This window comes from Ammodytes marinus (assembly GCF_949987685.1).
Source record: "Ammodytes marinus genome assembly, chromosome: 9".
Classification (NCBI taxonomy): Eukaryota; Metazoa; Chordata; class Actinopteri; order Uranoscopiformes; family Ammodytidae; genus Ammodytes; species Ammodytes marinus.
Window position 1 is genome coordinate 2949569 of NC_137213.1, and position 72089 is coordinate 3021657.

The 72089-nt window shown below is 40.6% G+C and overlaps 3 protein-coding genes across 3 annotated transcripts; all 3 read right to left on the bottom strand.

Moving 5' to 3' along the window:
- Positions 1 to 17245: 17245 nt before the first annotated feature.
- LOC307256055 (palmdelphin-like) lies at positions 17246 to 35481 on the bottom strand (the record flags this gene model as incomplete). Its single annotated transcript, XM_080034921.1, has 10 exons — positions 17246 to 17292; positions 22946 to 22996; positions 29843 to 30818; positions 32422 to 32582; positions 33416 to 33493; positions 33583 to 33607; positions 33724 to 33838; positions 33986 to 34116; positions 34873 to 34953; positions 35437 to 35481. 10 exons carry the CDS (start codon positions 35479 to 35481, stop codon positions 17246 to 17248), a joined length of 1710 nt encoding a protein of 569 aa, XP_079891047.1.
- An 11036-nt stretch (positions 35482 to 46517) lies between these two features.
- On the bottom strand, positions 46518 to 52509 carry LOC307256056 (phospholipid phosphatase-related protein type 5-like; the record flags this gene model as incomplete). Its single annotated transcript, XM_080034922.1, has 6 exons — positions 46518 to 46547; positions 47603 to 47743; positions 49263 to 49439; positions 49945 to 50195; positions 50684 to 50816; positions 52306 to 52509. 6 exons carry the CDS (start codon positions 52507 to 52509, stop codon positions 46518 to 46520), a joined length of 936 nt encoding a protein of 311 aa, XP_079891048.1.
- Positions 52510 to 59845: 7336 nt separating this feature from the next.
- On the bottom strand, positions 59846 to 65194 carry tyw3 (tRNA-yW synthesizing protein 3 homolog). The gene is made up of 6 exons (XM_080034811.1): positions 64828 to 65194; positions 63485 to 63565; positions 63287 to 63385; positions 62269 to 62340; positions 61867 to 62000; positions 59846 to 61066 (listed from the first exon to the last, which is right to left on the bottom strand). Exons 1-6 carry the CDS (start codon positions 64993 to 64995, stop codon positions 60805 to 60807), a joined length of 816 nt encoding a protein of 271 aa, XP_079890937.1. The 5' UTR covers positions 64996 to 65194; the 3' UTR covers positions 59846 to 60804.
- Positions 65195 to 72089: the final 6895 nt, after the last annotated feature.

Sequence of the window (72089 nt, forward strand, 5' to 3'; positions counted from 1 at the left end):
ATGTCCGCGTGTCGGCTCATTAGCATCTGTACCGTGCCCTAAGCACACCTCTCCCAAGTGTGCCAGGGCCAAGGAAGTGTACCGTGCTTGAGTACTGAACAGAGCACTCACACTGGTCAAACGTACTAGACTTGGGTACTTGGGCACGGTACAGATGGCCTAGTGTGAGTTCGCCCGTTAGGTTTACAATTTCACAAACAATATAAATGAAGGAGTTTCGGGTCAAATGTTACTCATGGTGCACAGTGATCATTGCGTAGCACTGGAGCTGTTTCTATTATGAATTAATCTAGCGACTATTGTTCTGATAAATCGATTGATGTCAGATGTCACGACAGAGCAGGAAAATCCCATGTGTAACAAATAACATTAATCATGGCTGGATTCAATATATGTGTACTACAAATGCAAGGTCCACGTAATGTGAGCTAGGGCTAACTGGCCTGGTCTAATGGGAAAGCATCTTAAATGTTAATGGTGACAGTGTTTGTCTTTCTTTTACATGCTAACATGTCTGCTAAGAAGAAGGCTTATTGCGTTTCCCTTTGTTTGTTTCCACTCTTCATTTATTCAGTCAATAGGCAAGTTTATTCAAATAGCACAATTCAGACACAAGGCCATTCAAAGTGCTTTACAGGGGCATGAAATACATCAAGATTAAAATACATCAAGTATAACATAGACATTAGAAAAGCGAATGAAAAATATGAATAGAAATAAAACATTTAAAGAAAATAAAAATGACAGGTTAAAAGGGAAACAGAAAAGTCTTCAGACTTGATTTAAAAGAACTGAGAGTTGCCGCAGACCTCAAGTTTTCCGGGAGTTTGTTCCAGATATGTGGAGCATACAAACTGAAAGCTACTTCTCCTTGTTTAGTCCTAACTCTAGGGACTGTAAGTAGACCTGTCCCAGACGACCTAAGGGCTCTGGACGGTTCATAACGTATCAGCAGATCCGTAATGTATTTTGGCCCTAAACCATTTAGGGCTTTACAAACCAACATCAATATTTTGAAATCAATTAATTGAGTGACAGGAAGCCAGTGTAAAGACCTCAGAACTGGGGTGATGTGATCCACTTTTTTGGTCCTAGTGAGGACTCGAGCAGCAGCGTTTTGAATTAGCTGAAGCTGTCTGATAGATTTTTTAGGAAGGCCTGCAAGGACACTGTTACAGTAGTCAAGTCTACCAGAGATAAATGCTGAGACATAAGCCCTTTAATTCTTGATATGTTTTAAGGTGGTAGTAGGCTGACTTAGTAATTGATTTAATGTGTTTCTTGAAATTCAAGTCGGAGTCTACGACAACACCAAGATTTCTGGCTTGGTGTGTGGTTTCTAACATAACGGATGTAAGCTGTGCGCTGACTTTTAATTGTTCATCTTTGGCACCAAAGACAATTACTTCAGTTTTGTCTTTGTTTAATTGAAGAACATTTTGGCAAATGCAGTCATTGATTTGTTCAATGCACTTACACAGTGCTTCTATCGGTCTATAGTCTCCTTGTGATATTGTTATGTAAATGTGTGTGTCGTCTGCATAAATATGGTAACATAATTTGTTTTTATACATAATCTTGGCTAGCGGGAGCATGTAGATGTTAAACAGAAGGGCCTCTTCAAGTATGGAACCTTGGGGGACCCCGCATTCAATATTTGTTCGCTCAGATGTGTACTACTACGCACATGGCTATTCTCCCTCTGAGACAGCACACAAACAGCTCATGAGTGGAATCCTGGCCACTGTTTTTTTAAATTTTTAGTTGTTGTTTCCTGAATCTATACCTTAATGGTGGGGTCAGCAATTCTTGAGAATGATTGTTGTCAGAATCACTTTTTGTCAAAATCAGTATCTCCTCATGATCTGCTTCTTAACAGTGTGCACTGAAAAAAAAACCTTTGTTAACACAGACTAGGCTGCGTCACATAGGCTACTGCCACTAGTCCAAAACCATTACCTGTATACCTGATTGAATATTCATTTTTTCACATGCAAAGCATTGAGATAGACAGGATAAAGCTGTAATAAGGAAGAGCCTGGTTTGTTTGTTCTTCTTAACTTGTTTTTAAAACACACTATAGGGACACCACCAGTTAGAATTTAATGACCAACATACTGCAATATGTAGCTATACTTTTATACAAAAACTAAAATCTCCTCATTTTCGATCCATTTACAAATAGACCAAGATCTGCCCAGCACAAGGCTTGTACTTAGTATGAAGGGGTTAAGAGCAGATTGTCCCCAGATTAGAGGCCACATCATTACATCAACAGTCTAGTTTGGTGGCAGTTCAATAATGAATTTCTATCTGAAGGTCAAATCTGAGGTTTGTGTCCCATAGAGATGGCCCAACTCATCTCTCTCTCTCTCTTCCTGTCTGTATCCCTCTCTCTGGATAATCTGTCCTTATCCAGGGTGGCTGGCACCGAGTCCTTTGTTGTGTGTGCCTGTGTGTGAGTGTGTGTGCATGTGTGTGTGAGAGAGAGTGTGTCTGTCTGTGTGTGTGTGTGTGTGTGTGTGTGTGTGTGTGTGTGTGTGTGTGGTCCGCTCAGCCAGATGTGATCTGTTTGTCCTGAGAGTGGAACACTACCTTTGCTCCCTTATGTCACAGAGTCAGATGTTAAAGGTCATGAATCAAAAACAGACTCATTTCATTTCAGCCAATGGTCTCTCCTATAACTCCAACAATGTTAAGAATGTTTATATATGTATATTTCATGTAAAAAGCTCATTTATAAGATGTAAAGAATGAGGGAGGTAGAATAGGATTGAATGAACTTCAACAGTTTGTTCAGCCTTTGACAATGAAGCAGTCCATTCACCTCAGTCCAGCAGATAAATCCAGATTTTGTTCATATAGATGTATCAGATGTTAAATTTTTAAAATGTTAGCCTCATAGCATGTCTGGTGTACACTGTCAATGAATAAGGAGACCTACAATTGTCTGTGTATTGGAATGCATCTTCTTAAAAAAAATATATATTTTTTTAACTGTATCAGTAGCTGTGTATCTGAATCTTATGGCAGTGGGGGCGGGACCTGATAAGCCTTTGCCTTCTCCTGCCACCCTTCGGACGATAACACAAAGTAATATGTGTGAATATGCAAAGAGAAAATTGTGCATTGTGTGTAATTGTCCGGAAGAATAATAATAAATAGATAAATCATATTTACTCTACTCTTCTTTTACTCTACATCTACTCTATTCTACATCTACTCTACTCTACATCTACTTTACCCTACTCTATAACCCTTAAAATATGACTTAGGCAACTATGCTATTAGGCTAACCAAAAGTAGATGTAGAGTAGATATAGAATAGAGTAGATGTAGAGTAAAAGTAGAGTAGAGTAAATATGATTTAGTCAATTATGCTATGAGGCTAACGAAATGTGAAGTGTCACATTGACATATAACAATGTCTATCAGTGGTGTGTTCTCTGAGCATGTGCCAGGCGACCATATTGACTCACTGTCCGGAAAACTGTACACCCTGGGCTATGAGTGTAAAAGCACAAAACGGATGCATCAATCTTTACTGAAAGCATGCCAAGTTATATTGGTGGTGGATATTGGCCTGTACTTTAATGTGGGGCGCTTGTTTCATAGCCAGGTCTCAAGGAAAAGACTCCGTTAGATGTGGAAAAATATATTTATAAAGAAAACTTCCTACCCCTAACTTGTTTTTAATCTGAGAAGGGACTACTTTAATGCTCCTTTTTTCCCACTACGGTAAAATCAAAGGGACATTTGAGCAGCTGTGTGTGTTCAACCAAACATCTGTTCACAGGCCTCAGTCTGTCTACAGTTTGTCTTTTTTCAATGTTCGCCCCTTACAGTTACAGAGTATGTGCACGCTCCTGCTTCCTACTGCATTCTGTTGAATTAAGAGTGTACAAAATCATAACGTGACCAGGACGGATCCAATCAAACCGTGTATTCAGTGCACTTGTTCAGATGGCTATCTTTTTACAGTGTGGGCGCGTGGAGGGCGGGAACGGCCGGATGCATGCGCGTGCAGGTATAGGGATGAGAGAGAGAGAGAGAGAGAGAGAGAGAGAGAGAGAGAGAGTCTGCCAATACAGATTTATCTCTTCTGCTCTAATTCACCAGCAACATAATAGCACAGGTCGATGTTATCCTCTCCCCTCTCTCTCCACACACACACACACACACACACACACACACACACACACACACACACACACACACACACACACACACACACACACACACACACACACACACACACACAAGGCTGGGCCGTCCGCTTATATGCGTTGCCGCTCGTCGCGCCGGCAGGTGTCCGCCTGGCTGCTCGCGCTGCCGTTGGGGAGAAGAGAGGAATGCGCGCGCCGCGGCCGCCTGGAGATGATCTCGTTTTGGCTGCTGTGCTGGAAGCTGTTGGTAGGTAGATGAACCAATCACTGGCACGGCTCCACGGCGTCTCGAATAAACAAGAACATTTTCCCCGGGATTTATGACCTCCTCCTCCCGCATGCGATGGAGATTTTGGTGGACGTTTTTTTTAATTTATTTTAATAATTATTATTTTGTGGCCACCATGTAAATTATGCGCGAGGTGTGTGCGTGAGGCTTCGGCTTAGGTCGAGCTACTATCTAAACCCGTTTTTTTTTTTTTTTTTGGCTTTCCCTGTGTGTGCTTATCTGTCACGATTTTGGTGCTTTGCCCGATTCTAGGATGCTGTCTCTTACATAAGACATTTGGCTCAGCTGCACTCTAGAATAATGTTTCAGGACTAAATATTATCATTAGAATGAACGCTGACTCTGAGTGATAACGAATAGAACATGACAGAATGAACAGCTACAGTAGCTAGATAGATTTATAGAAGAACACCACCGTTGAATGTTATAGAATAGTATATTATATATAGTATATTCTTGAATGCTTACTGGTGGGACAGAATGCTTTCATGTATTCATCATCTTCTTTAAAACATTTAATGCCTGAAGCTTCCATTTAACCGTCCCACACTCACTCACTCACTCACTCACTCACTCACTCACTCATTTTATCACAAACAAACACACACACACACACACACACACACACACACACACACACACACACACACACACACACACACACACACTCTGACTAAATGATACTAATGATGCTGCCTCTTCCAGCTGTAGATGGGGTGCAAACCAAGGTGTTATGAGTCAATTTGGATTGACTTTGCAGGCGATGTAGCTAGTTCTTTGTAGAGACCGTCTCTCGTGTTTTGAATCTGATGTTCAAAGAGTTGTGCAGTTGACAGAGAGGTCAGAGAGGTTGAAATCCAGATCCAATCCAGACACTGTGATCGGAAGTGAAGTGGATTAAAGCTGAGAGCTTCTGCACAACTAATAACTCTGCAATCCTTCCCCATATGTCGTGACCTCTCCAGGGGTTAAAGATATGGCTAGATTGAGAATACATTGGTTTTGATTGACCATGAAAGTCTTTAATATTCTTCATACATCCTCTTATGGAAATGAGAATGTTCTCTGATATTAGGGTTACCTTTGATCGCAATGTTTCCCAGCCCAAAACCTAACCAAAGCTTAATCAGTTAAACGGGAGAGCAGAAACTACTTAGAATATTGATGTCACAAAACTATGCCATCCTGTCGATAAGAGATATGCCAGATCAAAAAAAACGTACGGGTCTTTTTGGAACAAAAGCACAGAAAAAAACTATTTTTGGAAGACTTTTTGACATAGTCGATGGTGATTATGCTACTGCATGGCAATGCTTTGTTCATTTTTCTTTTCCCATTCAAAAGGCTTATGACAGCACAGTAAGAGGTGCTTTCATCTCTTCAACGGCTGAAGGGGTCCATGCTGATATTTGAGTCATGAAGAGAAGTGGTTTTCATCAGCTGTGGAGAGAGTACTTAGAAATGATGTAATATCTGTCATTCAGTGTTGCTGTTTATATGTTCAGAGGTATATGAACATATACTATATGTGTCACATGTCAAGGCAATGTTAATCTCTTCTAAATGGTGTGATCCCGTCTCATAAGGCTGGAGTACATTATGCAATCATTATATTATCTTTGTTTTAATTGTTAGTGTTTTCAGGTTAGCATGAAGAGATCACACCAATATATAACTATCTCACAGCTCAAAGAAATGCATGTCAACATATAGCGCTGTACATTGCATGTGTATAACTTCATCTTTCTCCACAACATTCTGACTCAACTGACTGACTTTAGCCGCTTGCCTCCCTCGGCATCTATACTTAGTGTTACCATAGCAACGCCTCCAATCTGTCACCAGCACATGCTTTGGAACGACAGACCATAATAATCTGCTATAACCCACTCACTCACAGCCAACGCATTGCCACCTTGGTAATGATAGGCTTCAGTGTAGCCCGTCAAACATTTGCCGGCCTTCTACACTGCTTTCATCTGCTCTATACTGTGTGCTTGAGTATGTACTGCATGTGACTTTAGTGAGTCTGATTAGAGATGTATGGGTGTCACAATTTAAGAATACATTAACCCAGTTCTGTATTGATGTTGAATTATTGGCTATGCTATTTCCTTTTATTTTTATATACAGCTCCGGAAAAAATTAAGAGACCACTCCAAATGTTCAGTGTCTCTTGTTTTACTCTTTAGAGGCATATGTTTGAGTAGAATGAACATTTTGGTTTTATACTATAAACTAATGACAACATTTCTACCAAATTCACAATCAAAATATTGTCATTAAGAGCATTTCCATTAAGTAATGTAGAGATGAAGATTGAAGAAAAATCCAGACTGGTCTCTTAATTTTTTCTGGGGCTGTATATTCCAAGCACACCACGTGTTGCCTATACCTAAAGCAATACAGCAGTTTTTCAAATAGAATCTTTATTATATCAATATGTGACAGAGGGAAGCCTGAAAATACATTTTGTGTATACCAGGAAATTATATAATTATTGTTTCACAGAAATAACAGAATACACTAAAATAAAATTAATTTCATAATGGCCAAATCACTTCTGGTAGTAGCTGTTTCATATTTACATTTCTGTAAATTCTGTTGTTGCAGGTAAAATAAACATTATCAAATAGTCTGTTTTTCTTCAGCGCAGGGCTTGTGGTACCATAGCTCACACATGACACACTAGATGTAGCCCTCTTCTGTTTAGGGGACTTGTCTATCCCCATAGGTCTTCTAGTAGTCCTCACTAGGACCAACAAAGTGGATCACATCACCCCAGTTCTGAGGTCTTTACACTGGCTTCCTGTCAACCAAATAATTGATTTCAAAATATTGATGTTGGTTTATAAAGCCCTTAATGGTTTAGGGCCGAAATACATTACTGATCTGCTGATACGTTATGAACCGTCCAGAGCCCTTAGGTCGTCTGGGACAGGTCTACTTACAGTCCCCAGAGTTAGGACTAAACAAGGAGAAGCAACTTTTAGTTTTTATGCTCCACATATCTGGAACAAACTCCCAGAAAACTTGAGGTCTGCTGCAATTCTCTTGCCTTGCCTAGTAGCCAGTGCATTTTCTCTGAAGATATTGAAATTAACTGGCTAAACAACAAACTTCAGCTGCTACCTCGGCCAGGTCCCCTCTTGTTGATGACTTTTTAATTAATGTCAATGGGATTCCCTTATAAAATAAAGGCAAAGAAATTTTAAAATGGTGTCATGGTCCTAATAACGTTCCATCTCGTCTACTATTCATATTATAAGGTGTGATAGGTCCATGCAGTAAACAATGCTTGGAGTGACACTTGTGTAGTTTTGGGACGTGGATTTTTTCATGGTGCTGAATTTCAATATATGGATGGTGCATTTATGGTCCAACGGAAGGAAATGTGGGGGTCTGGTGTATATGCTGATGCCACAGCGATCACAGGCACTCTCACTTGTGTCATTAAACTAATTAATCTGACTGTATTTCATATCAAACTGATGAAAACGATCTGATTGTAGGGCTATAGCATATTGCGTAGGCTATAACGTACTGAATATTTTAGCAGAATAATATTACTCTGATTCACAAAGTATTCAAACTAGATGAACAAATACTTTTTAATCACGTTAACTGACTTGACGATCAATAACTGAAGGAAGGACTTTGCATGTTAGTTTACCTAGCAAACAGTTATACAGTCTCTACGAAATCCACAGCAAGATTTAGATTATTTTAACGTCCTTCTTGGTGCGCATACCGGACAGAAATATTACGGAGGGGAGGAGTTGAACAGGAGCCATACGTGAACATACAGTACATACAAACATACATCACGGATGCAAGACAAGCGGAAGTCCATTTATTCCTATGTGATTCTGCGTGATGTCCGATGTGCCTCCAAAACTCCTCCCCTCCGTATCATTTTCTCAGAATTTATTTCTTGCAGAATTGGACTTCCATACTTTTACTGTATCAATAATCATATGATGTATTAAGTGTAACCAGGTTACAATTCAAACGTGTTTTTGTCCACAGCGGGCCACAGCTGGGGTTAGGAGAACAGCTGAGCTAACAGAAGGTAACCACGACGACGGTAGCCCCGATACCAGTGACACTGTCAACGACTCGCGACAGCCCACTCATCCAGTTACCATGGAGATCAGCTCATCGCCACCCCTAACTGACCTGGAGAGAGACAACTTGGTTAGCTGGCACGACCAGGGAGTAGAAGAACTCTGTTACCCAGAAGTCCACGGGGTGCAGCCGCCAATGGATGTCGAGCAGGAGGACGCAGAGGGAGGCAATGGAGAAGAGTGTGACTATCTTGTTTTTGAGATAGGAGATAAAGGGAGGAGAGAAATAGAGATAGAAGACAAAGCAAGAGGAAAAGTAGATGCAGAACATGAGGCAGAAGTAAAAACAGAAGGTGAAGACCAGGGGGAAGATGGAGGAAGAGGAGACAGACATACAGAGGATGGAGACAGGTGGATAGGGGAGACAGGTTCAGAGCAGGCCTGGGGTCAAGACCTCGTCCACAGAGATGACCTTAGCGACGGTCACCTTAGCGATGATCACCATAGCGACGGTAACCATAGCAACGATCACCATAGTGATGGTGGCCTTAGCGACGGCCACACTAGTGATACTAGCCTTAGCAACGGTCACCATAGCGATGGTCACCTTAGCGATGGTCACCTTAGCGATGGGCACCTTAGTGACTGCCACCAAGCCGAGCTGGCTGTGGTGAACTCAGACAGCGACCCAGGGGACGACCAATGGGCCGCCTTTGCTCCCAGTGACGTCACCGACCAGGAAGAGACAAGCGGAGGGGTGGATGGAGAAGTCCCTGATGGAGAGGGCAAAGAAGAGGAGAGGAGAGAGGGGGAAGAGAGGAGAGAGGAGGAGGAGAAGAGAAGAGTGGAGGAAGAGGAGAGGAGAGAGGGGGAAGAGAGGAGAGAGGAGGAGAGAAGAGTGGAGGAAGAGGAGAGGAGAGAGGAGGAAGAGAGGAGAGAGGAGGAAGAGGAGAGAAGAGTGGAGGAAGAGGAGAGGGATGAGGCAGAGGGAGAGAGTGGGAGAGAGGAGGACATGAGCAGAGGGAGGGAGGATGGTGATGATGAAGAGGACACCAGGTCCAAGAGAGATGTTCCCCTGCGCTCACCTTCTGCCAGCTCCACAGCCAGCTCCACAGACCCCGACAGGAAGGTAACTCTCCCCTGTTGTATCTAACTCTATCCTCCCCCACAGGACTTATGATGTGTAGCTGTCAAGTGTGCCAGGTAAACTTTAGAACCATTATCCTTGAAGCTCACTGTTTCATGTCTGGTATCGAGACTCTTTAGAGAGGCTGTACTAGCTGTTTAATAACCTGCTTTTCACTATTCCTTCAGCTATTCCATGCTAATGTAATCATTTGCAAAACCGGCCTATATCAATATCAAGATCTTCTGAGAAGAACATGTTTGGTTTACGTAGACATTACTGTTAAAATATGAATTCCTTGCGAAATTCTCAAACACAGCAACCAATATAAGCAGGTTTCCACCAAATGTAGACAGAACAGTTAAACATGGAGAACATACATGCATTTAACTGCAACATACAACAACCTGCCTCACCAGAATGAACACATACTAAGGTGTCATGTTACACCAAAGTATGAGAAAAAACAAGCCCCTCTCTTTTTCTCAACCTCCACCTTTCTGAAAAACTGTGTTCAAAAACCCCAGTCAGATTTCTCTCCGCTAATGACGTCATAAGGGGAGAAGCCATGCCCAGTCAATACTTACTTTAGCACTACTTAAGCCACACCTGCCCAATCCTGGCAGATAACCGGCAGTTAGATTTAAACCTGCAGATAGATTCAGGGCCAATCAGAGCAGACTGGGCTTTTTGGAAGGCGGGGCTTAAAGAGACGGAGCGTTTCAGACAGAGGCTGAAAAGACAATATTCAGCAATGGCACTACGAGAAATATCAAGGTTTTTTTTTTGGACACTACACCATGAAAACTGTTTCTAGTAGAAACCCAAAATACGATTTTGAACCTAAGAAAAAAAAGCTTAGTATGTGCTCTTTTAATATGTGTTTTGAGAGTGAAGGCAAGGCAAGTTTATTTACTGTATATAGCACAATTCAGACACAAGGCCATTCAAAGTGCTTTACAGGGGCAAGATTAAAATACATAATACACATTAGAAAAGCGAATGAATAGAAATAAAACATTTAAAAGCTAATGAGTAGAAATAGAACATTTAAATACAATAAAATTGCAAGTTAAAATGGAAACAGAAAAGTCTTCAGACTTGATTTAAAAGAACTGAGGGTTGCAGCAGACCTCAAGTTTTCTGGGAGTTTGTTCCAGATATGTGGAGCATAGAAACTGGAAGTTGCTTCTCCTTGTTTAGTCCTAACTCTAGGGACTGTAAGTAGACCTGTCCCAGACGACCTAAGGGCTCTGGACGGTTCATAACGTATCAGCAGATCAGTAATGTATTTCGGCCCTAAACCATTTAGTCCAAACCAACATCAATATTTTGAAATCAATTATTTGAGTGACAGGAAGCCAGTGTAAAGACCTCAGAACTGGGGTGATGTGATCCACTTTTTTGGTCCTAGTGAGGACTTGTCCCAGTCCTGTTTAATCCTGAATGTCATCTCTTCCCACCAGGTGCCTGTAGACTTCTGTGTCCACCAGGAGAGCCACAGTGTCAATGTGTCCAGTGAGCATGTGGACTTCCTCTTGGCCCGCCAGCAGTGGAGGAAGATGGAGGAGGAGGTTAGAGGTCAGCCACTCCCCACACCGGGGCTCAGGGCTCAGGGCAGCTTCCAGGGCACGCACACCTCCCTCTACCCCCCCGCCCGCAGCCCCAGACTCAAACACAGGTAGGAAATACAAGGTCTTATTTTGGATGGATTTTTCTTTCTCAAACATCATTTAAAAATCGATTCAAATCAAATGGCTCAGAATAGAAACATAATATGAATAATGTTCATTCAATTGAATCTGTATTATATTAGCCATCAGGGTTTACCCCGGTGTGTTCCAGCCATGGCGGCCCGTCATGCCTAAATTGACCCCCCACCATGCCAAGAATCGATGATTTTTCTTTTTTTCAACGCCATTGACATGCAATACGTATGATCAGATAGCTAGTAGTGTACTGCTAATGCAAAGTGAACATTCTAGAGCTGCAGCTTCACATTAAAAGCATCTCTGCAGGGCATCAGTCACAAGCAACATGTCTCCAGTGTGGGGGTTGTACTGTCGGAATAGCACAGCAAGCTAGCAGTTTGCAAAACTTATCCCTGTGGGCTCATAATAGAAGCTTTGTGAACGTTATGGCATCCATTCATTTTTCTAAGTACACTCGCTACGAAGGGCGTCTGAAGCCTCGGCTGCAATGACATGAGTTCGCTCTGCAGGTGCTTTGCTGTAGTCCTCAGGCTGCTGTCTGTCTGCACTGTAGTCCACAGGCTGCTGTCTGTCTGCACTGTGAGTGTTTCACTCGCCTGTCTCACCCAACAGAAACACACTGGCATCATGAAGCTCCAGCCTGGGCTCCATGCAGCTTTGTGTCACGGGCGTAAACACCACATGAAACCCTTTATGCTTCATGTCTATCTTCTCAATAATACGCGGGTGAGCCCAAGTTGATGTCCAATAAAAAGGCACTGAATAGACTAATAAAGGCTAGGATCTGCATTTCACAACATATTCACACCACTAATATTGATTGAGAATCTCCAATGATACCAAGATGACACGCTAAAAGGCAATAATAGCAAAATGCAATAGCTTACTAAAAAGCAATCTATTATTTCTGGCTGGTAAAAAATTTGGCTGGCTGGTAATTTTTTTCATGTAACATTCATCCACCTTGACTAGTAAACCAACAAGTCAATTCAGAGCCCTGGATGCATGAGCGTAAAGGTCTGGCAAGTTTCAGTAAGTCTCCAGAAGTGGCAGACTGCTACTGTCTCTGACGTTTGGAGGAATGCATTAATTGTCAAGGGAATTTTTAATTTTTAAATTTTTTTTTAAACTTTGCGTCATCGTGATGGACCACAATTCTGCCTAACCTTGACGTCAACAAACTCTGATTGTGGTTATTGTGCGTTTAAATTGAGAAAAAAAGCCTTCATTTCAAGTAGTCGCAAATCACTATAATCACAATTGCAGGACTTCACCAAATCGTGACACACTATTGACACCAGGCCTAACAACTTTTCTGGGGGAAACCCAATACAGCTGATGGTGTTTCAACTATTTTCCTAGGAAGCTATCCACCTCTCCTGTCTTGTTTCCAGATGTGTCAACTCAAACTGTATTGGAAGTTGGATTCTGTGTATATGATTTAATAACACAATTATATTGAAACACCATATTGTGTGTTTTTCGCTCTTAGTTTTGTTGAAACGTCAGTTGCTTTTCCTCTTGTCGTGTCAAAAGGGAGATCCATCCATCGGTGTCCCGGGAGCCCCCCCTGCCCTCCACCGTGTCCCCCGGTTCAGAGGACTCGGGCCTGGATGACTCGTCCTACCGGAGCCCCCCCGAGGAGCCAGAGACAGCTGTGGAGAGAGAGATCAGGCTGACTCTGGAGAGGGAGGATCGCCACCGCAGGGAGAGGGGGAGGATTAACAAGGGCCTGCCACCCAGGTGACACAAAAAAAATTAACAACGGATGAAAATGGTTGTGTTTCTCTTGCGCCGCATTTCAGACCAAATGGCTCTTTTTAACAAACACCAATGCAGAACTACACACAGCGGTATGATGCGGTCTATGTGGTACAGTAAGAAGGCATTATGGGTTGAGTGTTGGGGAATATGGAGCAGGTTTATAATGGTTTGGAGTGGACAGTCCTCATGGATAGGACCCCTGCTGAACGCCAGCTGTTCATTTGAACCACAGATTTGAAATAGGACAGGGGAACAAGACACAAAACATTGACATATTTGATTTCATAAAGTGTATCTTTAGTACATGGGATAAAGGAAGAAAACAGGTCATACAGAAAACAACAATATTAAACATATAGATGCACAATGCAGTCCTACATTGTCAAACACTCTGGATTGGATGACATCTGAAAAGGAGTGGGAAAGAATTTAACACTTTCATAATCCCACCCCGTCACCATAACATAAGTCACTGTTAATCAAGGAAATAGCTTCCTCCGATAACTATTTACATTGTCTTACTTACTGTATTGTATTTATTAACCATTATCTGTTTCTTACAAAATACAAGTTATTTTTTTAAGAATTAGTTTTTAAGAATTTCATATAAAATATATATAATGTAATTGTCAATTAAATATATAGTAATCCAAAAATATAAACCTGTTATTGCTCTCTCTCTCTCTCTCTCTCTCTCGTCTATCAATCAATCAAATGAATAAATCAATGTATGTATATATACGCACACACACGTTATGGCTAACGTATAAGGGAACATATATAATTAGCTGGAACAATCTGCCTGCTGGCCCACATAATAGAGCGTTGTGTGTGTGTGTAGGCAGGGAAACGGCCCACCCAGCTCAGGGGAACTGCAGAGGACCGTAGGTGGTAATGCTCTGTTGTTTTGAGACTACAAGCTGAACCCTTCACATTGCACAGAGCCATCTGTTGATCCAGTGTTCATGTCAAACCATTGTATTAGTGCCTCTTGAAAGATACAGCAGTGATTCTTGAGAAGCACGACAAAAGGCTGTCTTGTAATAGTAACTGCTGTTATGTTTGAAAATAAAAATATTTAAAATTGTAGATGTTATTAGGGATTAACAATAGAATGTCTGGATCACAATTATCCCCTTAAATTTAATTTTATCATTATTATGTCAAATTTATGACACTTGTTATCTACTCATAACTTTTGTCCCACTTCTCAAGAATCACTTACAGGATATTTCACCCAGTCCTTTCTAGGGCTGTGCCAAAATATCCCTATGGCAATATACATCAGCCCCATTATCCATATTCTGGATTATTAAATGAAGGTTTTAATGAACCCTCAAAGGCCCACAGAGCTGCAACCTGCGCTCATTGAACTACAACCTGCGCTCATCATGGCGCAGTACGGCTATGTTTCCTCGAATAGCCGGGTTTTGAATATGAATTAAAGTTTGTGCTTAATTATCAATATAATGTGATGTGATGTATTGAGACCGTCCAGATCTTACACAGCATCTTGTATTTCAGCTCTGTTTTGACATTTTCATTGAACTAAGTGGAATATCGCAAAATGAGATAATGAATTCCCTATTTCTATGTGAGCTGACAAAATAGGTAAGGCTGAAATGTAATATTGGGTGCACCCAAGATATATGCTGGTGCACCTAGATGAAGAAGTTAGGCGCAACAGTGCAACCATTGAAAAAGTTAGTCTGGAGCCCTGCAATGTATTGTGATATATCAGATTGTGAGCCATGTATTGTGAAGTCCTTACCAATACACAGCTCTAGTCCTGTCTGCCTCAAACCATATAGCTGATTGTTATTGTTGTGTGTTCAGGCCCACCACCCTGCAAACAGGACGCTCTCCACCCAGGCCTCCAGCGTGCCGCACCCCCACCCTGTCCATCTCCCCCTCTCCCTCCTGCTCCTCTTCCCTGCCTCGCTCCGGTGTCTACCATGAGATGACAGCCAGTAACGTGATCATCCTGGAGCCAGACTGCTCCGGCTCCTCCTCCAGGAGCCGCCTGCTGTCCTGTGCCAGGGGGGGCCTCTCTGACTGGCCGGCCAGCCTGGAGGCCGGGCCCTCCGCCAACGTCATCGTGGTGGAAACCTCCAACCTGATCTTCCGCAGCGCCTCGGAGTTCTGTCTGAGCACGGCCCCCACCACCTCCTCCACAGAGACCCAGGAGAGCACCTTCTCATCCAACCCCTTCTTCAAGCTGCGCTCCATCAGCAGCCAGTCTCTGGTGGAGCAGGAGATCCGCCTGGTGAGGCAGAGAGAGGACGAGTGGAGGAGGCAGAGGGAGGACATGTGGAGGAGGAGCAGGGAGGAGGAGTGGAAGAGAGGGAGGGAGAGCTACCACACAGTGCTGGTGTCCCCAGGCCTCAACGACAACCTGATTTATAACGGTACGTACAGTCACAACCAAGCGACAACCTCACTTATAGCGGTACGTACAGTCACAACCACGCATCAACAGGTCTGGGAAAGGCACTGGCCACCCAGCAGGTCTGCTGGGTTAAATGACTCTGAGGAGGGGCAGGTGTAGGAGTGTGATTGTCCCTGGTGAGTTCCAGTGTTGTGAGGTATATATCTAGCCCTGGCTCCCAGTGTTCAGCTCTGACTCATTGTCTCGCCCACAGAGGCAGGGAGAGCATCACCTGTGGCACAGCTCTGTACAAGGAACACTTGGCAGTGTGAAGTCCACACAGTTCATTGGGTTTTCTTTGGGTTTTCTTTGGACACTAGTCTGCCAGAGTTTTCTGCTGGTGTGGCCTGGTTATTCGTTTTTTTCCGGGTTTTAGATATTCACTCTCAATGAAATTGTAGAGTGTTCTACCAACAAGGCTCCAACCAAATGTAACCACCTGAACTGTGCTTCTATTTGGTGTAGCTACGCCCCTTACCCAGGGGGCAAAGTGATTTTATGGACATGGAGCGTTGTAAAAGGTTGTTCACCAAAAATGACATCTAGGACCTTCCACGATTACAACCTGGGTGGACAACCTTGTCAACAAGCTGCTGGAAAGCTACAGCGGGCCGACATAGCAAATCAGAACCACTGTTTAAGTGAATGGGAGTGAATGGGGATGGGCTAATGGGGAATTTTTTTAACTTATAGATATCATTATGAAACTTTGCCAGTTGATTACTGACATTAAAACAAAAACTTTTTGTATTACAGTATTTTCGAAAATGTTTAAATAAATATGAAAAATCATCAATATCTTACTAATGATGCGTAAATTTGCATATCTGCAAAGCCCCAAAATCTAGATGTTGGAAGAAAACAAAGTCAATTTGTTTTTAAATTTTGAAAACAAAACAAGTGTCCAACTGCCTGAAGCCTTTCCTAATCACAGTTCAAATTTGATCAATAACCCATAGAAAATAAAAATTTTACACAGTTACATTTCATGTGCTATGGACCAAAAGTGTCCTTTTGGAGTCTCCAGCTGGTATTTTAGGAAACGGCTAGACATTCCCTTGGAAAAAACAGTGTAAAAAATTCATTTTCTATGGGTTATTGATCAAATTTGAACCGTGATTAGGAAAAGCTTCAGGCAGTTGGACACTTGTTTTGTTTTAAAAATGTAAAAATAAATTGACTCTGCTTTTGTCCAACATCTAGATTTTGGGGCTTTGCAGATATGCAAATGTACGCATCATTAGTAAGATATTGATGATTTTTCATATTTATTCAAACTTTTTGGAAAATACTGTAATACAAAAAGTTGTTGTTTTAATGTCAGTAATCAACTTGCAAAGTTTCATAATGATATCTATAAGTTTAAAAAATTCCCTTCTTAGCCCATCCCCATTCACTTAAACAGTGGTTCTGATTTGCTCTATGTCGGCCCCCTGTAGCTTTCCTGCAGCTAGTTGACCAGGTTGTCCACCCAGGTTGGGATCCTGGAAGGTCCTGGATATCATTTCTGGTGAACAACCTTTTACAACGCTCCATGTCTGTTTTTCCAAAAAAAGGGGTTTTGTCCCCTAGGTACCTCCACATCAATGACTGATAACCATGATTTTGCCCTTGCCTGAATTCTCCGAATTTACTATTAAAGGTTCAGTAAGCGGAATGGTTCTTTTAGCTAACTTCCTGTCAGTGACTGCAGTTAGCAGTCCCCACCGTCGTCCCTACGTGAATTTGCCTCCTTCTTTACTGAGAAAATTCACAAAATTAGACAAGCTGTCACTGCATCAATACCAAGTTCAACATATGTGTTCCCTCTTAAAATCAATTCAAATGCAATGACATAATTTTATCTTATAAACCACAAAAACCTGGAGGACATTATACAACACCTGAACTCCTCATCCTGTTGCCTTGACATTCTGCCTACAGGCTTCTTTAAAACTGTTTTTAGCTGTATGGCCTCAGATATTCTACAAATTGTCAACATGTCCCTTCAGACAGGTGTATTCCCACAGGCCATGAAAACAGCAGTCATCAAGCCACTCCTAAAAAAGAACAATCTAGATACATCACTCATGAAAAATTATAGGCCCATATCTAACCTACCATTTTTAAGTAAAATCATGGAAAAAGCTGTTTATCAACAGCTAAATAACTACTTAGCAAAGAACAACTGCTTTGATGTTTTCCAGTCAGGATTTCGACAACACCACAGCACTGAGACTGCTCTGGTTAGGGTCCTCAATGACATCCATTTAAACACAGACAGTGGCAAAAGTTCTGTCTTAGTTTTACTGGATCTCAGTGCCGCTTTTGACACAGTTGACCACAGCATATTACTAGATCGACTAGCAAACTGGGTTGGACTTTCTGGAACTGTACTAAGCTGGTTTGAATCCTACTTAAAGGATAGAGACTACTATGTGTCAATAGGAAATTTCACATCCGAGCGAACAAATATTGAATGCGGAGTCCCCCAAGGTTCCATTCTTGGGCCTCTTCTGTTTAACATCTACATGCTCCCACTAGCTCAGATTATGAATAAGAACAAATTATGCTACCATAATTATGCAGACGACACACAAATTTACATAACCATATCACCAGGAGACTACAGTCCGATACAAGCACTGAGTAAGTGCATTGAACAAATCAATGATTGGATGTGCCAAAATTTCCTTCAATTAAACAACGACAGAACTGAAGTAATTGTCTTTGGTGCCAAAGATGAACAATTAAAAGTCAGCACACAGCTTACATCCGTTATGTTAGAAACCACACCCCAAGCCAGAAATCTTGGTGTTGTTGTAGACTCCGACTTGAATTTCAGGAAACACATTAAATCAATTAATAAATCAGCCTACTACCACCTAAAAAACACATCAAGAATTAAAGGGCTTATGTCACAGCAAGATTTAGAAAAACTTGCATTTTTCAGTCCATGCATTTATCTTTAGTAGACTTGACTACTGTAATAGTGTATTTGCAGGCCTTCCAAAAAAATCTATCAGGCAGCTTCAGCTAATTCAGAACGCTGCTGCTCGAGTCCTCACTAGGACCAAAAAAGTGGATCACATTACTCCAGTTCTGAGGTCTTTACACTGGCTTCCAGTCACTCAAAGAATTGATTTCAAAATACTGATGTTGGTTTATAAAGCACTAAATGGTTTAGGGCCAAAATACATTACTGATCTGCTGATACGTTATGAACCGTCCAGAGCCCTTAGGTCGTCTGGGACAGGTCTACTTACAGTCCCTAGAGTTAGGACTAAACAAGGAGAAGCAGCTTTTAGTTATTATGCACCAAAAACCTGGAACAAACTCCCAGAGAACTTGAGGTCTGCTGCAACTCTCAGTTCTTTTAAATCGAGTCTGAAGACTTTTTTGTTTCCATTTTAACCTGCAATTTTTATTTTATTTGCTTCTTTTATTCGCTTTTAAATGTTTTATAATATGTTTTATGTATTTTAATCTTGCCCCTGTAAAGCACTTTGGCCTTGTGTCTGAATTGTGCTATATAAATAAACTTGCCTTGCCTTGCCTTGCCTTACGTCACCACATTAATGCACTGCGGTTTTCAAGCAGTGAGTTATCTAGCATCATCTCAGATCCATAAATGTGATAAAACATGATAAAAACCATCAAAACAGACATTGGGAAGGATTTTTACCTGCTCCGCCATTGTAGGCGAATACACATTCACCCATCTGTCGCTCTTGCATGTGCACCGTCAGTGAGACGGGTGCCGGTTTGTAGCCTTCTGTCTTCTGATTGGATACCAGTTTCGGGATCCCCGAAAAGTTTATTTGCCGATTACATGCAGAGCGAGTGACTGAGAGATCGGCTTTATGAAACGCGCACACTATATAAGTGATCACTGTATGAATAAAGAGCGATTTAACACATATATTAACACAAATAAATAAATCGCTTACTTCACCTTTAACTATTTATAGATTTTATTTTAATGCTAGTAATAATTCAAAAGTTTGCAGATGATGGTGTGTTTTCACTATTCCTGATCCAGAGTTGAACAATATTCAATACTGGATTCTGGAAACAAAGTGTGTTGCATGAGCTAGGTAGGGACGTGAACGACTCATTATTTTGTGAGTCGACGTGTTAGAGTCATGAATCCACAAACCGATCGATTTCTTCTTCTTCTTTTTCCGGCCCACGGCTGCAGCAGTTGGGGAGCTCACCCGTCATATTTCAAAGTTTGCGCTAGCGCAACAACGATGCATTTTTTCAAATGAAGTTAATAGAAATGATCACAGATCCTAGAGCAGGATTGGGAACCTTTTTAGAATGTCTCATGTGAATTTACAATAGGCAAAAAAGTCGGCAAAAGGGCATTTTTTAAATAGGATATTGATGCTGTACGCCTCCTCTTTGCAACAGAATTTGTTTAAGACAATAAAACCTTTTTATTGAACATAAACACACTTAAACAGATATTTTCGTTTTATTGTGTGTATTCAAATACGTATTTGGAAAGAAAAATTCATGTATTGGTGTATTTTGGCAGAAGTATTTTTTGCTTCTAACCTGGAGACTGTTTTGATGCACTCCTTTCTGCATGGAGCTGTCACTGCTCAAAAGCTAGCTACACCGCTACGTGTCCCACATAACAAAGAGAAGGATTTATTGTATTTTGAAAATGTTTAATTGGTTATATTGAAAACAGAAACGGGTTACAACGTTTTGAACAGGCTGTATAGGAAAAAAATGAAGTCGACTTGAGCAGTCGAGAATCAATCGTTGAGACGAACACATTGTTCGCATCCCTCTAGCTAAGGTCTTCAAAACTCTGCTTTCTGTCAGTGAACTAGAGGATTATATACTGAGTTAGTCATTGTTTCCTGTGTGAATAAATGCTCTTTTTATTTCTAGTGCCAGAGGTTCCAGACAGAAGTGTCTCCTCCCCTTCATCCCCGTCCAGGACACGCAAAATGGAACGAAGCAGTCTGTCCTGTGACCACAAGGTTGGCTGACACATACACTGAGGGAGTTGGGACGTTATGTCAAAAAAACAGAATGTGATCATTTCCTAATCCTTTTCGACGTGTATTAAATATGAAACAGTACAAACACATGCTATGTATTTGTTTGAACTGATAAACTTATATACACACTTTACTGTGCCTGCAACACGTTTCAAAAAAGTTGGGACAGGGGCATGTTAACCACTGTGTGCACTGCTGGATTCAGGAAGAAGGCACTGCTCCTAGATGCCTGGATGGCCAGTCAGAGGTTAGTTTTAAGACAGAGCCAACTCACAAAACTGTGATTGATAGACAAAGGAAGTCTGATGACTCTGGTGATTAAACGGGAAACCATTTGAATGAATCAGAGTAGCCTATGTGATAGAAAGGAAGGTAGGGTATCCCTTTGAGCTACAGCAGCTATGCATCTGCTACACATACTGTAGATAGGGTAAAACATAAAATATATTGCCATTGTATTTTTTATTTTTTTTTTGTGAAAAAGGATTAAAAAAATGATCACATTCTGTTTTATATACGTTTCACAAACGTCTCAACATTTTTCCGGAATTGGGGTTGTATTAATCTCTCATGTCTTATATTGATCTTAACATATAAAGGTCACATATTCTGCAAATGTACAGGTTCCATTAGCCATTGATGAATCTCCTCTTTTGAGCCTCTCTCTGAAAAGTTTTAGAGCCTGTCTCTTTTAGCAGCGCCTTTTCTAAAAGCCCAGTCTGCTCTTGATTGGCCCAGAGTCTAACTGCTGGTTGTTATATAGCTGCCAGGTAGATTCAGGGGGATCTGGGGGTATTAAGGCCAGGACACACCAGTCCGACTACCGACCGTCGCCCGAAAATGGAGTCTGCCGATTCAGGCAGCTCCAGTCTGCCCGTCGCGGCCAAAAAAGTGCCAAGAACACACCGAGCCGACTGCTGACTTTCCGTACGCTCTGCGCTTGCGCAGGACGTAATGTCTCCATAACAGCAGGCGGCGCTAATCTGTATTGTGGCCCAAAAAAAACGGAAGCCGGAAATGATAGGACAGCTCTCTAGACCATAAACATAGATAGAAATACGTATTTATATCTATGGACCATAAAGAGCACCATTTTTAGCAGAGAGTGTCGAGCAGTCAAGAAGGGTTGATGCATGTGAGTACTCGCTGAACGAAACAAACAAGCAAACACATTAAAACAATGGCTCGTAAGGGGGTGCCCTTAGCGCAGTTGGTAGGGCGTCCCCCCATGGGCCTCGGCCAGCAGCGGACCCGGGTTCGATTCCAGCCCGCGGTCGTTCTCTGCATGTCACTCCCCTCTCTGCCCCATATCAACTCTGTCTCTACACTATCAATAAAGCATAAAAATGCCAAAAAAACAATGGCTCGCGATGCGATACTGTTGTCAGCTGTTTATGCTACCCGCCTCACTTCCGGGCTTCACTGATTCGCTAGCCCTCCACCAATCAAATTGCTCCGAGGGAAAGACTGCCCGACGCAGATTGAACATGTTCAATCGGCTGAAAAGAAGCCCGACGACATCTACGACGACCGACGTCACCGAACACACCAAACAGATTTGTGTCCCCGCCCCCTCCAGACTCTCCGACCATGTCCGATGGCCGATTATCGGGCCGGTGTGTCCTGGCCTTTACAGGTGGAGGTACTGCTAAGTCAGGTTGGTAATGAGGGGGTGTGGCTTAAGATATGATAAGGGGAGAGAAATCTGACGGGTTTTTGAACATAGGTTTTCAGAAAGAAACAGAGGGTTGTTTTTTCTCATACTTTGGGAGTCTCTAGACACACCCGTGACCCATATTAATGTTAACAACAGGTGACCTTTAATGTCATTCACTGCAGGTGACTATGTCACTGTGCTGGATTGCCTCCTGTATCAGTACATAGCATGAAAAATCCTATTCAGAGTTTTTTCTTTTGCAATTTCCATGTTGGGTAATTGATTTCTCCCTTTACTCATTCATTCATGTGTTACCTTGATTCATTGTGAACTTACTGATTTGTAAATCAGTTGGACTGATTCATTCTTTATTCCATCAGTTCACAATTCAGCAAATATATTCATTATTCGGTTCATTTTCTCACCTGCCCATCATTCCTGCATCCATCCACCCATCTGATCATCCATCCATCCATCCATCCATCCATCCATCCATCCATCCATCCATCCATCCATCCATCCATCCATCCATCCATCCATCCATCTTTGGCTCCAGTGGTTTAGCTGAATCTCCCCCTCCCTCCAGTTCCCCTCTTCCCTCTCTTCGTTACCACGACGACAGAACGCCATGGCGCAGCGATGGGAGGACTCCCTGTTAGCCAATCAGAAGAAGGAGTGAGCAGCCGCACCCTCCCGACTGTCGGCCATTTTAAAAAGCCCAAATGAAGTCTCACACCTCCGCTCTGCTCCTTCTGTCCAGGATGCTCATTCACTCCTTCTCTAACGTCTGGTTGAGACCATGTGCATCACACGAACACAGGACTGTTTCAAAGACTGAGATCATTGACCTAGTTTGCCTAGTTTGGCTTTCCATAATGTTTTAATGGCTTTTGCATGATGTCTGAAACAGTATGAATGTATGGCCCCATGTCACAGTTTAGACATTTTCCTTTAGATATATACTGTACACAAGCCTATGGTTGATTCACTTCTACAGCACATTCCCATGGGGTTAATGGGAGTACAATAACTATAAAATTGCAATCATAACAATACCACTGTTTTTGACAAGTGGCCTATGTAAACTTTGGAAGCACACGTCAGTATCTGCAGTGTTTTCCCTTTAACATTTACCCTTTAGAGCGCTTTGATTACTATATGTTACTGAATGATGGAACCAGTACAACTGTTCGTTCATATTTATTGGTTCTTTTCGTGACTATGATTGAGTATAATGCAGTGATTTTCAAACTTTCTGGGCAGTCATATTTTCGTTACAGATATAGTCTGTATCATTTTAAAATGACTGACATCATATGGTGTTTTTGTAGCTATGCATAGCAGACATTTGAAAAGTTATATGCAAAAGAAAAAGAAGATTTTGCATGGTGTGTTCAATACCTTTTATTTCAAATGTACCAACCTAGACTTTGAAAATGGTTGCCTTAGTGAAATGTTGTAATGAGCCATTGAACAAAAGAGTTTGGACGTCCCAGGTTTTGTGTGTCGGCCATGTTGGCTAAACAGTGCTAGCGGCACCTCAGTGGGATTTTAGGAAGATGAAATATGTTGATGTTAAACAAAATACATACACAATGGAGCAACTTGAACCTGAGCTCATTTTAGAAAGAACTTCATTTTATATGAATGATATATAGTTTTGTTTAATTTAATAAGAAAAAAAAAGATGATTGGTCATTTGTCAAAGGAGTGGCTATGTTTATAACTCCACTTCAGACACTTTTCTTGGCCAAACTCTGTCCATCTTTGGCTCTGCTGTTTGAGTGAAATACACTGAGCACTTCTGAAAGAATCAGTTCTCCTGATCCTAAAGTCTAGTCAAAGATTTTTACATATTTTTATGTCTTGGTTCCTATAAAGAGAAATGTATTGTAATGTATTTTTTGCTGCATATATTTATGAATTGAGCAATGCTTATAAAAATGCTTTTCTCTGTCAAAGGTTTATAATATATTGTGTCAGAATGACAATCTGCCATGTTTTTTAAGGCGACGATGGTGTGTGTGTGTGTGTGTGTGTGTGTGTGTGTGTGTGTACGAGTGTGTGTTTTTATAGTAATCCGTCCTCCATACATCAGCTATAGTCAGAGTTAGAACTCACTGGTTTATCCATGAATACACTCAGCTTGACTCAGCTTGAAATAAAGACACATTCAAATCAACTTAGAAATGGCCAGGGTGAAAATACCGGACGAGATTCAGTTTTGCATCACTTTACTTTGATTGCGCTATAAGCTTAGAGTATGAAATAATAATACCAATACATTTACTTGTAATGCACCTTTCATGGTTCAAAAAGCTTCATCTAAAAGTGCTTACAGAGTTAAAAATAAAACAGCAGACCCGGGTTAGAATCCGGTCCAGGTCATTTCTGCCTGTCATCCCCCTCTCTGCACCATTTCATCTCTATCTGTCAACTAAAACATGTACAGTTAAATGCCAAAAGATAATCTTAAGGAAGCCTCCAACAAGCGCCACCCAGGAGCAGTATGGAGATGAGGAATGATCATAGAAGGTTTCAGTTTGTATGTACAGCATGTGAGTGGTGTATTAAAGGCCTACTTCACCGGTTGGAATATGAAGGTGTATTGAACTCGGAGATCCTATTTAGTATAAATGTGCAAAAAATAAATAAATCGGATCATCTTAGCCTGAGAAAAGGCAGAAAGAGTGTTTTATGGTCTCACTGTCTAACCCTACATTTTCCTTACTGTGACATCACAGTAAGGGCTAGGATTAACAGGACAGCTGGGCCAAGGGAAGACCGAGGGAAGAAAAACCTCATTCATTATATTATAATAGTTATTTTATAATGATAGAACGCTGGTTCCGTATGGGTGAAGTATTCCTTTAAGGTGGACTGGGAAAAATGATCCTTTAATAAAAAAAGATGGAGCTGTGACATCATATGAGAGTGTGAGATGTAATATTGAATGCACAATGCTAACTGTTATGTCCACAGCAGGGCAGGTTCAAAGTTGAGGATGTCACAATGTCACTGTTAGACATACTATATAATAGAACACATTACACACTCAGTGTTTGCCCTGTGATTGCAGTTGGTGTGTTGTGTCCACATCCATACCTGCTTTAGCCTCAGTGCAAGTGTATTTAAGATGCTTTATCCGTCCACAACTCTTCTTTTGGTTTTGATAAGAAAATGCATTTACATTTAGTTCTTTCACGCTTCTGATGTTCTCTTGTGACCATGACTACAGAGGTAACACTGGGTGACACAGTACATGCTACATACTATAATATGGACTCCTTTACAGCCTCAGTTCCCTCACTCATTCTGCTTTGTTAGTTTTCTTAGTCGATTTTGCGTTGGGTTCCAGCCATGTATTTCTGCTAAATGAAAAGGTGTGCTGATGACAGCTTCAATAAACAGTGTGACTCCAGAAACCCAATGTGTGTTTGTTTAAAGTCTGTTAATGTGAGCAGCCATTTTGATCGTTCCAGGCAGACACAACATCAACCCAACCTGAACCCTGACAACGCTTCGCTTTATGAGTAGCTAGCTAACTGTTCAGCTAACAAGGCTTCAATCACATTGAAATCCTTATCGCCTGGCTACGTTGTTTTTTTTTACATCCCGGACGAGCCCCCACATGTCATAACCCTAGAGATAGAACCCGCTGTTCGCGTTGCCGCTAGTACAATATAACGCAAAGAGCAAAAGAAAAGCAAACTCAGAGCTGACGCGACAGAGACTTAAGGTAGCTATGCTCACCCTTATCTGATGATGAAACAAGCCCCGTCTCCTCCTCTCCTGAGCCTCCAGTCCGCTCCGTATGATATTGAGTTCAGTAGTGTGACGGGGAAGAAAGATCCTTCTTGAAGTTGTGAAAGCTTAAAAGAAGAACTGTTCAATGACGTGAGCTAGCTGGTCAAATCAAATCCGTTTTATTTGTATAGCCCTAATATCACTAATAGACATTTGACTCACTTAGCTTTACATTCCATACAGTATGCCACCCTGCCCTTAAGGTGCGAACACACTACACGCGTTACCTGCGTAAGATTTACGTGCGTAACGCAGCTAAAATGTTGCTTGATCATTTTGTGTCAAAAATGGTTCTACGCGCATAACGTGCCTAGACTCCCTCCCGATATTGTATTTCCCCTAATTAACCATCGCTGCGAATGGACCCGACCCGACACAACAGCGTGCATGTCCGCACAAAAACAACCACAACACGGCCAACAACTGTGCCAAAAGACAAACTGAACAGCACAAATAGCCTAGCATTAAAACAGCATTGTATATTCACGGCAGCTACATAACAAACACAGTTACAGCAGCATCGGTGCACGGCGGCACAACATAAAGCCAAGTAGCCAACATTACCCTACCTGGCTGTGACAGGGGACCGTGGCTGGCGTAGATCAACACCAGTGCTTCGCTGTACTTGTTGTGAAAGTCCCCCGGACATAGCCGTCATGTTTGGGTTCATAATATGAGGCGCTAGCCGCCCGCACACAACCGGGTGAGTTAACTAATGCTATACGGCGCTAACTTGTTTTATCGGCTAAAGCACAGCCGCACATATTCACTGAATTAACCAGGAAGTCCATTCTCCTGGTTTACTTTCCCCACGTCTTCTATTCCGGAGCTGCTGTCATACAGCACCGGCTCGGCCGCCTGCAATACATTTTCCTCCTCGGTGTCTCTCATCAGCCTCTGTGTACAGTACACTGTTCTCCGACCGTGCCAATGTATGTGACGTCGGGTCAAGCCCAATGCTTATTGGCCAACGCGGCTAATCGTCACGCGTAGGAGCGTAAAAAGTTACATTTTTTGAACTCCGCGCGTAGCTGCGTAGACGCGTAGGTGCGTATATACGCGGCTCATACGCGGCTAAAATGTTGCTTTAGCGCGAGTGACGCATCTACGCGCCACGTACGCGCGTAAACCAATGGTTCCCTATGGAAAAATAGTCGATTTTATACGCGTCTGTACGCGTGTAACGCGTGTAGTGTGTTCGCACCTTTAGACCCTTAGCTTGGCTGAGAAAAAACTCCCAGTAAAAAACCCTTTATCTGGATTAATATACTTTCACATACTTTTTCTTTTTACTACACTACATACTAAAGTACAGAAGAGTTTTAGGGCCACAGGAGAGAAAAAAAATCAGATAAGGAAGATTTTTTCTCATTATGTCGAGAAATGTCAAGAATAAATACGAATACTCCAAAATGCTATTTGAGTTAATGGGGCATTCATGTATTTTCAGCATACTACAATGGATGTGCATGTATTGGGACATCCTAAATCTTTTTCTAGTATTCTGAATAGTAGGGAAGTATGGGTATTTGAACGCAGGGTTCTTTTCACTTAAACTACTTCACAACAACCACACTTCCTCGTTCCCCACTCACATGTCACTCCTTCAACCAATCAAAGGCCATGAGGACTTAATCTAAGGTAAATGTGAGGAAAACCACAGAGGTATATCCAACCAACTATTGTAACTGTTTTAAATATCATGACGAGAATATTTAAACATGAAAATTACTGTTTAAACATTTTATATAATGTATATTTGAATTAACTCAGATAAATGAATGAAGTAAACGTATTAACCTTACAGTTGAACTGCTCACACAGGTAAGTAAGTAAGCTTTATTTATAGAGCACCCTTCACAGACCAGGGTCACAAAGCGCTTCACATATCTTAACACATTTCATACACACACTCAAACACCGATGGCAGTAGCTGCCCTGCAAGGCGCTTTCTGAACCATCGGGAGCAATTTGGGGTTCAGTGTCTTGCCCAGGGACACTTCGATATGTGGCGGGTAGACGGGGGATCGAACCTCCGACCCTGCACTCCAGAGGCGATCTCCCTTCACACTTCGCCACTGCCACCCGTAGGTACATTAGAAAAACAAGTAGAAAATGTGACAATCTGACGCAGGGACCAATCATTTGAACAGATGGTTGGAACATGGAAGAGCCCCCAGATGGATCAACCCTCCTGCTTCACTCCTCCTCTGTACCTGACACACACACACACACACACACACACATCATCAACATCATCATCATCATCATCATCAGTGCATTATAACACTGTGCTGCTACTATTTCACAGGTTGGATTCTTCAACTTTGACACATAATGTATAAGTCAATAAATACTGCTATCTTAGATTAGTTCATGCTTGTCTTATAAACAGTAGTTGACACATGATGTAACCAATACACAAAAACACTCTTAATGTCTCTCTCTCTCTCTCTCTCTCACACACACACACACACACACCAGCACAGACAACAGACTGAGACATGCCATAGTAACAAAGGTTTATTAGCATCATGCGTCACACATGCTATACTGTCCTGCAGACAAACACATGTTCAGTTCAAACACTTAGTTAGTATAGAAATGTGTAAAGTACCAATCAGCAGGCTGAAGGAAGTTTAAGAAAACCAAATAAACATGTTAGTTCAGAGCTGAATCACTTACTGTCTAGGACGATATGCTTTCTAATATGATAATAATCAGTCTGAAATATGTCATCTATAAATAATACAAGTTACAAGTATACATTGTGTAAGGTAATAATGTATTACCAAAAACAAAACTATAAGTTTGACACAAAGTTGTTCCAATGTTCCATTTTGAGACAACCAAATCATCATACCTCTGAGCCCATTCAATCAATCAAGATGTTCACACTACTTTGATGATGATAAGCTTAGTCAAACAGTGATCAGAATGCTTTCATTATGCATACTCTTTCATTAGGTGAAAACTAGGAGTTGAAGAAAATTGAACTTATTGAATTTGCTGTCATTTATCTGGCTACCACTAGGTGTCTCTGAAACCACTGTAATACAGAACACAGCACTAAACAGAACTACAATGTATTTGAGACACTTCTTAAAAACATTGAGCTCTTAGCTGCTCGTTATTGATACAGATCCATACAGTTGATCTTAAATAATGGGACTTTGATTGACAGCTTCTCATTACTGTATTATGAACTAGGTGGCCTCCACACATTAACACCAGCAGAGGGAGCCATAGGAGAGTAGCTCACTGGATTCTCTAGCACCTGTTTAATAGACATGTACACAGATCCTTCTAATCATTTTGTGAACAATCCTTTACTCTAAAGAACTTATTCAATACTGTGTCAGTCATTTTGATATTGCACTTTAAATGTGTATTCAAACACATCATGTATTATTTGACAATACATATTATTTAGATAGTAAATGAATGGTTTAAGCTGCAGGTGGTACCATCATTTAATGTGGATGGTTTAATGTTGAAAAATGTGAACTTAAGCTTAATATAGTAAATATTCTCTTCTAAGGATGAACATACACCTTCATTACCTCCTCTCAGCTATACAGGGGGGATATTAAGTATGAACATGAGTCCTGCTGTGTTTTAATGTTCAGTATGAGTTATCACCGTCTGAGAGCACCATGCACCTTTCTTTACATAGCCCACAGTAATGTAGCTCCTTGGTGGTCTTGTTAACAGTTAAGCTGACGGACACAGCTGGTTATTGAGTTAGACACTGAGGCATGCACGGGTTAGACCAGCTAGCAGACAGAACAGCAGGGTCTGTGTCTTCTCTGGATCTTTTTGATACCTGGTCCCGTGCGTCCCTCTCCTGTATGGATGTCTCCATTGGCTGAACCTCCTGTTGAGTAGCCATTAGCCTGTGGGTGTGTGTGGCTCTGCCCCTTCATGCTGCTGTAGTCCCAGGTGTCTTCATGGTCCTCCAGTATAACCAGCTCAGCCTTCAGAGAGCCTTCACACAGCTGGGCCTGTGCCCCGTCCTCCTCCTCTGCTGTCTGGAAGCCCATGAAGATGGCTGTGACTGGCTGTGTGGTGTCCATGGTGCTGAGGATGGTGTAGGGGGCGTCGTCTGTGTAGAGGGGGGAGGGAGCAGTGTCTGGGGGTCCGTCCAGGCTGTGATAGGACGCTGGGTTAAAACTGAGTTCTTCTTCGTCCACGCTGATGTAATCGCTCAGAGGAATATAACCGTTGGCCGGAGTGTAGCGGAGCTGCGGTTGGTGAGCAGACGCTACTTCCTGGTCATGTGATCTGGGAGGAGGGCAGCCATTGGCCCTGCCTCCGTTCAGCCTACTGTTGCTTGTGATGAGGCCGTTGGTTTGGCAGCCAGCGGGCCTGACTTCCTGAACACTGTGAGAGTGTCTCAGCTGGTATGAACTGTGAGGAGGATCTTTGTGGTTGCCATGGTGAAGATCCAAGCCCTTTTGGTTGCCGAGGTGAGGAGCTTCCATCAGGTTGCTACGGTTATGTCTCTCTTCCTGGTTAGCGTAGCGATGCTCTAGCCCTGGTGTCTTGTGCCAGTCCTCTCTCTCCTGTGTGTTGTGTGTGAGGATGTGCAGCTGACCATAGTGTCCTCTGTGGTTACTGAAGCCACACCCTTCCACTCTCCACCTCTCGTCCTGCTGCTTATAGAAGCGAGACTCCTCCTCTCTGCGCTGAGTCTGCTGGTAGGTTTGATGGTTGACTTGGCGATGCAATGTGGCGCTTCTCAGCAACTGTTCCACCTCGTTGGCTGAGAGCTCAGACACACAGCTCTGGTCACGTGAGCCCTGAAAGTACAAAGGGATATTGGTGACTCTACAGAGAAAACACAATGAGAGGTCAATGACAAAAAGCAAAAGAAAATATAAACATACAACTTAATAGGAAAGGCTTGTTGGTGGGAGTGGAAAAAAACAAATAAGAAAATAAGAATTTCACCACATACATGTACAGTATATATATAAAAAATAAATCCGTACAGTTGTATGCTAAATGTAGGACTATTTCAATGCTTTAGGTTAGTTCAGCCAGACAGCCGTTTATTTTTGCACTTTTCTACAAGCATAGTTTGGCCATGTATTACTACGCCGACTCAGGCCGAGAGCAGTGCAGTGTATAACTCCGCCAATTAGCTGTTCTACTCAGAGCTACTGGCGGCTTATTGAAGCTACGAGGCTGACACCTGCTACAGCCACGTCTCCCCCAAACTCCTTATAGTGACTGCACTGATGGCCATCTCCATAAGGTAACACACTAACCACTGATTCTTGAGAACCGGGACAAAAGGCCGTCTTACATATGTAACTGCTGTTATGTTTAAAACTAAAAATATTTAAAATTGTAGATGTTATTAGGGATTAAGAATAGTCTGGAGCACAATTATCCCCTTAAATGTAATTTTATCATCATTATGTCAAATATATGACACTTGTTATCTTCTCACAACGTCCAAAACAGTGTGTCCTCAGAGAAGGTTTCAATCTTTCATATGCAATAAAACCTATTAAAAATGTACTTTAATGATTAAAAAGAGCTTTTTTCATCAAAAGCAACACTAAATAATCTCTCATATCAATAAAAATAGTTTTTCACATTCATGTTTTATAAGGATTCTAAGTGGTGGGACCACTTTACTATAAGTCAACACCGTCAGACATTTCATTATGTAAAATGAAAACAGGCGAAATAAGGGGCAGCTGTCACTTTGAAGGACCTCTTGTCAAATTCTACCTCTGCAGAGTACATTAGAGTCAGACAGGCTCTGATAAGTGTTGTAGTTTTAGAATATTTTACATTCCAAATCTTGAAAGTCCTGTGTCACAACCATGATATGTCAACACCGTCAGACAGGAAATCTGACGGAGTTGACATCTGACGGTGGTGATAGGCCAATGACGGTAGAAAAAGCAAAAGCTGGGTTGTATCAAACCTTAGCTCAGTAGCTTAGTATATGTTGGATACATACATGTAATGTAATTTGCCGAAACATAGGGTTTGTATTTTTTCCAACATTGCATCCTGTTTTGTCCCACTTCTCAAGAATCACTGTATTATTAAATACCAAATACAACCCAACTTCAAAAATACTGAACTATCCCTTTAACTTCTACCTTTTATTGTGTCAATCATATTTGCTATATCGTTAGCCTCATAGCATAATTGCCTAAATCCTATTTACTCTACTCTACTTAATTACTACATCTACTTTTCGTTAGCCTAATAGCACAATTGCCTAAGTCATATTTTAAGGGTTATAGAGTAGGGTAAAGTAGATGTAGAGTAGAGTAGAGTAGATGTAGAACAGAGTAGATGGTGAGTAAAAGTAGAGTAGAGTAAATATGATTTACTTTATTTTTGTTGCATTCTTCTCATCATTAATGTTGTGTCTACCTCTTGTGAATGGAGGGCATAGACAGACTTCCGGCCGTCATCATAGACCTTGAGCCCAGCGTGTTGGTGTAAGGCCTCAGGTGGGACCGATGCAGTGGACAGCACTGCACTCTCTCCAGTCAACAGGTTTTTACTGACATTGATCTCCATGGCAAACAGAGCTGTGACACACAAGGGGAAACACACACACACACACACACACACGCTCTATATGTTAGTGTCAGTTCATGTTGGACAAATCTCCTATCTGAATATACTGTATGATAACTTCAGTCCGGGTTTCTTTCATGATAAACAAGGACCACTCCCACAGTAAAGGTTTAATACATTAGTGTTACTTGGGTGCGATGGGGCTGAAATTGGACAGCAGCAGTGCGGTTCTACACGCGAGGAGCACCAGAGCTTGACCAGCTAGCTTGCGTCAATGCACAGTTCTTCTTTTAAGGTTTCACAACTTCAAGAAGGATATTTCTTCCCCGTCACACTACTGAACTCAATATGATACGGAGCGGACTGGAGGCCCAGGAGAGGAGGAGACAAGGCTCGTCATCTTCGTCACATTCAGCCTCTGTCATAGCAGCTCAGTCGCCTTGTCTTTACTTCTTTAAAGTTAGCATATCCCCTCTCAAGTTACCACACTTCGGAGGGGGTCAGAGCGCAGGGTCAGCCGCAGTACAGCGCCCCTGGAGCAGTTTGGGGTTAAGTGTCTTGCTCAAGGACACAATGGTAGAGACGGTGGGCACCGTAGACGTAATACCAGACTGCTAGTTTTACAACTAACACCCTCCTGTCCAGTGCCGGGGATCGAACCAGCGACCTCATGGTCTGACAATAAGGCTATAATAACACAAAGTTAACCCCCAAAGTTAATTGACACAGGCTCTCCAGACAACGTTTCAGTTAACTACAGAAGGTTTCAGTAGAGAATTCCTTTAAGATGTTTACAGTGTGCTTTGAATGACTTTACAGGAAGGAGTCAAAACCATCATCTCACTCTTTCTTGGTGGGTTTGGTTCAGAGTATATGTTGGCTTCTGGGACATCTGGGGTTATTGGGATGTAATGTGATGGCTCTGTGAGACACAATACAGGAATGTTAACACCCATTCATCTTTGGTCTTGGTTTAAAACTTGGGGAAAAAAATGTAATGTCATGACTTACCAGGAACAAAGCTGTCCTGGGCCTCCTACAACAAAGACACAAACAAATGAAAGCACTGCAATGGAGGCTCACAATCAGCTGTGAGAGATGTGTGTGTGTGTGTGTGTGTGTGTGTGTGTGTGTGTGTGTGTGTGTGTGTACCTTGATGATGTCCTGTGGACTCTTCTCCACAACCTTCAGCCTGCGTAGGATGAAGCTCTCGTTGGTAGATATCACACACTCCTCTCTCTCCAGAGACTCCACCTCCATTTCAATCCTAATGGGTCAGGGCAGCACAGTGCAGGTTAGCAAGTGTGTGTGTGTGTGTGTGTCTGTGTGTGTGTGTGTGTGTGTGTGTGTGTGTGTGTGTGTGTGTGTGTGTGTGTGTGTGTGTGTGTGTGTGTGTGTGTGTGTGTTTTTGTACCTATGGATGTTGAGCTGTAGTTTCCTGCTCTGCTCCTGGTCAGACAGAAGGCTCCGTTGCCATGGAGAGCGTGCTGAAGCATTATGGGAAGGCGAGTCCTGCAGCAGCCACTGCTCTCTCAGAGCTTTTTTCTGATCATTTCAAAGCACATGACACAAGTTTCAACAATGTCATTCAGATGTACACCAACAGCTGAACTAGTTGTAATTTCCTTGTTGATAATTGTTATACATTCACTCAAGGAGAGCATGTACCAGCATACTAACAAGAGATAATGCCCGCCAACCAGTTCACCACATATCCTCATCCGGTGTTATTGTTAGATGTATTGTTAGAACATGTTGATGTGTTAGCGGGCTTTTCACACCTACAAGTCTGCACCAAGATCCAAACCAAGCTGGACATTTTTAATCCACTGTTTATATTTGATCTGCTTAAGGTTGGTTTCACGTTGCAGTTTTGTGAGTGCACTGAAGACCCTTTCATTACAATCAAACGTCCATCAAAATGTCCATCACCTACATGGGGCTGTGGACCAAACAAGGTAGGTGTGAAAGGCCCCTTACTTCACTGATGGAAATATGACGGTGTATTGAACTCTGAGATCCTATGTGGTTTAAATGTGCAAACATTTTAGAAATCTGTTCATCCTAGCCTGAGAAAAGGCAGAAAAAGTGTTTTCTGGTCTCACTTGTAACCCTACATTTTCCCATTTTTTGTGTGACATCACACATGGTAAAATGTAAGGTTAGGGTTAAAAGGACAGGTGGGCCAAGGGAAGACTGAGGGAAGAAAAACCTCCTTCATTATATTATAATAGCGATTTTATAATGATAGAACGCCGGTTCCTTATTGGGTGGAGTATTCCTTTAATGTGTGCACTGAACCTTGAGGTGCTGTAGTTTGACTTTCTCTCGGTCCAGTTCCTCTTTCTTCAGTCTAATGTCTCCCTGAAGGCGATGCTTCTCCTGAGACACACAGGAAAGTTGAAAGAGTGTGTTAGTTTGCTTTAGCAGGTATATACTGGAGCTATGACTACCAAAACATTAGTGTTTGGCTGTGTTCGAAACGGCCTACTAACGTCCTTCCTCCTGCATACTCAACATGTATATACTACATACTGTCTACTTAAACATCCATTGTGTATGCGAGGTTTGTTGAACCGTTTACACTGAAGTATACAGAAGCATTACATTAAAAAAAAAAACTTCTGTGTCGTTTGAAAAGACGCAATGCATTGGGGGGCGGTTGAGTAGGTAAAAGTAACCTGTCGATCCATACACAAAATCTTCCCAGAAGTAAGTACTCATCCGGGCATTTCTCGCCTACACAAACTCGCATACACAACCACACAACATACTCAAATTGAGGTCAAAATGAGTATGACTAGGACGTTAGTGGGGCTTTTGGAACACAGCCTTTGACTTGAGCAGAGTAGTGTGAGGCATTACAGTGATGGCCTGTAGTCTCTCTCTCAGCAGGTCAGACTCCTCCATCCTAGTACAATAGGGAAAGAGAGAGAGACAGAGAGAGAGAGAGAGAGAGAGAGAGAGAGAGAGGGGGGGAAGTACAATGAATATGGTGAACCAATCAAAATTAAACCAGAATCCCTGTTACAAAGATGACAACACAAATCACTTCCAAAAGATTTGAGTTGATAGAAGGAAAATGTACAATTCAATGTGATAATGTAGTTCAGATGAAATACATTTAATACATGTTAATCAGCTGAGGAAAACACTAAGCTCTAGAGTAAGACAGGCACACACACACACAGTTGATCCAGAGCAATACAAGTCATTTGGATTCCTTTGTTTTTGGATGAATATTATGTGATGGTAAGTTGTCTTAACACTAGTAGCACTATAACAACATATCTTAATAATGATTGTTAATTATTACAGATGCATAATACAGTCGTGGACAAACGTTTTGAGAATGACACAAATATTGATTTTCACATAGTCTGCTGCTTCTGTTTTTATAATGGAAATTTGCATATACTCCAGAATGTAATGAGGAGTGATCAGCTCAACTGTAATTAATTGCAAAGTCCCTCTTTGGCTGGAAAATGAACTTTATCAAGAACTTCAAGGAGAGAGGTTCAATTGTTGCCAAACAGGCAGGGCGCCCAAGAAAGTCCAGCAAGTGCCAGGACCGTCTCCTCAAGTTGATTCAGCTGCGGGATCGGGCTGCCACCAGTGCAGAGCTTGCTCAGGAATGGCAGCAGGCAGGTGTAAGTGCATCTGCACGCACAGTGAGGCGAAGACTTTTAGAAGAAGGCCTGGTGTCAAGAAGGGCAGCAAAGAAGTCACTTCTATCCAGAAAAAAACATCAGGGACAGACTGATATTCTGCAAAAGGTACAGGGATTGGACTAAAAGCATTGATTATGCAAGAATGGACTGCCATCAGTCAGGGTTTGGTCCAGAAGTTGATTGACAGCATGCCAGGGAGAATTGCAGAGGTCTTGAAAAAGAAGGGTCAACACTGCAAATATTGACTAGTTGCATGAACTCAGTGTAATTGTCAATAAAAGCTTTTGATACTTATGAAATGTTTGTAATTATATTTCAGTATACCATAGACACATCTGACAAAAACACCTAAAAACCCTGAAGCAGCAGACCCTGTGAAAATGTAATATTCTCAAAACGTTTGGCCACGACTGTATAATGCAGTGCTTCTCAAATGGTGGGGCGCGCCCCCCTGGGGGGCCGCCGTGAGTTGTCAAGGGGGGCGCGGGCTGCCTTGATTTCCAACTGACAAAAAAAAAAAAAATGTTGTGCTACCAAGCGCGATGTGTGCTTGTGTATGGTCATATCCGCGCGAAAGGCCGCGATTTGCAGTAAATGATTGTCCACGTGTCTCCAAGTGTCTCTTTAGGCTATTTAAAAATAAATCAAGCAAGTAAGACTAATAATAACATTAATCAATTAGTGGTTATCGCATCACAGAAGGCCTATTGGCCTATAATAATAATAAAAAAACACCACCTTAACTATGTTTACAGTTTAAAAATGTTTTGAATGAAATGCAAACCTCAGTGAATCATGCTGTACAAGATACACTACAAAACAACATATAAGATACATGAGAAAAAAAGTTAGGAGTGTCAAAGTCTCAACTTGTGTTAAAGGCAAATGCAACAAAAGTGAGTCTACAGCAACGTATTAAACTGATCAACTTTACAGGGATCCAGGTTTGATCAGTGGATATCAGTCAGGATTCCATGCTGTACTGGTCTAAATGATGATTCACAGTTTTTCTGCTTTCTGACAATATCGTCCTTTAACGAAAAAACATACATGTTACAAGAGACACCATCTGAATGACTTTCAATATAATGGCACTGTCACATACAAACTAAGTCCACAAGTGCTTTTCTTCTCTGCCCTGTCCTCCTGCTTCTCCCCTGCTGTTCCCAGTTCTACTCCTTTGACCATGAAGAACAAGGTGGCTGTGGTGAGGCGGGTAGGGTAGGGCGCTCGTGACAATGAACCCTAAATTGCTCCTGATAGTATCTTTCACCTTGTGTGGTGGCTGCTGCTATCAGGGTATGAATGGATACAGAATGTGTGTGAACAGGTCTCCCTTGTAAATAAGAGTTCCGTCTAAAGTGATTACTTGTAAATAAAGGTTAAAAAAACTACAACTGCTGACTGTTGTTACCTTCAGCTTTGGTAGTGTGTTCTTGCTGCATATATCTATAAAGTCTAAAGAGACAACAGCCTTAAAAGACCCCCTGTTTTACAAGCTCTCTTGCTTAACTACAGCTGCCGTGTGTGTGTGTGTGTGTGTGTGTGTGTGTGTGTGTGTGTGTGTGTGTGTGTGTGTGTGTGTGTGTGTGTGTGTGTGTGTGTGTGTGTGTGTGTGTGTTTGCTGACTGGCTCACTCCTAGTCTCAAAACCCCCTTTAATGACATATACAAATGATCATATGTATAGTTGAATTATTATACAGCATATGCAAAGTATATTGTCAAATGTCAATGTAAAAGTGATTGTGATTTTTATGTTTCTTCTTTTACCCTACCGGTCTAAAGGGCTGCAGCTGCTGCATTCCCTATATGGAGTAGTTCCTTGACTTCATATTCAGAAATACATGTGTGTCTTTTTACAAACTATGGGTTCAAATCTCCTATCTATATGATGCCCTGCTGCTCCAGCTGTCCATACTGTGTTCCATGGAATTCCCTTGTTGTGCTTTGTAATGTTTTTTTGTTTGTTTGTTTGCAGTCTCTTCTGTTACTATCATAGTGTTATTCATGATAAAAGCCTATATTATCCCATTGATTTGACCAACAGCCTTCTTTGTAGGTCCTTTGTAACAATGAGCTGTTAGCTGCTTAGCTAGTGTGCTTGCTTGTGAGTCAGGCCTTCATTCATTTCTACTCTGTGAACGGACAGAGTAGATCAATAACTGAAAAAAAGAAAAGGGGTTTTGGTTTATTGATTCCTAGATGGTTATGGTTTACTAACCAGGCGGTACACGTTTAATATCCAGCAGTTTAGTTTGTAGACGACAGCTGAGCAGTAATGCTGTTGAGTCTGAATGACGGTGTTCAGCAGTAACAGCCTGCTTCATTACAACAGCTACTTGATGACCACATTGGACAAATCCTTGATACAAATCCCCTTTGTGTGTCACCATAATCAACATCAACATAAAGCTAAATGTGAAATCCACCAGTCTCTAGCTTCATTTCCCAGGCTGTAGAGTCAGCTGTATGTGTATAGGTTAGCAGGCTGTGTGTTTAATATAGCTGAGGGGTCAGGCATGTTTACAGTCTTCCAACATGTTTAAATGGGGGTCGAGGGAGTGCAAGGTATTCTTAGAAAGAAACATACTCATTTCCTGCTTCTATTTCAAGGGCACCATTTGGTCAACTGTGAGTGAAAATCCAGGTGGCTGCTATAAGGCATGTGTACTTAGCTACTGCAATTCACTTACTACAACAGATTTGACAACAAAGTCTAATCATCCAGGTATTTCACCCAACAGTCCTTAATCTCCTGTCAGGGCATGGGGTCAGCGGTAGACTCTATAGCTACACAAACAGTATCCTGACAAGTTATTGACCCACTGGCCTCAGGTCAGCCGAGAGAAACGGCTTTCGTATTAATTTTGCTCCAAGTCCCCTCAACAAACCAGCCCATCTACAGTGTAGGACAGGGGTGGCCAACCAGTCAGAGACAAAGAGCCAAATTTTTTTTTTTTTTTTCGTGGGGAGCTTGCACATGCATACACAAGCATTATTTATTAAAAAAAAAAAAAAAAAAAAACAGGGGGCCCCACACTAGGACTTGAAAAAACGGGCCCCCAGATCGTTAAGGCCGCCCCTGTGATAATGACAGGACTGGACTCCTACAGTACTAAAGACGACAGGGCAGTCATTTTCAACAATGAACATTGTGTGCACTGCCTCACACACAAACTCTCAGTTCAACCAAGTCCACAAACAAAAATATAACAATTTAAAATAGCGTTTTTCTCTTACTATGCATGTTGCTTTGTGGGACTTACTTTTAGCATGGAGAGAGCTGAAGTGGCGCCGAAGATTTGAAGCCTTGAAATGCGCAAATGACACCTGGCATATAAGGCAGAATGGCCTGCCATAACGTTCAACAAAAAATATGAACTCTCCCACTCTGTTTCGGAGCGAACTTGACACAAATAGTTTACTCACGGAAAACCTCCCTCCAAGCTGAGCGGGCAGTTTTATGTTGCGTCCGCACCAAACGTTTGCGAACGTTATGTTGCGTCCTCAATTAAACATTTGCGAACAGGCATAGGGCATACACATAGGGCCTACACATTAATACAATTAAAAATTAAATAATAGACAACATGTAAAACGAACGTAAGAGCCGCATGAAACGTTTGCGAACATGCACACACATAGGCCCACACAAAAAAAAAGTATAAAAAAAAAAAAAAAAAAAAAAAATTATAATCACATAATTTGATATGAACTGAAGAGCCGCACGAAGCTGGGCAAAGAGCCGCATGCGGCTCGCGAGCCGCGGGTTGGCCACCCCTGGTGTAGGAGAAGTACTCCATGTTATTCTGCCCTAACTCCCTCAAACAAGACATATGGCCTGTCAGCCCGAGGCGGGGGCTTAATCTGACCCACCTCCATTCACACTGTCAGTTTGACAGCTCTCTATTCATCCAGTCACTGGTCACATCATCTCCTAAATGAAGGTCAAACACATTTGCCAAGTGGCCTGTCAATAATCAAATAGGACAAAAGACTGACACTGATTTCCAATGCTACAAAATAAAAGCTTTTTATAATTAGCGTTTGTATGTCAGCCTGTCAGTGAGTTAGTCAGGTAAGCAGAGAGTAAAGCGGTGGGCACACTGAGGTAATCTGCTGTGATGGAGCTGATAATCTGTGTAAGCCATCTGTTTGCCTGCCGTACACATTCAGAGGGACCATGTGGGATGACCTGTACGTCTACCATGTGCTAAATATCTCACTATAGCTGACTATTAGTACCTGCACACATTTTATGAAGTGGTTAAAAAAGCATTCCCAGAGTGGAGAAATGCCTTACACAGTATAGGGGATGGGAGGGGTGAGCTCGGATGTTGGGGCCCAAATGTAATGAGCCAAATCAACTATGAATTAAAGTAAATTATAAAAAAGACAAATGACATGAGCCTTTACAATCTCAACTTTCAGAATCAACTTTCAGGCTTGGTACCAAAGCAATCCCTTTGGGTAACTATTTGTTTCAGGACAATGCACATTAATGAACATGTACAGCAGTACACGTAAAAATGCCAGATTGTAGCCCGGGGGCTCATTTCCATCTGTAGTCCATTAGGCAGGTTGATGTTACAATACAAATGACAAAGATATACAATAGAGTCAGAGTCTTCAACTGATCGGAAAACAAACCAATCACCAAATTTGAAGATCCTTCTTTTCATTGGACACTATATGAGGCTATTATACATGACAGCTGGAAAGCGTTGTACTTTACTGTGATGGCCATTTGAATGCACTTGTTCAGAGACCTTTGCTTAAAAGCTACATACTTATCCTAAACAATAGTGCTACACAAGTGCTATTATAAGGGAATATAATTATGTAATACAGTAAATTAATTAAATACATTTAAACATTTCTCAAAATAAGAATGTAGGCTATATAAAAAGTGAAGAGTCTTTAAATGGGTGTACTACTACCTTGTTGGAGCTCGCAGTGTGTACACTATTAGGCTAAACTCCTACTGCGACAAGCAAGGAGAAACTGAAGCTTAAACAGAATTAAGGAATAATCTTCTTCCCCTCTCCTTGATTGCCATGCTGTGTCCTCTTTCTCTCTCATCGGTGCACTTCACCACATTGTGTCCGTCTGTTTAAAACAATTTCCCCCATTTTAGACCTACCATGACTGTCTGCTGAGCTCCAATATAACAAGACTCCTTTGCTGGGCAGTAAAGGAAAACATGCTCAAAATAAATAGCTCTAAAACTGTTGTTTGAGCTTTTTTTCCAAGTTATTTTAAACTTTGAAACAATGTGACCACATGTAGGAAAGTCACTTAATGACAAAGTGAATTGGTAGTAGATGCTACAGCTTGTTTCTTATACAGACCAAGAGGAAGCTTAATAATTAAAAAATGAAGGAGATACTGCTCAGCTAGCTTACCTGTCTGCAGCCCTCTTATTTGGTCTCTCGTCTGTCTCGCGCCGGACGGTTGTGCCCGGCGGGAAGCGCGCGCGAGACCCCCCGGCTGCAGGTGGAGGTGGGCGGGGCTATGTGAGTGTCCGTGTTACAGCTGATTGACAGTTGGCTGCCCTCCTGTCAGCCAATAGCCATGAGATAAGTCTTGCTGATAGAATGTGTAGTCTCCGTCGAGCTGTCTGAGAGTTATATGACACATCTGTGGGCGTGGGTGGGATGAGGAAGGTGGGGGGAGTTGCACGCAGACGTGTGTAGCCATGTTGTTGTGGTGTTTTATCCCTGTATACTAATAATCTGTCTTGTTACTGTGTTGTATTTTTGTGACCTGCCAAGGGACTACAGATGCAAATTAGCTTAAAGCTATAATCTGGTATAGTGCATCAAATGGCAACATTTATGTTCTAACTGTACATTGTCCCTTTTAAATAAAGATTTTAAATAAAAAAAATCTACAACCAATACTTCTGTAATAGGTAGCCTAAGTCATTTTGCAATATTTTAAATTTGTTAAGGAATATAAGTAGCCAAAAGTCTCAAAATGCACCAATGTTTGGAAGACAAACAAGGTGTTTTGCCTGCTTTATTTCACTTTGAATGTCAGCTATTTGCTGTCTTTGTTCAGAAACCTATTATTAATCTATTAGGGTTCACAAAACGGTGAATTCAGGCATCTTGGGACAACTGGCATCTTGGGACAGTTAAGCTTAATCTTGTTTTTCTTTTAATGAATAATATTTTATTTCTAAAATTCTATACTGAGCCAATCATGAGAAAGTTTGGAATGAAAAAATATTGGTTATGTGGTCATGACATCACTTTTGGTGGCATGGTCTAGCCATATTCAACAGCATTGCAGTGAATTTCGATGAAAAGTCAAATGACATAGCGTTTTCTTGTAAATGATGTTAAGATCATAAAAATCTAACACATGTATGGATGTTTGTAATGTGTATATATTATGTTAGGTAATAGAGTGGTCAATCAGAATTTTAAAAAATCATGTTCAGATCAATCTTATTTTCTGTAAAAAATTTGATTTTGTCACTGTCCCAAGATGCCAATTGCCAATTGGCATCTTGGGACAGTGTATTACTGGCATCATGGGACACAGTGATTCAAGTCATTTTAATGGGGAATTTTGTCCTCATACATTTAGATGGTAAAATTTGCAAATCGATTATTCCAAATAGCTTTTATTATAAAAAAAAATCGGTTTATAATAGCTAGCAAGCAATAGCATCACATTTATCATTAGCACTGCCAGCTAGCTCAATGGTAGTTTTAGTGAATATTTGTTGAGTTCATTTTTTTTGATTTTCCTAGGCAATATAGCTCAACAATGATTAAGATAATCTGTTACACCCTTCCTTTGAGATTAAAGTGGTTTTTATTTGAATTGCTACTGTTTTATTACTTCAATTTGATGTGTTTTAAGTGTCCCAAGATGCCAATAACAGGTGTCCCAAGATGACAGTAATGCCTTGAAAAATGTTTTTTTGGGTCAATGTGTGTTTGCTGAAGAGTCATTCATCCTGTGTTTAATTTTGACTTATTTTTTCTTCTCTGTTGTATAGTAGAGATCTCAAGCTGTTTAGAATGGTATCATGTGATGGGAAAAGACCTTTGAATCATACTTAAAACTTCCACAAGACATATATTTTCGGAAAGTGTCCCAAGATGCCTGAATTCACCCTGACTTTACCCTGGTGCTGACAGGCAGAACTTGGACCTAAGCATGTGTCTGCCGGGAGGGTAAATAAAGGCCTGATAATAGGATGGGGGTGGATGGGCAACTTTTATGAGTTCAATTTTTAACCTTCAGATGCCCACTGCTTGTGTCAGTACTCTCAACAACAATTACAACCACTAGCAATACTTAATTTGGTTATATTGGGGGTATACATTCAATTGTTGTGTGGTACATTATAGAAAGATGTAATGTTCACAAAAGAAACTGCATGTGTTAAAATTTAAATGAGCGATAACTGGCTTAAAATATGTCAAAATGTTTATTTCTGTATAAGCTTGATTATTTTAATATACACTAATTTTTGTAATGACCAAAACAAAAATTTTGAAATAGGGTTCACGAGCAATAATGTACTAAAAAAGTCCTTTGAAGTCATTGGAGTGCTAAATAGTTTTATTTCAAAATATGAAGTAGTACATGACATTTAATGGTATAGTTGTGACAAAAAACATAACATAATAAAATGTTTTATGTAAATGACAGTTGCGAGCCTTTGCGTTTCTCAACATGATTATTCAACAATGCATTGTCATAACTATTGGCATTGCTCACTTTGTCAGTCAGCTGCAGTTAAGTCTCCAGTCCTGAAAAAAAGAGAAAAATTAATCTGATCTTCATCAACCAGATGATAAGATAAGATAAGATAAGATATACTTTATTCATCCCAGCAGGGTAATGTAGGTGTTCCAGCAGCCAGCATACACATACACACAACACAACACATATAGATACATATCCCACCCATACAAAAAACATGAGCCCACAATACATAGCCTAGATAAAAACAAAGTGGTATGGATGGTCCCTGTGCATAAGTAACTGTTAATCGTAGATAAAAGTACAGAAATACTAGCTCTGCCAGTGCATGGTATGATAGGAAAATAATAATTATGATACAAAAGCAATCAAGTGTGCAAACATACAGGTGCAAAAATACACATGTTAACTTATGTGTGCAAGAATCAGGGTTCTAGTTAGTATAAGCTTTCCTCCATTATTCCTACGGTCCGTTGTTAAGGATAGTGGTTAGTTCTGAAACTATAATGTGATGAAATTAATTTTAAATTAGAATCAAGACAGCGTAATAAAAAAGGGACTGGAAAGCTCCTACTTCATTGTGACATTAACATACTGTATTTACATGTGATGCTCACGCACATTGGCATGTTTTTATTTACAAAGCCTTGACCGGGAAGCTTTCTCGTTATTTAACAGAAATGCTGCAAATCTCAGATGGGCTTTATCAGACCCGCTCCACTGACATGCTTATGCTTTATGTCCCACAAGCCCGGTCTGAGCTGGGAAAGACAGCTTTTAGCTTCAGTGCCCCTGACTCCTGGAACAACTTACAGCAACAAATTAAACTAAATAACTTCATATCCTTTAACCAATTTAAACAAATTATCTTAAATCTGCCAAACTCTACCTGTAACTGTTTTAATTAGGCTATATTGTACTTTCACCCATTTAATTTTAATTGCTGCCACTTAATCTTCACCACTGTGTAAATGTTTCAATTCTTTTTCTCTTCACCTGTTGTTGTGTATTTGATGTATTTGCGTTGAATATTGTTTATGTATTGTTGTTTTTCCTTTGAATTTGTTTGAACTCGACGTCATTGAAAATGAGGGTCACCCCTCAATTGGTCTCTCGAGGATAAATAAAAGTTAAATGAAATGAAATGAAATAACACTACAGCTCATTCAGAAGAGACAAAGGTCTGTTCATAGCAGCCTACTTTATCATACTTGAAAGAATGCTGGCCCCGTGTGTGCACTGTATCATTTATAACAATAGGCTACTAGAGCAGCAAGGGGCATTGGTCCATGGACAAAACACAGTAACTGTGTAAAAAATAAATAATCTCTTTGCTGGCCTGTGAGTCTGAAGCAATACATGCAGCGTGCTGTCAAACACATGTTCACCTGAGCAGAAAAACACAGACGAACACATAGCAAGTAAAGCATACTCGGTAGTGAGCGTTTTTGTTTCATTGTTAGAAGTGGCATTACTGCTGATCATGCAAATAAATGACTAAATGAAGCTATATGCAACCAAAATAACACAGTTTTGCACAATAGGTGACCTTTAACTCATGGAAAGCAACTATATTCTAGGACATATTAAATGAATTCATGTTACACTGTACACATGAAGATGCTTGAAGAACATATCTGAATGTAGTCTGCTGCTTCTGGATACTGTAAAGGAGCTACATGTGACATCACTGGCAGAAAAGCATTACTAGATCAGTAACCTTGGTGTAATTGAAGCAAATCATGGTTTATGTTCAAAGTGACTTTTACAGCAGCGTCTGTTAGTATAGGGCTTTGACACCGACTTGGTTCTGGTTCGGTTCTGTAGTCTCAGAACCTTGGCTCTTTCTGGTGGACCAGCCTGTGTTCATACCAGTTTAAACTGAACCAAAGTTTAACCCCGTCTATGTCCTGGTCTAGTGCTTTATTGTGCTGCTCTATAACTTCTCCTGGAAGTCCGTTTGTTCCTAAATCACAAACCAAACATTTAGTGTCCTCGACCAAACACTGACAGTTTGTCTTTCTTGCTGCCTTCGTCTCCTTCCTTCTTCTTCTTCTTCTTCTTTTTCTCGTCGTCACGGCTTAGACACGCCCCTTGATGACATCACAGTTCTCAAGAAAAAAATACTTTTTTTTTGGTTGCAGCTGAGGACCAACTTTTCAGGTTCAGAACCAATTTTTTTTTAGGTGTGAACACGCCGCCCAATCAAAAGTAAGTTCTGGAACCAGAACCGGCACAGACCCTTGTCGGTGTGAGAGCCCTATCAGTGACACCGGTGGTACTGCCAAAATCAATAGACATTTGCAGCCTGTGAAACTAACTTGGCAGCACAAAATGTTAGATACACGTAATGACTGTTGAGATTAATAATAATCTTTGAAAAAATTAAATACTCATGATTAAGGTGGTTATGATCGATTCAAATGCTGCAACAAGGACTGTTGAATGACGAAGGCTTGAATCTCAAGATACAAAGGTCCAAGTGAGACATGGAACGAGAGACTTCCATTTCCCTTTCGTCATGTGGAGGGCAGGGCGCTCATAGTCATGTGATCTCGTTGAAGGAGCCCGGGCTCTGTAGGAGCAGAAAATCAAAATGTAGACATGAATAATTGCCTCTAAGACAGAACTTGTACAATGAGCAGAATATAATATAATATCTCTGTTGTTTGAGTTCCGGACAACTCCTGACAAGGTTTCCATGGTGTGTTTTCAATATTATTCCCATCGCTCTGACAAGTGACACTCCTTTCACTGAAGCTTTTTGCTTTAGGTACATAGCTAGACCTGTTGTTAAACATATTGGCCAGATTACCTTTACTGTTTGTCCACTGTAGCAATGTTATTGGCTTTGAATCTAGCTAGCATAACAACAGCTCTGTGGCAAACAGCTGGGCTGCAGGGTTCAGTCAGCCGAGCTGGCTAGTTCTCCCGTTGCTAAATCGTATCTATGGACTGTCCTATGTATTTACTGGAGAACTGAACTACGTTTATATAAGAACCTCTTGAGATTGTAATGAATAACGCCTCCATGTCGTCCTTTAATTCCTAATTAAGGACACCTCATTGGGCATTATCTCTAACATATTAACGGCTTGCAGTATACTCTTCATCCGCTAAACATCTGTTTCGTGGTGACATCCATACCGGAGGCAGCCAATACTGCAGCCAGACCCTATACTGGGCCAATCAGAGCCTGCGTTCGGACCTTGATCCCTCATAGTGGAAGGCAGTTTCCGATGGGTTCATTTAGTTGTCAATCTAGCCTTGTGAGACCAGCTTTACAAGCTTATTTGTTGAGCCATGTTGAGTTCAACCACTACATGAACCAATCAGGGGCTGCCTTCCACTAACGGACGGAAGGTAGGGAGGGTCCGTTCTGACTGGAGGCTAGATTGATGACTATGTGAACCAATCAGGGGCTGCCTTCCACTAAAGGATGGGACGGGCTCCTCCCCACGGAGAGTGGAGAAAGTCCAGACTGATACGGTATATGGGAGATAAAGGAATGTGAAGTTTGTGAGATCTAGCGGCTCTCATCAGGCTAGCATTGTGCTGTCTTATGTGTGTCATTTGAGAAAAAAGTAAACAAATACCTAGAATCGGATATGTACTGTATGTTGTACGTACCCGTGTTACAATGTATTGGTTCCTGGCTTCCATGCTGTGATTCATTTGGGCAGAAGCTTCATCAGTGTTAGCAGTTCCTGAATCTGAGAGACTGTGAGAAATCCCAGGCCTCTTTTTAAAGTACTGAACCACAAACACAACCTGGGAGGAGAGGAGGAAGACGTTGACTAAAGTCAGGTACTGTCACATTAAATCAGGAGTCAGCCATTCAAAATCAGTGAATATCTGTTCCTTCCGATACCATGTCCATACTGTGTATGCACGTTTTAAAAAAATATCCAGTGTTAATACACAGCCTAGGCTCTGTAAACAGACATATTGCTAGCTACGATGGGCCTCTTTGCGTACAGGCCAGTTTACAGAACCTAGGTTGTTACCTAGGGCTGGATTTCTTTCAGCGCGCACACAACACAGTACGTATAGGTAAAAGATCATGAGGAGATATTCACTGATTTTGAGAACAATTGTTCTCCAGAATCGCTGACTCCAGCGTAATTTCCAGAGAAATGAACTGTCTGCATTGCCAAATAAAGGACCCAAGGAACAAACACAGTCCTATAGAAAAAAGAGTGAGCCAACACAAAGAACTGCATCATGGGCTTTCTACTATTGATAGTGTGGCTAGAGGGAAACAGAGCTGTCTCCATCATGTTTAGGTTGCTTCTGTGAGCCAGCTTTATGAAGCAGCCCAGACCTCACTGCATTGACTCCTTACACAAAGGAGGAATTCAAGTTCATTCAAGCAACAACAACATGTACTGCTCTGAGTGTGTGTGTCCTGAAGCAAGTTAGTCCATTAGAGCAGGTTTCTATGAATGATGATGTACTGTGGCAGGGTGGTCTCTGGTTAGTTTGATAAACCACCTTCAAATGGAATGTGTGTGAGGGAGAGGCATTCATGTGAAATCAGTACGTTAGAGTTCAGAGAAGTGAGTGAATGTGAGGGGAAAAAAACAGTCAGAAGTCAGAAGAATTACAGAAATGTTAACTATTTGGTATTCATTATTTTGATTATTTGATTGATTTATTGATTTAAAATGTGTCAAACTCTCTCAGCTCCTTCCCTGTAAGTGAAGTGTTTACAGCTGCTAATATGCAAACATGGTTATGTTTAGAGTTTGAGTTTGAAATCTAAAGAATGCAGGGTTCCCCTAAGACAGAGCTGATTGCTAGCATAACGCATACATGAGGAAGCCCGGCCTAAACGGACATGGAATCATACATTTTATTTCAGTTTCCACGTGATAACATTCTTCTCTATTGCATTGTTGAGAGGGCCCAATGACTGCTGCTGTACTTGTCAGAATGACCAATTATCCTCTTGAATCTGGAATCTTAACTAGTAAGAAACATGACGGTGTATAATATATAAGCAATGAGAAGAAATGTGCTTGGTTACCTCGTGATCACGAAATAACACAAATGAACAAGCTATCACGCAAAAAAACAGAGGAAATAAAATGAATGATTCCACTTCCGTTTAGGGCTTTCGTACATACATGTTCATTACTACATCACTTTACTCAAGAAGGATAAAAACTATCAAATAATTATAAATAAATAACACTTGCAGGTCTGTCACTAATATAAAAAAAACTGAATTAGACCAATGCATAGTATGTGCTATTACAGCTCATATAAGATGAATATAATAACTGACCAAAAAGACAGCAATAGCTCCCCCGATGGCTTGTCCTGCAATGACATCGCTCCAGTGGTTTCGATACTCTGCCACTCGGTTGGTTCCTGTCAGCACGGCCACACTGACCAATGAGAGGCTGAGGAGGGGCGCGGTCAGGCGGCCTCCACTGGAACCCACACAGGACATGAGGTACATCTGGACAAGAAAAAGGTTATGGGCTGTGTTCCAAACGACCTCACGTCCTCCATCCTACATACTCAACATGTATACTACATACTGTCTACTTAACCATCCATTTTCCAAAAAACTTCTGTGTCGTTTGAAAAGACACAATGCATGGGGCGGTTGAGTAGGAGTAGTAACCTATAGATCCATACACAAAATCTTCACGGAAGTAAGTACTCATCCGGGCATTGATCGCCGACACAAACTCACATACACAACCACAACATACTCAAATTGACATCAAATTAGTACGAGTAGGACGTTAGAGGGACGTTTGGAACACAGCCATGGTGTGTATCGGTATGTGTATGGTGAGGTCAAAGCAGTAGTGAAGTAACTTTGTGTACGTTTTCAGCAGTAAACTAACCCAGGCACTGCAAATGTTAACAACCGCCCCCCCCCCCCCCCCCCCCCTCCCTGAAACTGCATAGTGCTCTTTTAATCTGCACGTGTAAGATGAAACAGAGCCCCTCACCGCCAGGTAAACTGCCGTATACAGACTGAGCGCAGCCTCTTTGGAGGGGAAAGTCTTTCTGGCCTTCATGATGTCATCAGGGTCACCGGTACAAGCCTCTGATTGGCTGACAAAGAAGGGCGTGTCCTGGCAGCCCAGGGCAGTGTAGTTGGGCTGGCAGACGGACAGGAAGTGAGGAGCCAGACTTCCTGTGATCAGCTGACCCACGTTGACAAAGATGTCCGTAGTCAACAGACCAAAGACATACACACCTACAGAGGACACACACATGTTCCATCAGTTGCAATGTGTAACCTAACCCATTCATTTAAAATCAAATCAAATCAAATCAAATCAGTTTTATTTGTATAGCCTAATATCACAAATTGACATTTGCCTCAGTGGTTTTTACATTCCATACACTATGATACAATATGACACCCTGCCCTTACACCCTTAGCTCGGCTGAGAAAAAACTCCCAGTAAAAAACCCTTTACCGGGATTAAAAAATGTTTGAAGAAAAACAGTTCAAAGCAGCACGTTGCTAGACCATTGTTACATTCACGATGATGAATCATTGAATTGATGATGTAATGGGAATAGATCATTCATATCAACATATCAACACAGTGATGGAACAGGAGGGACTGATCCTTTACGTGTGAGTAGCAATACTGCAATATAAACATATTGAATAAAAATAACCACAATAGAGGCTTTACTTATTTTATTGCATTAATCCTAGGCAACTTGTATTACCGAGGAAGCGGAAGGTCCTGCGCACCATGGGGTTCACGTAGCAGCAGTCACCCATGACAACAACCTTCTCTTGGTCGTACAGGCTGTTGGAGTTGGAGTGTAAGAGGAAGATGACTAACTCTACACCTGATATCTGTCACACACAATGGAAAGAAAAAACAGGATTTCAAGGGAGGTTATATCTAAATACTTTTGATTGATTGATTGATTGATTGATTGATTGATTGATTGATTGTCTTTATTTCGAACATGCAAGCAGTACAAAATAATAAAAACAAGTTTAAATAGTAATAGATGAATAAAAAAAAATAAAAAATGCAAAATAAATTAAATAAAAAACAGACACACTTTCTACATGCTCGAAAGGGGGTAGGAAGAAGTAAAAACTTATCTAGTCATACCCCTTAACAGATCAATTTCCCTTGGATAGTTAGTATTATGTTATTAACATGTCTGTATGTATGATAAAAAGCTATAATAATGCATATATATATATATATATATGAATAATTACTTTTTCACTGTAAAAAGCCAAACAAAAGCCTCCACAAGCATTACACCAAGCAGCTCAAATCACTGGCACCACTCAGACCCAACTCTCCAGTGGTGCAGTAAAGGGAAGCAGGCTGCAGCACCATGGACTCCTCACATCCCATTCACCACTCATTTCAGTCACTTCCTTCAGGCATAGTCTATTTGCCAGCCCATAGAGCCCCATTGTGAACCCAGATATGTTCAGTACACCAAAGTTTTATATTAGAAATGGAAAGTATGGGTCCCAAGAAGGTAAAAACTGCCGGATGCTAACTTGTTGGGCAATTAGCGTATAGCGTAGCATGAATTAGCATAATTACCATATTGACAATATTTCAGCAACGGCTTTGCCGATTTGGACAATATTGGATAAGTTTTGAACTCTTTAATTCCCACAGCAATACGACCTCTAAACAAGACCAAATAGACAATACCACTGTTTGCAGCTTTTCTTTACACACTGGCTTTTACTCTTTTATTGAACTGTTTCTGTTCTGTTGTTTTTATGTTGTCTGAGTCACAAACTGGAGGCAATTTGCTGTCACGATGTGATAGACAATTTAGTGCTTGTTTTTTAAAGATGTTTACTTTATAGAGGGACAGATAGTAATACAAGCCTGGTATTACGCCTACGGTGCCCAACATCTCTACCATTGTGTTGTTGAGCAGGGAACTTAACCCCAAACTACTGTGGAAACTTGAGAGGGGATATGCCGAAAGACACATTTCAATGTAACCATAGACTAATAACTTAACTTAACTTAACTTAACTTAACTTAACTTAACTTAACTTAACTTAACTTAACTTAACTTAACTTAACTTAACTTAACTTAACTTAACTTAACTTAGATATGAAATCTATCTCTGGCTCAGTCCTCTTCACAGCAGAGAGGGTCTGCTGTGAAAAGGACTAAGCCTCTATGGGGGGGACGCTCTAACCACACCACGAGCAACACCCCGCCCTCCCCCACCCCCCACCCCCACATAGACATGTTTTTGGAATTGAATTGAAAAGCTCTTTTTACAGTATAGCATCATCATCTTCAAAACAGACAGTGTTTTTTTTAAAGCCCACAGTCAGACTCACCAGTACGACAGGCAGCCCCCCCACCACAGAGTAGAGGATGACAGGCTGTACGCGGCTGTCCTGCTCCGGTCCTGGGTCTGGTTTGGTTAGAGTGGGGTCTCTGCAGAGGAAGCCCTGCTGGGCTGGGCTGAAGGTGTCAGTGAACTCACAGTAGTAGACCAGCATGACTGTAGCCGACAGGATCACAACCTGGAAGTACAGCATGGCAACAGTCTGATCTCACAAGGATACTGGATGCTGTTACCACGGTGATGACGATGAGTTTAGTTGTACAAGCTCCTGGATACTGTTACCACGGTGATGATGATGATGAGGAGGAGTTCAGTCGTACAATCTCCACGGCGATAAAGCATCCAACACATTATTTTAAGTCATTGCTGTTGTTGCTTCCGACCCAATTTTTTCCCAATTTTTCTGGTCTGTAGAAATGGCTTGTGCTCTTTCCAAGTTAATGTCACCTATACCTATACGCATAATCCCAAATTAACAATTCTTGAGGAGAACTCCAGTGCAAAAGCCAAAGCTCAAAGGATGGTGACTGTACTGCAGACCAGGATGACTTTCCCCCTCAGAGACATACAACTAAGTCTTTCTTTTTTTTCTTTTTTTTTCTGTGATTCGGAGGGAGGGAAACCCCTGTCCTTCCGCTTTGGTGAATCCCTTGAATCATGAGACGGCAGTGAAGCAGGGAATTTATTCTATTTCACTGAACAATCTCTAAAGAGACACTGGCAGTCTACCAAACGCAATCCTAGTGTCAGTACTTTGTAATGTTGGTGAATAAGGGAAGGTGGACAGTGTTGAGTTTTCCTCCTGGAGACCTCCTATTTTCTTCCAATTTTTTTCTCCTCCACTTCACTACAATTTCTGTCAGGTTGTGAATTAGTGAGCTGACATACAGTATTTTGGTGTCACCCTCCATTACTATACTATAAACTATATACAAAATCAGTTAAATCCCTGTAAAATTGACTCAGTACAAAATAAAATAATAAAATAAAATAATACACTGAGGCTGCATTCCAATACTTTCTACTATTTAGTATGGTAGAAAAAAGATTTAGAATGTCCTGATTCTTGTGGCCAGATAAAGTATGGTTAGAAATACCTGGATGTCTACTACATCCGGTTGTGATTTTTAGTGTTGAAATCAGCATCCTATTTGGGCGATTCTGAGCCACAATCCAGTGTGCACCGGAAATGACGTCACATCGACGGAGCCTCCATAATGAAAACAAACAGGGATGCGACGGATATAAAAGCAAGAGGCAAGACCAAGGCGCAATGTTATGATGAAATAAATAAGTAAAAGTACGTCCCAAGTGTATGCCTACTGCATCCTAACTAGATTATTTTAATGATCGGATGTAGTATGTAGAATAGAGAAAAGAAAGAGTATGTGATTTGGAACGCAGGGTGAGAAACCAACCAGGTTTCACCAGGAGTACACAATGCTGCCCTCCACTGATAATACTGTGACATAATGTACAGTACATGATAAAGAACTTCAGAAATCTTTAAGGCCTGATAGGACTATGTTGGTCTTGTGTCTCAGTCTGTGCAGTTGGCATGGGTCTAAAACTAAAGGAAAGATGATTAAGAGCTCCAACACAGTGCACTGAACTGTGTGCAGAGACTGTTCATGTGTCCACATACTTGGAAGCTGAGCCAATAGGAAAGGTCTATTCAGTGACTGTAAAACTAATGGACCTTATTTGTAGTTTAGTCTGAATCGTTATCAATGTTTGATGATATTTCAAATCATGGAAAGCAAAGTGATTCTCCTTTTTTAGAATATATGTATTACTTCTTCAGCGGCTTTCCAACCACAGTAGCTTTACAGTCCGTGGCGTACTCAGGTCCTGTCACTAAGGGCCAAACCAGACTATAGCAGCCTAATGGATGGTGATGACTGTTGTGATGACTCCAGATGACTGCATATTGAACATATTGTAAATAGTGTTCATCACATTGCACATTTCAATTTAATTTAATTTAATTTAATTTAATTTAATTTAATTTAATTTAATTTAATTTAATTTAATTTAATTTAATTTAATTTAATTTAATTTAATTTAATTTAATTTAATTTAATTTAATTTAATTTAATTTAATTTTATTTTATTTTATTTTATTTTACTCTCTATTTTATATATAACATTTTATTGTGTACCCTTGCACCATTTAGTATTTATGATTTATTTACTGTAAATATTGTTTATCTTTATCTTATTGTTTTGGCATGTCTAGCAAAACAGGTCAGCAAGATATGCCCAGTCTCCTAGGAGTATTTGTAATTATGAGGGGACATTCAGCTCTTTGAAATCTGAGATTACAGAGTTGAACTTGTTAAAATAAATGTTCCTAGTTTCAACTCTCTCTCTCTTACAAACACACAACATTCTATTAGAACCATACATTGTATTTAATTTTAATTTAATCTCATCTTTCCTCTCCAACTGAACAACCTGAAGACAGGAAGCTCAGAAAAAGACAAAAGAAAGACAAAACTAGAGATATCCAGCTCATCTGAAAATGTCTGAACAGACACAGGTATGTAAATGCTCTACACAGAGTAAGCACTCAATTGCTATATATTAAGTTGTATGTATGTATGGATTGTCAAATATAGTATCATAAATATAGTATAGCAAATTGTATATAGATAGGTTGTATATATAGAGAGATTATAAGGAATACAGTAAGTATAGTACATTTAATAAATATTAATTATTGAACTGTGGAAAAGGGGTAGGATTAAATAAGTTGCATACTTCATCCTACTCCTTTTCAGACATATCAATTGAATATATGTAATTTTCTTTTTTGTGAAATAATTGGAACTTTTGTTTATTGTATTTTCATTCTTTTAATTTTGTTTTGTATTTGTTGCGATGTTTTATTTTTATTTTGACATGTCTGAAATAAATGTAATCAATCAATCAATCAACTTCTTTCTCAATTCAATCGTTTTAGAGTTTAGTGATTATGAAGAGGTGTTGAGAGTTGTGTGTAAAGTATCTGAACAAACACTGTACCCAATTGCTAGTGTTCATGTAAGGCCTACAGTATCTAATATATAGAAGACAAGCATAAACCTTCATAGAATCCCATTTTGCTATATACATTTTATTGCAGTGTCCTGAATACTTTCAGTTCAACTTAAATGTACTGTATATGTACAGCTTTTTACATTTAATTGACGTCCACATTATTTACAGTAAACTCAATGCGCTTTCGTAAACATGTGCAAGCGGAAATTAAAATGCATGCAGCTACGAGTGCACGTGTAAAATCCCACATGCATATTGTGATTACATGTGAAAATGGTGTTTAATGTGATCAACCTCATCGGTCCCTATGTGAATAAATCACAAATGAAATCTACTGTGTGAAGGATTCAAATGTAGGATACAGACAGCCATGAATTAGAACGCACAAAAACAGGAATACTGAACTCCATAACAAATAATAATATGCATTGTCTGCAGCACTAACATGGACACCTCCTTAAACATATGAATAGACAATAATAGAGAAAAACAGTTATATAAAAGTTCCATCACTTTGAGTTAAAAAAACAAACATTTAGACACACATAAATGTGTTGATAACAAGGGACATGACAAGGGACATTACTCATACTGTAATATATCTTACATGTTTACTTAATATTTAATGCAAATTCAAGACTCAAAAAGTGTATTTTTCATATGCGCAACAATTACGGCAGCAGTCATCTGCAACGCAATTCATAGGCAGTGTCAAATTTTATAATCTTGGGGTTATTATAATATCACCTATTATATCTATGATCTATTATAGTGTAACATATTTTGTAGTAGAGTAATATCTGCACCACACTCTGCAAAAAATACTTTTTTCTCAATTCAAGTTTATGTTTCTCCAGTCTGATTCAAGTGACAGTGAGGACGGTTCAAGTTCTCCTGCGTTCTCCCTTAACTCCATCGATGCCCAGATGAGGGACTTCCCCGTCTATGTGTTTAATGACAAGACTGCTGCCCATCCTGATCAGCTGATGTATTGGGATGATGACGTATCTGATGACCAATCAACCAGTGAGATAAGTGTTGAATCATGCTCATCTTGTTGGTGTGAAGATGAAAGTGGATTAGAAGAAGAAGAAGAAGAAGAAGAAGAAGAAGAAGAAGAAGAAGAAGAAGAAGAAGAAGAAGAAGAAGAAGAAGAAGAAGAAGAAGAAGAAGAAGAAGCTACAAGATATGAACAAGGTCGTCGGATCAACCAGCGCTGACGTGACCTCTAGGACCAGTGGAGAGAACCGACAGGGTTCTCACAGCTCTCCAAAGAGTCCCTCAAACAGGTCCTCTCCTGATGCTATGGTAGAACACCACAGGTCCACTCCACTACAGTTGCTGGACTACGAGGACAATGAAATAGAGGCATTTGAAGCCACAAGAAATGTTGTGTCCACCGTCAGCTCAAGTCCACCAGACAGTCAACTCACCTGTTGTGAAATCCTAGAGGTCCCACCCACCGCTCCAAGTGATGGGTTCCAGGAAGCGATGCTTGCTTCTGGAAGTCTGGCTCATGACACTGCTCATGTTAATGCTAAGGACAGCAAACGCTTCATTCAGGTAAGAATGCATTTACATGGTCATCTTAAATCAGTGAGACCACTGAAAATGACCTGAAATAAGACCAGATCTGACCACGTATTGTGTCAGTTTTTTTTAGGTCAGGTGCAACAAGCAAGCAGAAACATTAATAATAATCATGAGATGCCATAGGGAAAGGGCAGTTGGATAGTTGTTCTTTAAGATTTCTGATCCCCCAAGTTTCATCAGTCTATAACTTATCTCCTGCTCTCATACCACCATTTCCTTCACTTCATCGTCAAACTTAACGTAGAGCATTAGAATCCTGTGTTTCTATTCCCCACTCTTCATGAGTGACGAAGCATTTTCTGGAGCAAAAATCAATAGCGGTTGTTTCTGACTTGGATTCACTACATCTTCTGAATATTATCATTTCATTGAACTGTAGACATTCATTTCAATTTCTGTACTGATGTTTGGGTTTTTTTCGACAAAGGATGAGAGGAAGGAGAAGAAAAAGAGGAATTCTTCAGCAGGCAAACACACCGAGCACTTTGCTTTTTTGGTGCAGCTGTTTGCGGCGGTTCGTGCAAAACTCGACAAGTAAAGATCAAAAGCAGGTCCAGCAGGTGGCCTGATAAGAGCTTCTCCCCACCTGTCTTTCTCCTCACTACCACATGTCTCACCCATCTGTTTTTGTTGTGTGTAAACATGCAACAAGGCTCCTTAAAAGAAGAAGTGTGACGTCACGATGCATCTACCACACCGCTGGCTCATTCAGAATATGCTGATTGACATGTAAACGTGAATATTCCTAGACGCTGGACATGGAAACCCCTTATTTGTAATGTTGTCTTAAAGGTCACATATTATGCTAAAATGCACTTTTTAAATGTGTTCTAACATATCCATGGGTCCACGGTGTGCCTAGAGACTGCCAAAATATTTAAAAAAAATAACAATCTCTCCTTTTCTCACTCTCCCTCTTTCTGAAACCCCCACCCCTCCCCCCAATATACTCCAGTCAGAATTCTCCCCTTTTCTGACCTCAAAAACTGGAAAGCCAGAAGCTTCCACTGTGCAGCCCACACCCCTATTTCTTATTGGTCCACGGCCCTGACAGACAGAGGGCGAGGCGTATCTGGCTTCGCTTCCGGACAGGGGGCGGGGGGAGCTCAAAGATTGTGTATTTACGAGGGGAGCTGCAGCTCTTTTTAAAAAATAGGCCATTGTGAGATTAGCTGAACATCAGCATAGTACAATAAATTATCTGAAAGTTTTTTTCAGCAAACAATTAAAGAAAAACGTATTAGGGACCACTAAGACCTTATAATATGGTGTATACTAGAACCGAAAAGTGTATAATATGGGAGCTTTAACTGTATGGACCTTCAATCAGGCAATCAATATCTTGTATTTTTTTACCATGTATAATTAATTGAGAAAATGTATTTTCAAAGAATGTGCTGTGTATGTAAATGTGCTCAATGATAAATTTATTTTAATAAAATGCAATTTTTTTACAGTGTTCTTTGTCTGCTTCTCGAGATGAATGCTTGGATATTGATGGGTGCGAGATGAAAAGTTACAGTGACGGGAAATGTCTCAGTATCTCTGGCCTAGGCCGCCCCTGAGCCCGGTAGCATGCACAAGAATTATTTATTAAAAACAAAGAATAAATAAATGAAAATTTTTCGGGGATGGGTGAAATTTAGTTAAGGCCACTACTGGTCATCCTCCATTACTATACAACTATTTTCAAGTTCAGTTTAATCCCATTGAAATTAACTGCACCAGGAGTTTTAATACAGTGCACTATGCTGCCCTCCAGTGGTAATACTGTGACATAATGTACAGTACATGATGAAGAACTTCAGAAAGCTGGAGTAAGAAAGATGAGTAAGAGCTCCAACACTGTTGTGTCCACATACTTGGAAGCTGAGCCAACAGGAAAGGTCTATTCAGTGACTGTAAAACTAATGGACCTTATTTGTAGTTTAGGCTGAATCGTTATTCATTTTTGATGATATTTGAAATTATGGAAATCAAGGTGATTCTCCTGTTTAAAAATATCTTTATTACTTCTCATTTTCTTTTGTGAACGCAGCACTTGTGTTCTTCTGACCATGGACCTAGGGTTGTGACCCTGTAGAAATGACAGATTCATTATTCTGAATCACATATTATCAATCAAAGTGAGTGTTGTACAGATCATGACATGCCGCCCCTAAAATGCATCAATCTAGTGAACTTTGAGAGGAAAATTAAGAGGCTAAATCAATTGTGTCCTATGTCAGCTGGAGAGATATAAGCTGTGTCTCAATCGAGGGGCCGCATCCTTCTAAGGACGCAGTCTACGCGGTCTATGAAGGCCATAGCCCGTGAAGGCCGAATCGAAGGCCGAACGAGCATTGTTAAACGAGACGGTCTCAGCAGGTCTCCGTTTACGAGCATTTTCGGTTTGCGTAACAAGCCGTTACCTTGCGTGACGACTCGCCGCTCCTGTGCTGCCTAGCAACCCTGATAGCTGCCAACGGAAACAGCCTTGTCAACGGAGGAAAAAAGAAAAAGAAGTTGCCTACCAGACGAAAAGAAAAAAAAGTACAAGAAGAAATAAAAGAAAAGACAAGAAAAAAAGAAAGGAAGATAAAAGTTAAGGAGATGGAGCAACACGTTGCTGTTTTGTTATTTTTTTATTTCTTTTTATGCCATCTCTGAAAAAAACGCAATGAATCTTGGGATATGTTGGGCCGCGAAGGATACATCTGTTGGACTCTTCAACACCGTGAAACGAAGGCTGCATTTCTCGGCCGCATATGAAGGAGCCTTCCAAATGGGACAAGCCTTTGCGCGCCACTATGAAGCAATCGGTCTTCAAATGCAGCCGTCGTAGGCTGCGGCCCCTCGATTGAGACACAGCCGCTTTGCTGTTGCATTGGCAACAACAAGAACACAGCATAGAGATATTTTATGTTAACGTAATAAAAATAAATAAATAAAATAAAATACAATCTTTATTATACATTTCTTTTTACATTTTGAGACTGTGGCAGGACAAATCAGTCTGTGGGAAACCCTGTTACATTGTGGTTTACCATCGTGATCCTCTTTGCAAAACAGTCTCACCTAATAGTTCACTTCTTTTGGGCGCACCAGCTGTGAGTTGGATCCCTTGTTTAGTTTGGTTCTGTTCACGTTTACAAAGGCAACACTCACCAACTGCTTTCAACCCAAACGCACCGCAACAAGGGGTGAAAAGCTATATACAATACACTATACAAGGCTGGTGTGAACCATAGATAGTATATAAAATGGATGTAGCATCTGGGCTGACCTCAGTTATTTCAACTGCATCCAATCGTCCTCTCCTATCGCTATCTTGTCAGAGTTGTACTCCGCCTCATTTCCGCTAACCAAAAAAGGGCATTGATGTGACGTTAGGAGGAGGGAGATACGCCCATCTAGCTGATGTATACCTCTGAGGTGAAGTGAGGGCCAGCGGCTAGCTGTCACTTAAGAGACCACGCCCCTAATTATTCATACATTTTAACCTCCAATAGTTTAAAAACTAAAACAATTCACCCCCCCCCCTCAGTGTTGTCATGGAGATATAACCTAAACATACAGACTAGAATGTTTTTTTGTACCAGGCCTTGAATAGGTTTAATAATGCTGTGAAAACGGCCTATTTAACATGGGAGTCAATGTGAAATTGCTCTATTATGAAACGTGCCCCTAGTGGCCACTCAGTGAATTGCATCTGTATCACTTCCGTATTGGATGCTGGTAGAACTCGCTGTGGTTGGGGCTTGGTGTGAACGCAACCTTATAATCAACACTAAAACATTCCCAGAAGAGTGACAGTACGAGCCAGAGACAGATGAAGGGAGGAGCATGTGAGTGTCTGTGCAGAGCCACTGCTTCACGTCAACAGATCCACACAGTCCTCCTGCTCTGTCATGCTGCCGTCGCAACAGTCACTCTGATAGTGTTGTTCTCTCCTTCGCCGTGGCATATACACACTTGTTTTCTTCTTCTCCTCCTCCTTTTCTCCCTCTCTCCCCTTCTCTGTCTCCAGTCTGTGAGGAGGAGAAGGGGGGTCTTCCTGTGGGATGGGAAGATCTGGGATTTGTGGTTTTTGGAGTGTGTCTGTTGGCAGGGCTGAGAGGAGATTCTGGTAGAACCTGGAGATGGCGACAAATAAAACGAATAAAATGGAAGCCTCCTGCAGCTAGGATTACACCATTTTTGAAAATGAATTCTTATGTTTTTTTCAGGCGAGACGTGTTTTGTCAAGCACTAATACATATTTTTCTTCTATTTTGCTTATAAGTAAAAAGGTCCAAAATGTACATTAGGATGTTAATTTGACCAAACCTTGTCTGTTTGCGTCTGTATATTTCTCATGTACATCCGTTGATGGCCTTTATCTCAACATACGTACGTTTATTTCAACACTCTCAATTCTTAACCAAAAATATCAACTTCTGAAGCCAACTTTACCTAATCATTCTTAGCACTATTTTGAAGGTTATTACAGGAGGATTTGTTCATATGTTGTTAATTCTGATTGCTGATCAACTTTAACACTTAAATACATGTTGAAAATGCATTTTAAGACCTGTACATAGTATTTTGGGATTGATAAAATTAAAAAAAGCTTTATCCAAAATCTGTTCTCTAAAAACTTATAATAAAAAGTATCCAACATCTAGATTATTATTATTTTTATAATAAAAAATAAAAAAATGCAAATTCACACATTGTTTGTTAGATTTATTTCCAAATTTTCATATTTATTTGAACATTTCTGAAAAATTTCCATGCAGAAAAACATTGTTTTAATCAACTGGCAAAGTTTAATAATGCTATGTATAATTTAAGAAAATGGTTACCCTATTCCCCTGCAGTGTCTGGCCTTAATGAGAAGCCATTTGTGTTGTGGCTAACAGCTGTTGACCATGAGAGAGCGGATTAAACTGACCTGTGGATCCGTCTGAGGTTCTCCTCCATCTTCTGATTGGCTACCTGAGTGAGGAAGCAGATGTACTCCTGTCCAACCAGCGGCTTTCCTGATTGGCTGAGAGGGACCTCCAGGCCGTGGGTGCTACGGACCGCCTGAAGGTACAAAACACATTAAGTAAGAAAAAAAACTTGAATTTTTTCTCTCTAAAATATCGTTACTGGAGCTGACTAACCCATACAGATATCACAAAAACAAATATCACAATATACAGTATTGCCGTATCAATATTTTAGTACAGGTCAAATTTTTCACAACAGTTCAATGCCAGATTGAATCTAAAAGAGGCGCTTAAAGAGTTATGGCAGTGGAATTGTTTTTTCTTCACAATCCTGTACATGTCCTTCCCGTCACAGGTCTCACCGTGATGATCTTTCCTGTCTTACTGACGCTGAGGCCAGAGTTCCTGAAGCCAGAGTTGACGGCTACTGAGTGCTTAATGAGAGACAAGACATTTGAAATGACAGAGTGGTCACATTATTTGTAAAATTATACAATAGCAATATGCTGAAACATTTCCAGGTTTAATGAGACAGGTTAAATCATTTAGACCATGCAGTCCATGTACAGTAGTAGCGTGTATTTTCAATATCTAAATAAAGATGGCGGGGAGTGGACATTCTGTGGGTTACAACTGGAATAAGAGGTGACTTTCACATCAACACAGTGCACTAGGGCTGCAACTAACGATTATTTTGATAATCGATTAATCTGTCGATTATTTTCTCGATTAATCGATTATTAATCGATTAGTGTTTTGGTCCGTAAAATGTTGAAAAATGTTGATCAATTTTCCAAAGCCCATGTTGACGTCCTCAAATGTATTTTTATGTCCAAAACACAAAGATATTTCAGTTTACTGTCATAATAGGATTAAAGAAACCAGAAAATATTCACATTTGAGAAGCTGAAATCAGAGAATTCGGATTTTTTTTTATTAAAAAATGACTTGAAACGATTAATCGATTATCAAAATAGTTGTCAATTATTTTAATAATCGATTAATAATCGATTCGTCGATTAATCGTTGCAGCTCTACAGTGCACTATGAAATGAACATGTTTTTTTATCTTATTTAACCTTTATTTATACAGTTAGTTTCATTGAGACACAGGGTCTCCTTTTCAAGAGAGACCTGTATGGAACAATACAACAGCAATCAGTCACAGACAGACAGATTAACCACTAGTGTATACAATATTTGAATGAAATTTGTCAAGTACAAAAGACTTAAAATGCTTAACACAAGAACATGTTTCGAAAGATGCCTTTCCTAGCACCCTTACAATAAGTTGCAATCTTGTGTGTGTTTGTGCGTGTGTGTTTGTGCGTGTGTGTGTGTGTGCGTGTGTGTGTGTGTGTGTGTGTGTGTCACTCTCACCAGCAGCTGTGCGTGGTCCAGACGCCTGCACTGAACATGGAGGATGAAGGGCTCAAACTTCAACACTGCATCTCCACTGGCCCCGGACAGACCAGACATCTGAACAACACACACACACACACACACACACACTTTACTCTACATTACAGCCATATACATGACATATCAACAAAAACACTAACATCCTCCATATCTCACCAGGTCATCAGGTTGGCATTTGTGGTGTGAGACAAACAGCCAAACACAATCCTGTTTCTGGACATCAGTGCTGTCTGGAGCCTAGAGGGCGAGAGACAACCACAACACAGGGACTTCAGGGAGGGAATGATATTCTACACCAGGCCTCACTGTTTCCTTTGGTTTTATTTTATTCTCATGTTAATCGAAAACCTGTAAATAAATAATCATTCTTGTCCATATCATTTTATATATTAGATATTATGTACATCTGTTTGTTATGCTATTTTGTTATATTTACTTATTGCTCTGATGTTCCATTTTGCCGTAATATTTGGTAACACTGTTTGTTTACAACAATAGTCATGCTAATAAAGCTTTTTTTAATTTGATTTTGACTTCAACCAACAGACCAGAGCCACCATGCCTGACTGCTGTTGGTAGACTACATTCAATTCAATTACGCGTGATTGTCCCTTTGGGGAAACTTTATTGTACCCTGACACTGTCTATGAAAAACCTTTAATAACTCACGCCAAGTTTGAAAGCTTTCAGAGCTTGCATTGTTGATATACATATGTCCTAACTGCCATACAGACAGGTTATATTTAGGTTTCTTTTTTAGTTCATGGGTTACATTACTTACAGTGATGATTAATAAATAAAATAATAATACATACAGATACATAGAGATAGAGATAGAGAGAGAGAAGTTACAACCATACACATAGGCCTACAAACAAAGAGCATCTGTTTGAACAAGATGACGCTATTGCACAAATGGTGTGGTAAAAATAAATCTATATTTGAAGCATTTCACGAAAATAACGCATTTTCCTCAACCAAAAAAAGACATGCCAGCCGGTGCCAGAAACTTAAAAAACCCTGACATATATTGGAAGACACATATCTTTATTTATATAGCACCTTTAAAAACAATGGTTACAAAGTGCTTCGACATAGTTCCTCCAGCCTCTCTCTCTCTCTCTCTCTCTCTCTCTCTCTCTCTCTCTCTCTCTCTCTCTCTCTCTCTCTCTCTCTCATCATGCCAGTCCAATACTAGGGAATAAAGCTCTCTCAATTCAAAAATAAGCTTTATTGGCATAACTATTGTTGTAAACAAACAGTGTTGCCAAAGCATTACAGAATTACAAATATTACAACAAAATGGAAAGTCAGAACAATATGTAAATGTTACAAAATAGCATAACAAACAGATGTACCAAGTAATATCTAATATATACAATGATATGGACTTTATGTCGCTCTGTATGTCTCTCTCTCTCTCTCTCTCTCTCAACATGCCAGTCCAACAGGGAATAATGCCCTCTCTCTCTATGTCGCTCTGTCTGTCTCTCTCTCACCCCGTCTATGAGAATGATTCTCCCGGAGCAGGAGCTGGTGGTGAAGTATTGCTCACAGGCGTTGAGCAGAGAGACGACATGTCCAATGGGCTGGTCCACACTGCCCTTCTTGCTCAGGTCCAGCTTGTTCAGACACTGCTGCTTCCACTGACTGAACCTCTTCTCCATTAGCTGCTTCTTTAACGGCTGCTAGCTACAGGCTAGCGGCTAACAGCAGCGCGTGCATTGCTCCTTCTGTAGGCCTACTGTGAGCTGACGGAGCAACAAGCAGTTCAAAAAGCTCAAGAAAGCATTTTTAATCCATGATCTAGGCTACTGTTATTTCTTCTACATTGACAGGCTGCCAGCCAGAGCCATGCCACTAATGTTGTTGTTTTCTTCTTCTTCTGCGGCGAAAATGGCGGCCGAGAGACAAGCCAAGTGCGAACAGTGCCACCTGCTGTAGTGTACTGGAGGTGATACCATGAGAAACAGAAAATAAAGTAATTATAAAAAAGTATTATAGGCTATCTGATTTTATATTTTATTTCAGAAGCATTAATAACTTATTCGGTGGAGGTCTACTCCGGTAGACTTGTAAAAAAAAAAAAACTTACTCCCTCCAGTGATCTTTATTTAAACAATGTTGGGCCTTATTAACATTTTTGTGTTGGAATTACTTTGTAATACAATTTTCTTTAGAAGCTTCAAACACACCATGACCCCCTCAGGCAGCATGTTGACTAGCCTAATAGATGTAGCCTATTTATAACTGAATTAAGGTTAAAAATACAATTAAAAACACAATACTAATATGCAATCAATGTTAATTATTCAACATTGCGTTTCAGTCTTGTCAAAATATAAATGATCTAGTAATACTATGTAAAAATGCCAAGGAACCATTATCGAAGTCCCAGCCCTAAATCAGAAAGACGACCATACAGAGAGAGAGAGAGAGAGAGAGAGAGAGAGAGAGAGAGAGAGAGAGAGAGAGAGAGAGAGAGAGAGAGAGAGAGAGAGAGAGAGAGAGAGAGAGAGAGAGAGAGAGAGAGAGAGAGAGAGAAAGAGAGAGAGAGAGAAAGAGAGAGAGAAAGAGAGCATTATCCCCTATTGGACTGGCATGATTTTTTTTCCTGGCCCAGAATCTATAAGTGACAGCGGAGTACAGAGCAGTATTCAGGAACTCAGTTGGAGCGCATCAGAACACAGTGACACAGTATATGAACAGGATACCTGCCATGAAGACACCATGAGGATCAGACCCCAGGTCAGTCTCACTCTTCTTCTCTTGCTCCATTGCATGTTGTGGTGTACATGTGCTATTATGTGTGCAACAACAGCTTACTCCCAGGTCTTATGTATCATATAGGGGAGAACGGGGTAATCTGAGCCACTTTTTACATTTGCTCCCCTCTAAGCGAGCTAAAATTATTTATCACTCAAATTTACACATTTCCCATTAATTCAGGATGTTTCCTATGGGCATTAGCAGACTTTTTTCAAGACAAAGGGCAGTGAAAATATGATTGTTTTAAAAAAAAGTTGTCATGTGGCTCACTTTACCCCAGCTGTAGGGTAAACTGATCCACTTACTTGTTCCACTCTGAAACTACCATAACAACACAAATTGTAACAGTTAGAATCCTGAAAGCTAGCCACACATTCCAGAACTAATGTCGGACTAGTAAAAGAATGATGGGGTTTGGTCAATTAAGCAAAGCAAATTTTCTAAATACTTGAAAGTAACTCTGAACAAAATCAAATACAACATATTATAATTCAAAAGGTTTTAATAAGATTCAAATGAAAGATAGAACCAGTTAGATTAGAACACAGTCTGGGGGTCACAATACAGGACCCTTAGAGCCAGCTAGTGTCTGGGGGTCAAAGCATAGGAAAATCAGAACCAGCGAGAACAGCCTGGGACTCAGAACACAGGAGAAGACCCAACTGGATTATAACATCAGCCTGTCATACTCTACAACTAGGCCTACTCTACATTCCAGCCCTGAAGGTAACAGGGAAAGAGGAGAAGGTGCTCTTTCCGTGTGGTTGCCCCAGGTCGTCTTCCTGGTGTATTTCCTTGGCATGATGGCTTTTCTACAATGTGTATGACATTAAAATAAAACATATGTCATGTAATATTACATTAAAATATGCTTAAGACTAAACTTAACTTGTGCCTCATGGTGGGGGAAAGTGAGACAGTGGCTCACTTTCCCCCACAGCATTTGGCTCACTTTCCCCCACCACCACAATTTGAGAAAAAACTACCTGTCTTAGCATTTCAGGCTAATCTTCAGTTGACAGCAAGAAAATTTACTTTTACATGCAAAATACCTATTTTGGTGAAAAAAACATGCTTACCACAGCACCATGAGGTCCTCTCTTTCAGGCCCATGGGGCTTGAAAACATATATCTCACATGACCAAAAATGTTTTCCGTTGCCTAAATACAGGGGGTGGCTCACATTACCCGATGCCTCAGATTCCCCCGTCAGGGCCGGCGGTAGCCAGGGGCCAGGGTTTTATTTCCTAGCAGATTTTGTAGAAAGTAATTATAATATCCATAAGTACATTTCATTTAGTGCATAATAGCTGAAAAAAATGTTTTGAATTATTATTTTTTTTCCGTAGAAAGGGTCTCATATATGTCCATATTTCTGCATATTTTGGACCATTGTTTAAAATTTAGAATTGTTCTTGTCCTTGAAGGCCACTGTAGCTTCTGTTATTATTCGAAAGGGATGGGGTTACCCAGGGAGTGTTGCATTCTAGAACTTTGTAGAACTTTCTTGATGATGTCATATTACACACTGCACCTTTAACCTCACAGTGTAATAACATGAAGGTTATACTTTCACACTCTCAATAGAAATGACGTTCACATGGATTTACATGCCCGTCCTTCATAAAAGTTCATCAAGTGATTCTAATCTTTAGGGCTGATGTGACCATATCTTGGACAGAATAGTCATTTTTAAGTGAGATAATACTATTTCAATCATGAGAGACTTGGAGAACAAAAGGTTTAAGAATGAACACTTCATTAACTTAAATGTGCTGAAGATATTAGAGAGTCTTTGGGGATTAGACCCAATCGTGAAGTCATGTGAAGGGGGCAGCCAAATCCTGTGCTGAGCAGAATACCCCCCCGATGGAGCCTAGACACTGGTGGAGGTGAAGAGCTGAAGGTCTGGATGATGATGATGATGCTGATGATGATGTGATGAAGACTGGAGGTGAATGGGGTGGAGGAGGGTTGCATCCATCATTGAAATTTCATCGATCGCTGAAATGAAAACTGACATCAAGTTGAGGACGGTTTTAAACGTTGATGGGGAACAAGGTGATTGGCTCACAGATGTTAAGGTGAATGTGATAGGTTTGAGCTAATAGAGGGAACCTCCCATAATGAACTGAATTAGTTGAAGCAGCAGCTAGGCGAGACCCTTTTCTTGTCAGTGTGGAAAAGATTGTGAAACCTCATTTAGAATAGGTTCAAATCTGCTCATTATTTATTTGATTTATATCGCACTTTTCATACTCATGAGCAGCTCAAAGAGTCACATTAGGTTGAATGATGAGAGTATATTTCTATATTTCTCTTATGATGGACAAATTCCATAAAATACTTTTGTGTGACTACATGCTCGAAGGCCATTCTTTCCAACTAAAGATGTACAATTTAAAAAACAGCTTTCAAATATATATTTTCACCCTTTAAAAACGGTCTTAAAAAAAAGGTATTTTTCTGTAGGCTAAGAAAAAAAGTTTTGAAGAGTTTTTGGCAAGTGGAGCAAGATATTTCAGGATCTGTTTCACACACACAGTGCTTGCTGGTTTGGGTCTTTGACTGTAAGTTAAATAGAATATCACCAGCGTTAATAGTTCAAGGCCCCTCATACATTTTTTTTAATAAAATCTTAATCATTCACTTAAATAGATTAATCAAACTGCATTATATTCATAAATGGCAGCATAAAGAGCACAAACAAATGCTCAAGCCGCAATTATTGTTGCAAACAACACCAACCATATAAGCTATGTATGATAAACCCTCCATCTCTAAATTTGCAATTTCCATCTATTTTTTAAAACTGGCCAACATGTAGAAAATCTGATAAAACCAAGTGACGTTAAATATAATTTTTTTTAAACACTGACCACATGGCTCATATCTTCCAGCTGGTGTAAGGCCTGTCACTTTGTTACCAGAAATGATTTATTCATATTTAATGAATAATTAAATCTCATTAGGAAATGTTATTCCCCCTTATCTAGACACACTGACAATGTTCAGGCAGTTGTACTGTGTTCTGTAGTTATTTGTTTTTACCAACACAGGAGTTGCTATTTAAATACATAATAAAAGGCATTGTAGCTCATTGCAATTCTATGCTTCTATGAGTATTATTGTACCAAAGTTGAACCCAACATTGGTACAACATCACCGTCTAATTTAGATATACCACAAGTTTGTTAGGCAACAGTTGCTTACTTATACACCCAGCATTTATCGTGTAACATCAACATTCATTTAGAGTCCTGTGCTGTCCAGCTCTAGTATCTAGTGTGTGTGTGTGTGTGTGTGTGTGTGTGTGTGTGTGTGTGTGTGTGTGTGTGTGTGTGTGTGTCTGTGTGTGTGTCTCTGTGTGTGTGTGTTTGGTGAGCAGGTATACAGTGGGTTTGTAGTGCATCTGAACTGAAATCACTGTCAGAGCTGTATACAAATCCTGTAATAATTGTCTGTGCATTTAAAAGAGAAACATGCTCTGTTCCAGTACAGTCATAATTTAATAAGATATGTTATGCTGAAGTGGATTTACAACAGTCTCATTGTGTGAGCACTGATACATTCCTTATACGTTTCTCTTCTTCTTCCCAGCAGACATTTTGACAGGTCATAATGGGGATTTTACTATTAACATTTATTACATTAGTCATTGATAGCCTACCATTAGGTAACTTCTGTCAACTACACCAACTCCAAGATTTATCATATCGTTAGCCTCATGGCATAATTGCCTTAATCATATTTACTCTATGTTTACTCTACATCTACTCTATTCTACATCTACTCTACTCTACATCTACATTACCCTACTCTATAACCCCTAAAATATGACTTAGGCAATTATGCTATTAGGCTAACGACATGACAATGAATAATTTTACACAGTGTAATTCCTTAGTATGCCTTCTCATAGAACGCTATTTAGTCAAAGTATCTTCAGTGGTGAGACTCATTTTTTGCAGTATACTCCTCCATCCCTGAGGGAGATTGAAGGACTGATCCCATGTATAGCATTGTATCAACACACTGACAACATATTGCAGGCAGTGGCCGGGGGACATAACATGGCCCAGTGTATTATGCCTGTGTGTCCTGAGGGCTGTGTGCCCCACATAGCTATCACAGCACAGCTCTGCTGTTCACACACACACACACACACACACACACACACACACACACACACACACACACACACACACACACACACACACACACACACACACACACACACACACACACACACACACACACACACACACACACACACACACACACACACACACTCATGCGCACCACCCGTGCGGAAAATAGGTTTTTAGCACACTTGTGACGTCACGGCCATCGATCTGTTTTGGCTTTCTTCCTAGATTGTATGGTGAGAAGATGAATCACCCATAAAAGATGTGCATCTAAAGGACCGTTTTCCTTGATAAATCTCAGGACTGTTCCAGAAAAATATTTGGTCGGCATGATCCACAGACCTTTCATGATTTGATTTGATTTGATTTGATTTGATTTGATTTGATTTGATTTGATTTGATTTGATTTGATTTGATTTGATTTGATTTGATTTATTAGGATCCCCATTAGTAACACACCGGAGTGAGAACTAGTCTTCCTGGGGTCCAACTTCCTTTCTATTGAATAAATACAATACAATGGTTTAAGGTGCAAAATGAGAGATGGAATAACACTATAGGGACATCTACTCAAGTACTGTACCATGGTTCCAGAAACTCAAATTTGAGGATTTGCTGCTTTTCCTTAAATCGTTTTTTTTTTTTTTACCAAGCAAACAATCAAAATGAATAAAATATTAAAAAGGGGGGGGGGGGGGCGGCCTTAGCTCAGTTGGTAGGGCGTCTCCCGGGCCGGGCCCAGCAGCAGACCCGGGTTCGATTCCAGCCCGCGGTCGTTCTCTGCATGTCACTCCCCTCTCTGCCCCATTTCAACTCTGTCTCTCTGCACTGTCAATAAGGCATAAAAATGCCAAAAAAAAATATATATATATAGGGGAAGGTGGGGTGATTTGTGCAACTTTTTACTCAAAGTGATTTTAAAGTGAGGCCTTGACAGTTATGTCTCCAACTCAAATATGTACATATATTTCAGGATGTTGTGCATCCCTGGCAATAAAAACTTTGGATCTGGAATAAACTGTTTAAGAAATATAGCTTTCGGAAAAAAAGTTGTCTTGTCGCACAAATCACCCCATGACAAAGTCACCATCATCATCTTTCTGGCCATCTGAACTCTCATCAGTGGTGTCGTTAAGTGGAATTGAGATGTCACTCTCTCCTGAGCTACTGTAGACTATCACTTTCTTTTGGTGACCAGCGTATACAGCCATGCCACTGGCACAACTCTCAGAAATGTACTTTGCACTAGTTGCTCCGTGCTTGTGGAACCAACTGCCACCTGACAAATGTGATTCCCCCTACATTTCTGCCTTTAAATCAAGGCTCAAAACCCATATGTACACCCTGGTGTTTCCTCCCCATTAACCTCTGCACTACTTACTTACCTCTGCACTACTATCTGTGTTTATGTGGATGTATGGGCTTTACGTCTTTTATTTTGGTTATTGTTATTTTACCTTCATTGTTTACCTACTGAATGCACTATGTACAGCACTTTGGACAGTGCAAACTGTCATAAATGTGCTTTTATAAATACATTTTACTTACTTACTTACTTATAACTCACCCAGGCCCTTGCGCACAAATCACCCCATCCCCAGAATTTTGGATAATAGGCATGATGCAGCAATTTAGGGTTGACATTGTGCTAACTATATAGACTCAAAGTGTAGCATACCAAAGCACTAAAACATGTGTCAAATGTTTTCAAACGTGTCTATAATTGTTCAGACACAATAATCAAAAAACCTTGATCATGGAAATTTTACTTTGAAAGGCAAAACACAGTTTTTTGAGCTTAAATGTGCTTATATCTTATTCCTTGTGTCTCCCTTCTTTACAGG

Bases quoted from the DNA above. Each gene is read 5' to 3' on its own strand.
- tyw3 (XM_080034811.1), bottom strand. From the start codon at position 64,995: ATGGAGAAGAGGTTCAGTCAGTGGAAGCAGCAGTGTCTGAACAAGCTG. The intron at 63,566-64,827 runs GTGAGAGAGAGA...CTCGCCCTCTAG, and splicing joins GAATCATTCTCATAGACGGG to GCTCCAGACAGCACTGATGT. The intron at 63,386-63,484 runs GTGAGATATGGA...TGTGTTGTTCAG, and splicing joins AATGCCAACCTGATGACCTG to ATGTCTGGTCTGTCCGGGGC.